The sequence below is a fragment of the Schistosoma haematobium genome, chromosome 2, assembly GCF_000699445.3.
Source record: "Schistosoma haematobium chromosome 2, whole genome shotgun sequence".
Classification (NCBI taxonomy): Eukaryota; Metazoa; Platyhelminthes; class Trematoda; order Strigeidida; family Schistosomatidae; genus Schistosoma; species Schistosoma haematobium.
Genome location: NC_067197.1, coordinates 15,008,756 through 15,080,844, shown reverse-complemented (window position 1 = coordinate 15,080,844; position 72,089 = coordinate 15,008,756). Strand labels below are relative to the sequence as shown.

The window sequence follows — 72,089 nt, the reverse complement described above, 5'->3', positions numbered from 1 at the left end:
TTGAAACAGTTCGTGAAGTACTGAAATGTACCAATCTATTTTACATGCTTAATCAATAGTTGAAGCGAGTTGATGAAATAGGTAAGGGTACTTCCACCGAGATGCAATGTCTGCCTAGACTGCAATGTGTGAATCCTTAAACTGGATAATGTGTGATAATTTCTAATGACAGAAATTAGTGTGACTTTCATTATTTACTTATCTGCAATAAAATGACTTGACAGGACGACCACCATTTGTGTTTATTGTAACCGTACTTGCTTGCACAGAAATCTAATAGTCATCATTCTCAGTATAGTGTTGTCCGAATCATTGAGGTTTAATTGATATTATGAACCGATTAATGTCAGACCACCATTCAAAACCCTATGCCGATAAGTATCATGTGCCCCCTAGTGGTTAGTTTCGAAATTCCGGCTTTCAGGATGGTGATTGCACTCTGCTGAGGAGTCCCATAACAGGACTAAAGCGCCGTCCAGTGCTTCCATGTTTCCAATGGTAGACTAACTTAGATCGCTTCATGACCTCAATTAAAAGTCACCATTCTGATTGGTTTGAACATTGGCAGTGTAAAGACTTTCATAAATGACGTAAATAAAACTCGTAATGTAATAAAGATTGTTCGATACAATAAACTGCGTTTTCCATAAGAAATTCAGTGTCCCCTAACAAGCCGAAAGCTAATGATTAACAAGTTCATTATCAAATGATACGTAAGGCTCTCAGGAAAAACCCAATAAATCAAATTCCTTAGTCCAATTTTTTCATGATAATGATAGTGTAATAAAAGTCGTCGACACTTGCCACAAGTTGACATGAATCACAATTACCCATATGAAAATGTCATTATTTCTAAGACAGATGATATGCAAATCTTCTGAATAAAAATCATGACACCTGGTAGTTCGAAGTAAATAAAAGCTGCTTAAACCATTATCTACACTCTCAGAATAAACTCAAATGTTCAAATTATGCTTGCCTTGCAGTAAATAATAACAAGAATGCAGATGCACCTGAGACTTCTCAGGTCGCCTGTAATTCACCAGACGCAACAGTTTTTGAGGCTCAACTATGCTGCTTGCAGAAACAAGACGAATTCAAAGAAAACAACGAAAAGGTAAGCGGTCCTTTAAAAAGTTGCTTTTGTCAAGGTAAAGTTTCATGTTCAACGGCTATTGAAATATCAACCTTGGAGTTGATTTTCGAGTTGTCTAAACCGTTCTTCTTACAAAACATAGACAACTCTATGCGAATAAGTTTAAAAAACGCATTGTGCTCATCAGCTATACATGGTCTCAAAATAGCATATCACTCATTTGGCCAACATGCCGTTGCTGGATATAAACATCACTTACTATTTCTTATTAACTAACGAGTCTGTAGTTGTTCTTTTTTCCTTTGAAATAAAGATGTAACTAAATAGGATAACATTAGTGTTCAAAGTCGCATAAATTCAAACTGCTCAGCGGCCTATTACACTATATTTGCTGAGCATTCGGCAATACAATACAATTCTTGTCGATGCCAATTTTCTGTAAATTCAACAAAAAGATATTCGGCAACAAAGATCATTTAGATGAAGACCATTTTCCAGTAACCCATTGATATCATACAGATTTAAATGCATAACAAATTATTATTATTCGTTCTCAATAACCATAAGTTACCTGAAGCACGGCAACTTACAAACATTATGAAATAGTTACCATGGCGATATTTAATGCAGTAAGCTCGTCTTCGCACTTTGGCTGACGCGTTATAACGAAAGATTTACTGCAGAAGCAAGATAAATACAGCATAAAGTTTGTTACGATAGACAGTCATTTACGATATGTCATTTGAAATTAATCGATGTTATCTATTAAGGACAGTGGTTTCCACGTCGATCATTTCTCAATTACGTTATGATTATAGTTGAAGAGTTGGAAAACTCAAAATTGAGTGATTGAGCTCTGAGGAGCGAGAAAAAATTCGAAGTAAAAACTAATGGGGAATAAATATCTGTCGTGTTTGTTGTGTGTTGAGAACGTACCTTGTTGAATTTGTACATTTAAAGTAGTCTTGATAAGAGAATGAATGTTATAAGAGTAAGGAAGATTGTTTGACAACAAACGCTAATTACGTGTATAGACTATATTCATTTTAATTTTATATGCACCACGGAAATTTAGTTGTAAAAGTGGTGAGCAAACATTTTAGAGTTCCATTTAACACGTTGTAAAACTATATAATCCAAACACAGATTACCTGATATATTATCACAGTTCTCATAGCCACTATATGTGTTTACTTTGCTCCTCATATATACTAGGATTTGAGATCTTTGTCAGCTGATATTAATGGTCTCATGCTATCCTTTAAAGTAAGTGAATTTAGATAAGTTTGTATCAGTATTACTTGTCACTTAAACATAACATGTATTATCGTAAGTGTTGAATTTCACCGTTAAATTAGTAACATTTTCAATTCTCTGAATGATTTCTATATGAAATATTATAGTTGGTAATGTATGGATTTCATATCAAAGCGATGAATTAGACGGCGTTATTTCAACAGCAGTTTAGGCAGTGATTAGGTACAAGTATTTATAAATAGTTGTCTACGCAAGATACTCAACATACATTGGCCGGATACCATCAACAAAAGCCTTCTCTGGAGGAGAACAAACCAGCTTCCAGATGAAGAAGAAATTAGAGAAAGATGATGGAAATGGATTGGAAATGCATTACGGAGATCACCAAACTGCATCACGAAACAAGCGCTAACTTGACATCCTGAAAGGAAATGGAGAAGAGGAAGGCCGAGGAACACAATACGTCGGTAAATGAAAGCAGATATGAAAATGATGAATAACAGTTGGAAAGAGCTGGAAAAGATTGCCCAGGACAGGGTTCGATAGAGAATGCTGGTGAGCGGCCTATGCTCCACCACGAGGAGTAACAGGCGTAAGTAAGTAAGTATGTAAGTAAGTAAGTAAGTGGGCAGTAATTGGTTAGTGTATCGTTTGTATTCACACGTCAAGCAACAGATATAAATTGTTTTACAATTAAAACTCTATTTTATAGTGAACACCAAAGAACTGTTTTGATTCCAGAAAGAAGAAAAATACAGCGACTGAGTCATGCGCATTCACCCTATTTAGTAGGTTGAATTCACATGACATATCTTGGTTAATCAATAGGAGTCTACTATTTCAGAAATGATGAACTTACAAAGTCTCAATAAATAGACTGTGAATTTCCGGTTTTTCCCATTCTTGTAGAAGTCTGTATATAGAGATCTAGATAAAGGTCTGCTCCTAAGCAATGAGTGCGTGAAAATCCCTATTCATTGAATTGTTCAACCTTGCTAACTGACATACTTTTATTTCAGACATACACGGGTCATGGAGATTTGCAAGGAAAGAACTCGTTTTACACATCGTTTGCAGAGGTATGTTTCTAGATATCATAAATTTAACTTTTACAAAACGGATATATTACAAGCTCATTATTATGATGTAGGAATGTTACTTTCATTGTTCAGCGACTACATAACATCCAATTCAAAATGCATATAGAACAAATGTTTACTATGATAATTACGAGTGATTATAGAATAATTCATGTGTATTCCTCAATCTCTGAGATTAAAAGAAACCAATCATCAGAACCTACTTTTATTTTAATAAGAATGGAAACGTTTTTGTTGAACACTGACAATCTCGTGTTGAGACATTTGCCTCAGAAAAACCATTTCATAATGTCTTACATGTTTAATGATTTGAGAGTAGAGTTTTAACGATGAAATTTCGAAAAGTCAAGGAAAAAAACCCACAAATCAGCTAGTTGAAAATTCTTTGCTTACCACATTAACAGGATTGTATTACTCAAAACCAAGCTTTTTCTTACTCAAATCTATACTATATAATGAATAAATAGTATATGATTAGTGAATAGTACAATCGTATAATGCATTTTTACTTTTAAACTATTAGTTCTGTTATTGGAGTTATTCGTCCGAAACGCTATAGTCTAAGTTTCTTTTTAATATTCAGTGTACATTCTTCTAGTTTAAAGACATATTGCAATAAGTACTTATTATCTTCATTGAGTTCTCTGTTCATCATTTTCTTCTTTTCGTTTTTTCTTAATAAATGAAGATGATGTGTACTAGCTACTTCACAGACCTCATTCATACTAAATTACAGTCTCCCGACTCCGTCCATAAATTCAGGTAATTCATTTAGTCATTAATCTGTTCATCTCAATTAAGGTGTACTTTTCTCATCTCTTCAAAACGAAGTTTTCAATTTTCGAGAAAATTATTCAAAAATTCATATCTCTGAAGCATGATAACGTAAATACGATTAATGAATGACACGTATTTCATAGGATAGGTAAGCAGGACAGTCATCCGTACCATACAAACTCTAGTCCTCAAGCATTGAACAGATAGTAAAGAAGTGTAACTAGCCATTTTCTTGAAGAAAAATACCACACGTTAAACAAAATAATTTCTTGCAGTCATTACATTTCACTGATTGTCGTTTCATATTCAGAATATGGGTACATTTCACTCAATGTGGTTTGCCAACTGCATTATATAGTATTTCACCTTGTGATTCACTTTCCATTTCTTTCAACGTACATCTCAAATATCCACCCACCAAGCCTGTATTCTTTCCTGTGCATTAATGCAGATGTGAATATTCAATATCAAATCATCCATATCATATTTGCTTGAATGAATGAAATCAATAAGTATTCCATACATTTATTCATGAATGATTAGAATAGTCTACTATGATCCTATGACTTACTAAATACCTTTTTTTTCAACATTTCTCATTACCAGTGTGAATGATCTTCTGAAACACAGTCAGGAATTTGCCACTACACACCGATGTGCATCTGGTTCAAAAATGAATCCTGTGAACAAATGTGTTCTTTAGAGCAAAGCATAAATCATGCGTGTGCGTATGTGGAAATATCTGATGGAGTGTGTCCGCGATTTCTTTTTGATATAAACTGTCATAGTGTAGTTTTACATGTTTTCTTTTCACAACAATAAACCTCATTTTGTAACATGAATATGATATTGTTATGTTTTGATGGATTGATCTTGACAATTCAAATAGCTAAAATCAAATCATTTTAATCCAACAGAAGAAATAGTTTGAAATATTTTCTTTCTGAAAATCATTTCCATCACGCTCTAGATTAAATTCATTCTTGTACCGTTTGTATTAGATCTTCATCACTGTTTGGTTTCGACTAGTGGAAGTATTGAAAAAAATTCGCTCAGAATATGCACATTCCAAAAGAAACTGGTTCGTTTCAGTCTTTACCATCATCAACTTTAAGATTTAAAAACGTAGAAAGAAAACACTATAAAGCGTTTAACGAGGAAATAGTTATGAAGATGAGATAATCATATCGTGTAATGTAGTAGGATACTGCACAAAATTTATTGCAAGACTCCTTAAAGGGATCTGATATATTAATTCTGTATATGGAATTTGTGGTTCATGTGATTTGTTTAAGATGACTACAACATTTCAGAAAGTAGAAAATGGAAATTTTCCCCCGCAAAATGAGTGGCTTACTAACATAATAAAGATCAGTATATGGCTTACTAAGTAATAAGTGTTGATTAACTGATCAGACGGTTTTCGACCATATTCTATTTACTAACATATAACTCGGTCAAACGCACCACCCTATGCAAGTTTCGAAAAACTAAATGTCCTCTTCCCTTTGTCATGCTCCTCAGAATTATAAAAAATGTGAATTTAGTTGTGCTTCAAATATACAGAAAATGGTTTAAGTTCTATAGAGTTCCTACGGACGATCTACAGAAACCCTCTTCGAACCCATCCGCTACTTCAACACCTTGTGAATAGGCTTTCTGATATTCAATACAGTTATTTCAAGCGGTCTGTACTAAGTAGTTCTATTTGCAGATTCAATTAATTACTTTTATTGTGATATCTAGTTAATCGAAGCTTTAGTTGGAAGCTTCACACTTTTTCTAAATGTATTTCTTAAAACGTACAAAGCTAACATTTTAAAGAAACAAAAATATCTATATTTCCATAAATTATCAAGCCCGACTATTCTCTGTAGTATCCCGAAAAATCTATCACTCAGTCGATATGCACATACAAATATGCACCTGAACAAGTTGTTGAACTAATTCGGCATATGGAAATGTACTCAACAAGATGCGTAATATGTGAATTTAAACGATAGTAGAATCCATGATAGCATAACACACTGAACAGTGAGAGTATAATTAGAAGAATAATGAATCCATACGATGAAATGTATAGGACAATACTGAAACTCAGGATCCACAGAAAGTCAATTTTAGAAGTCCTACCGATTTTGAGCCAAATCTCACAAGGTGTGTAACCACCAATCAGAATTATCACAATCATGCTAACCTGCTAATCCAGACAGTATCAAATGATACAAGTAGCCTATCAGTCTAAGATACAAAAAGCCAAAATTGAGTTCCCTTCAATATATTAGATTTAAATTAATTCATCAATTGTATCATCAATGCATCGCTTGAAATATACTCGTGGATCTTTCAGTCAGTTTCACAGTAACCTCACCATCCAGTCCGCTTCAGTGCTTTTTATTTATTCCTGTGAGAGTGTCAAGGATACACAGTTTTCGATTATTCAGCTGTACGAAATTGCTTCCTTTATAACGGTTTCAAAGTCAATCAAACCATAGTCAATAATTAGACTAAGTGGTTGTACCATTACGGATCGTTTAATAGACTTAAACACAAGGTTTAGAAATGTAACTGAACAAATCTTTGATAAACTGTTGTATTTCACAGAACCGGTGAAAATAAAACTTCCTCATCTGCAAATAACATACGTAAAAGAGTTTTAGGTATACCTGTTCTGTGTTCCATCGAAATGTAGTTCATATGTGCTATGAAACCTTAAGTATGGGGTTAAATTTACATCACACGTTGGAGTAAATATTTGCATGTATTACAGAAACATCAAGTTAAAGAACTAGGAATTTGTCAGCGGTTATTTACACCTTTAAAATCCTCTGAGTAATGAGTCAACAGTTATCATTCACAATAGATGTTCCGATCATAAATAGTGATTTTGGTGATTATGTTTCAAAACTCATTTGTCTCTAACGTCAATCCCGGTGATCAGGCATTGGTGACACCATGATTTATGGTCACCTACCTACTGGAGTCTGAAGAGTGTCTCAAACTAGTCTGAGATATTAGAATCTACATTTAAAGTAAGAAGTTAAGGTAAGGATTACAGTAACTTCCAACTTTGTTTATTCGTGAACGAAGGACACACACAGAAGGTTAACACCCAAATACACAGTTCTAGCATTCGTATTCTCCACATTAAATTCTTCTGAAGCAGATGCCATAACTAAACTCTATCAATAAAAATACAAGTCGTTAGAAAAAATGAAAAACTTTGTAAGAATAGTAAGACAGCTGATATCCCAAACAAATATTCGAACAAAAAAGATAATTGGAACTTCAAGAAACAAACTTCTGAAATTAATGGTAATAATTAAGAACACCTGATAGGAAATTTATCAATATAGATCTGTTGACTAAAACTATTGGTGCAGCTCATTCTGAGAAACTCACCAGCATAATAACACCAATCTTTTCGAGTTGCTCAACTTCTTATTTAACTGTTGAGAGGACAGTATATGGTACACCTCTTTTTGTTCAAAACACTAAATTTGCTTCAAATGTAAGGATAACCGCAATTTTCAACCTTGTGCATTCTCCAACATCATCGTGAAATACTGTTTTGTGTCGGTTTAGTAATATATTCACCAAGTATTTTGTCGTAATTTCTCTTTGCCGCAATATAGCTAAAGATCAGGTTGATTGGATGATCTTCAAACCTCAGTATTTTTATCCAACCAAGTTTCAATAAGTCCAGTTGTAAGTGCTCTGTGAAATATGATATACTTTTCTCCTTTATTTCCTTTACAGCAACTTCCAAATGTATTTCCCCGATAGTACCTAACTTTCTACTTGAAAAACTGTAAAATGACTACTTTATGGAGTAGATTGGAGACCTCCTCCTGATATGTGCTATATCTGATTCCGTGTCAAGATAAATGAGAGCATGATATCCAGTAATCTAAGGCGAAACAAATGTTCTGAGGCTATATGAACCAGTCCGATCAAGGGCAGTTGTTACTTTGACAGAGGAGGCATTTTCTTATTGAACTGTGACTTTCCTTATTTACGTTCTTGAAACTTATAGCATAATATAGCATAATATCTTTAAGTACCAACCACCACATAATCAATATGAAGATGAGGGCTTACTGCCATCATTGCGAAAATCATACGTACGAGAAACTTGACTATAAAAGCGTGCTAGAATCGCTCGCTGTTTTCAACGATCCAGACAACAGGTTTCAGATTAACCAATCTTTTTTATTCGCTGGTCACTTTTTGTCATTCAATACTGGGGAATGTCCAGGTTCGGTAAAAATTATTTTTTAGATATCAGGGTCTTCCATTGCTTGTAGCCTCTAAATAAATTCAAGTCACTCAAACTAAGCTTCTGTCAAAGATAGTAGGCTGAACCCCTGATATTTTCAGTTCACAATTTCCTTATTTTTTACCCGGTCATCTCTTGGTTCTTTAGTCATCCTCAAACACTAAGAGAGGATTTTAAAAAAGGGGTGCTATCCCACGAACATTTAACACAGTTTGAATGGTCTTGTAGAAACCAAAGTCACGTGAATTCTTTGAAAGAATAAAATAGCCATAGCGTTCACAGTCTGTTGCGCCTAACTTTCGTAATAGTGAGATGGTGGAGATTTGTAATAGTATTCTTAATAATATTCTGACTCTTGTGATCTCATCTAATATGCCGAGGTCATAGTTGGACAGGTCTCCAAACATTTTGAGCCATGAGGCAAAAGTAACACCAGCTAAACTATCAAGGTGTAATTCATGAATGGCATTGATGAGTGAATCAGGTTGATAGTCCTAGCTCACTGAATGTCGGGTCTCGCTGGGTTTAACCCATATTCCAGCCCGCTCAAATCATTTCTCCTGACTCTCCAGGTAGGCTTTTAAATGTTTCAAATACATATTCATCATGGTTTTCCCGTTGCCCATTAATAAGCACTCCAATTACATGTTTATTGCAGACTTTCTAGCTGCTATCTATAAACGGAGACTATTTCTACACTTGAACCAAGCTAATAAGGAAAAAGAGTAATACAAGAGAAAAAGATCTACAAGGTTAATTTACCTAAGGGAAATTGAATGTACTTGTGGGATTCCATATGACCCTGATGTTATGTAAACTTCTGTGAACGTAATCATTATAGTTCAATATGAGAATTACTCAATCAAAATTTTATACATAAGTTTTCAGTTTTTTTCGATTTTTAGACTAGTTATTTTAGATAACTTCAGACAGCCATAATCAGTACTGAGAACTATTGACTTTTGGTAAACACTATTACAACTGTTCTGACTGATTTGTTAAAGAACATCATCTCTGAATATCACTTCCAAGGTTTAGATCGATGCATTTCATGAGTCTTATAAACATCAACTTTTAAAACAGAATATTCTCATGTGGGACACTATACTGTTGAGGTCATTCAATAGTGAAAAATATACATGGTAATATATGGGAAATGTGGTAAACCTGTTCATCAATTCTGCCTGTTGGTGATAATTAAAGAGAAGCTCCAGATCCAACAAATGGGTTCTTTATCAAACTCCAAATCCAAACGAAGGAATTATCTGGATAACGGTACTACCATCATTATCAACGAGACTATAATTTATGGACGAACTGATCAGGTATAAGAAAACAGGTCTTGGATTTTGGGACGAAATCCATTCATTATAATTGATATCAGTACATGGTGAAAACGCTAAATTTCATTCCTAACCATAACCATCAACTATAAATCAAAATTCTAACTCCTCACACCGGTTTATAACCTTCATTTGGTCCTAGTAATTAGTTGAACACTCTCAAGATCACTCTCGCATTGCTCAAGGGTTATCCATAAAGTATAATCTCACAGTACACAATACGTGTAAAATATATACGAACCAGAATTCGTGAATTGTCTGCAGCATCAAAAACGTTGGTATAAATATCTGAAAGAAGAATGATATCTGAAACATTCATGTAAATATTGATTAGAAAAAATAGAATAATTAAAGTAACAGCCCGTACATTTGTCTGACTTCACAATGACTGTCAACAGTCAAAGTAGAGAAGAAAAATGAAAGAAGTTTAAACAAAAATTGGAATTAACTATTTGAAGACACCTAGTTGTCATTAAACTGATGCAACAGATTCACGTAAACAATTAGTAAACACACGACGATTATTGTGTTATCCACATCACATGCTAAATATGATTGAGCTTGAAATTAGTTACTGAAACTTATTAAGTAGTATGATGAGAAAGCTAAATAGTCTGATAGGGATGAAGTAGTATTCGATTACAAATAGATTTAGCAATTGGTAGACATACTACAATGACTACCTTTGATATGGTGGAGAAGATTTGTAGCTCAGGTGGATCATTTTGATGGAGATTTGTTCTCTGAGCTGGATTGTTTGGTTTTGAAACGCATATGGAGAAATTTGAACATTTCACTTCTATCTTAAGTTTGTGCTGATGATGTCGTTCAGAAGAACGATGAAAGCTCCACAACCAAACCATCCGGCTCAGAGAACAAAACTTCATCACAATGACTACCTAGTCTTCCTGATGTTCAGGAAGATAGCCATTTAAAACCGTATGTACATTTGAGTTCATGAAACTGCAACTTGACTAAAAAGACAATTTATAGGTGCCTACCCCCTTCAAGTGCAGCGTATGCGCACAACAAATACAACTAGGAATGTCAAACCGCCAAATGGAACACATTAAACGGATATTCATATGAGATTTTTAATTGACTGAGACGACCAGCAAGATGACTTGCACTTATATGTCGTTTTTTGCAAAATATTATCTTGAAGTCAGCAACGTGTTAATGACAGCTAAATAAAGAATTACATATGTTATTAAGCATATTTCAAACAATCTTCTTCACTGACGTCTCAGTAGTATACATATTCTGATCGCTTATCGCGTACTAAACTCAGTATGCATTGTGAATAAGATTATCGGTATAGGGGTTGTGGAGATTATTAGGTTTTTGATTGAGATCATGAACCGATTGATGTTAAACCACCGTTGGAAACCTGGAAGCACTTGACGGCCATTTCGTCCTATTTTGGGATTCCGCAGCAATGGTTTTAGGAAAACAACCGTCTGAAAATAGCACACATCCTTAACGTAGTTATTTTTAGTTACTACATTGCCGAACAAAAATACGTTTCAAGTTTACCAAATTCAATAAGTCAGAACGTCTGCACTAACACATCTCAGTCCTATCCATTTCTAAAAATATACAAGATTACTATTCACCATAAGTATGTGCATAAATTTGGCAGATAAGATAGTGAGTTTCCGCCTATAACGATCAAAACTTGCTGTTTGGTAATAAAGTCTAATGTTTATGATCATTAATAATAACATTATTGCTACTTTTTATCCTACTTTAAGTGAAAGAAATTCATAGATTGTAACAAATATAACATCAGTCTTCGTAGTACGATAAATTTCATGTAATATTTGTTAACACATACATCGACAACATCTAGAGAATTTTCGTCATATTTCACCAAACATATCTTGAGAATAGGAAGAACGTATAAGTTAAATTTCTAGACCTTACCAAACATTATTTGTGGAAGAATTGAATAGACGACAACTCACATGTAGCTCTTTGTATTATTTGTTTTTATAAAACCCATTATATTGTGTGGTAAAAACATATGAATGAAACCAGCTAGTAAACATGGTTTACATATCTTTTTCTTTGAAATGGATTGTTTTGATTTTTCAAATTATGATCATAATGTCATCAATCATCAACAAAAAATTAAAAATCATAATAATTTGATCAAATGTAGTAAACCTGTTTATTCAGTATAGTTAAGGTTCTAAAAGCAATTGAAAAGTGTACAATCCATCACAAATCATCTGCAGCATAACACGTCCAATGTGAAAGGGATGTTTATATACATTGATCAGATATATATTTTTTTTCACAGATTGAAATCATAAGTCAGTTGAAGCTAGACCACCATGGAAAACCTGGGAGCACTGGACGGCCGTTTCGTCCTAGTATGGGACTCCTCAGCAGTGCGCACCCACGATCCCGCACCACACGGGGTCCGAACCCAGGACCTACTGGCTTCGCGCGCGAGCACTTAACCATTAGACCACTGAGCCGGCATCTAACGGTGTTAATGTCTAACTTCAACCAATATGTCACTAATATATGGATGGATCTACTGCAATCTGTTCTGTAGATTAACATAGTTGTTATAATGATAGATCAGTTAAAATAGATCATTCGTAAACAAGCATTCTGTTCGATTGAAAATCTTTTTTTCAAATAATGAGTGAATAAGACACTGTAATATGTTTCACATTCCTGGGTTACTCAATATGTTTGTACATTACACATTATTCACTGACAGTGAGGATGATTGGAAAAATTGTACAAATATCATGGTCCCCAAAAATGTATTATTACTATTATTTTAGGGAGATTTGATGAATATGCAAAAATGGCCGTGCAGTAAATGTTAACCCAAAAATCCATTTGCCTTATTTAGTTCTGTTATTCACCAACGCGATTTAAGTCGATAATTGTTTACTAGGATAGTCAGGATGTATATTTCGACAGCAATCACTCAATAACCATTATTCTTCCGATCTAACTGGGCCACTAAAAGACTTTTCGCACAAAATAAGTCGATATATCTGGCATTAATTTGAATTCGGAACAAAGTTTTCACTTTTATGTTTCATGAATATAGACAATCTCTAAGATATTTTTCAAAGTAAGATCATTGTAAATGTCACTTTTCATCCAAGTATAAATTAATAGATGCTTCTTTAATAGCATAATCTTGAATCAATTATCCTACTGAACACTAAGTAGGCGATGATAAGATTCGAAATAGCAAATCCGCTTACGATATTTACGTTGTATATCATTTGTTATTGTTTTGGTTCACTAAAGGGAAAGGAGAATGTTTGATTGATGATTCGATTAAGAGATAGAAATGTAAGTCTTAGTTTATGTTTATAGTTTTGGAGTTCTGGCTACAAGCTCAGTAACCTACAGCTAGATTTCTATGAGGTATTACTTAATTTTTCTAATGATACTTTCAAGACTGTTTATTTGAAAACCCATAACAGTGTAAAATAGCTTTTGAACACTTATCTCAATGTTCAGTTTATACCGCTACTAAGTGAATTAAAACTAGTGAGGATTTTGATGTCTATATGTAGAGTTTTAGTGATTAACACTAATTTATTTAAACGTATTTTGATCAAACTTACCTACATTTAAAATATCAATAATGCTCTTCATTGATTAACATAAAGCTGAGACATTACAGGTACATCCAAACGTGACCATTTAATTAGGCTCTGACAAGTATTTGTTTGTCATATATTCACTTATATTAATTAACTAGTCTATTTTTGATGAGTAATCAAGGTGTTTGTTTCAAGTACGAGGTGACTCTATATTGTATATATTACACATTGGCTGCCAATATTTTTAAAATTTCATAATCCATAATGCACCCCTATAACACTACTTTCATACACTTATTAATTCCCAACACACCATTCAATATGCTTGCTAAGAATCATCTCACTTGAAGTGCATGATACAAAGTTACGAATTTGTTTCATAAAATGTGAAAACCATATATTAAATACTTCATTTGCAAATCTTCTATCAAGTGTCTCAAACTTTATCATTCTTTCATCGCTATTAATCTCTGTTTACATTTCCGTCTTCTTCAATTTCATCATCTCAAACTTCTGTTGCCAGTCCTTCCATGTTAGATTGGTGTTACATACTACTTATGTCCGACGACATAAGTAGCATACACCACACGGTAATAAAATATGTGCTTGTTTACAATGAAAAAAAACTAAATAAAGTTGATATGTATTATATCCTAATAAAAAATAGACGAATGGTCGAGGCTAAGAATTATTTATGAATATATTCTTATTCTATAACTATTAAGTGATTAGATTATATCTATTTGTGTTTCTCTTATCGTAAGCTTTCATTTGATCTATTGACTACTATCATACGATTTATCATTCTCAAATTATTTCCAACCTATTAGTTACACTATCTCACAATCACAGGCACTTTCAGTCTGATCTTGTATAATGATTATTTTTTTATTCTATGGTGTGATGAGGTCTGATTTGCATGCACATATACTACGTATGTCTGAAATATATGAAGGCGGCCTGCTTGAATATCTGGGCTACCTGTTCCTCCGATCTAGATATTTCATCAAGTTATCTGTTTTATTGTTTGTTTTAACACATCATTATGTCTATTGTGCACACAATCTATTCAGGCGCTTTTATGAAAAGTTTACAACCTTTCGCTATACGGGATACAAAAAGGTACAATCAGCGACATCATGGTGGCTGGCAATATGCATTGAAACGAATGAACATTAATCAAATGTGGATTACCGAACTCCTAACATCTAACTGGTCATCATTCAAAATTTATCGTCACAATCGATCAAGGTATAAGAAAAGGAAACTTATTGAAGTACTTTACGCTGAGAATTCTATGTTGTACCAAAAATATAATGTTGAATAAAGCTTCTAATAATAAAAAAAATACAATAGAAGTTGAAATTGTGTTCTGCACTCAACAGGCAATGCAAAGTAATAAGGATCAATAAGGACTCAGAATTGACTCTAGGTTGTTCATGCTAGTTAACAAATCACTGATTTGGCATAGGGCCAAAATCGTGTAATTCCGTATTTCAATTGACGATCATATCACATGATAAATAACAAATTATATAAGTCATAATAATATTAATTCAAATATTCGGTCAACAATATATTTACTTACTTTGGTTAATTAGTCTATCATCTGTAATTATATTCTTATTCAATAATTTGTTTTTGAAAAAAATGGTCTACTAAATAATCCAGACACAAGGCTATTAGAAATTCTTTATTGTCAAGATAATGAATTTCTTTTAAAAATTAATTATAATATATAAATTTATTATATTAATTCTATTCTTAATCATATGACATAGAAAGAAAGAAAGAAAAAAGAAGAAAAAGAAGAAGAAGAAAGAAGAAAAGAAAAACAATTATTTGTTTCCAATCAAATGACCTTAATATTAAAGTTGATCTTGTCTGAGATTATTCTTCACAATTAAATTATAACTATTGATCCATTCAATTCATTAATTAATATAAATAAAAAAGGTTTACAACAAATAAATTATTATTATTAAATTGAAAAAATAAAATGTCATTTAAGAAATTAACAAAATTACAAAAATATCTTATATTTCTTTATGTATTCTGTACAGTATGTGGATTGATAGCATCAACAATATTATTATTACATTATATCAGAATCAATTCTAATTGTAAGTTGATTTATAAAATGGAACCATAATAATAATAATAATAAATCAATAAATTATGTCACTATTATTACATTTATACAATGATATTTTACATGATATAACATGTTCTTTGCTTAATTATATACCTAAATTTAAACTATATATAAGAACTTTTGTTTAAATTTGATCGAATAGTTTCACAGTATCTGGGTGCTGAGACATTAAAGAGGAAGAATGAATTTATAAAATCTCAGTGAAAGAATTCAAAGTAGATAGATAGATAGATGTTGATTGATTAATGTGTTTACAAACTCAGTATCGTTCTTTTCAATTCATTTGTAACTAAGACATAAATGAGAAATTTGATCAAAACAACTAATTAGATTAATTCATATCATTTTAAAACTTATTTTTGTTGTAAGGTTTTGTTAGAAATTATTATGAATAACCATATAATTCAATTGTGAGATTATTATACAACATTCTTTGATTTATGAATAAATAGTACATACACAGTGTTCGTGTTTTTGGATGTCAGGTAATGAAATAGTGTCATTATTATTGTACATAAGCTAGCCTAAATAGATTATAGATACAAAATTTGGTTTCCTATTTCAAGACCCTACAATATCTACAAATGGGCGGACGGAAAACTTTAAAGATAACTTTTCCTAATGTAAAACTTAAAATCTATATACAATTAAATTTAAGCAACCATGTAAAAGTGGATAACAAATAAACTTTCTAATGACATAAGTTTAAGTGAACGAAAAGAACGTAAATATAGTCGGTAAAATATGTATGTCGAAATTTCATGAGAGAATCAACAAATGGTGTTGTTAGTGACATACAATGTTATGTATGATGTCGTGAAATCGAGTGAAATATATGCATCACCTCATTGTACACATACTGATTAATAGTTTCTGTTTTGTTGGAATATTTTTACACTGATCTAGCCTCGTCACCACTCACAGACAGTTCTCCTACAGTGGATAAATCAAAGATGGATACAAGTAAGTTTATAAAATGAATTTCTCGGTGCCTTTGAATCATTATGCACATGTTGGTTGGCTGAATTGCATATGCTTTTATGACGGATTTGCGTTAAATTCCACATATACTTCTATAATTTTTTGCTGTGATTTTACTTTTTGTGACCAAAATATCATCATAATTTTGTTACATTTATGCTTTTTTTTCACAAATTTTACACTATTTATTATATTTCACTTGTTGAAATCATGAGTCAATTGAAGCTAGACCACCATGGAAAACCCCCAAGCACTGGACGGCCGTTTCGTCCCAGCATGGGACTCCTCAGCAGTGCGCATCCACGATCCCGCACATCGAGAGATTCGAACCCAGGACCTATCAGTCTCGCTCCAGGCGCTTAACCAACTAGACCACTGGGCCAGCATCCAACGGTGTTAATGTCTAACTTCAATCAATCCATGGTGGTCTAGCTTCAATTGACTTATGATTTCAACAAGTGAAATTTCTAAAAATCTCCACATAACCCATTCGGATAATATTTATTATATGTATTTTATTTATTACGAATGTTTCTCTTTGCATTGGTCAGGTTTCAATAAGTATGGTAATTTATTATCATTCTTAAAAACATGAACGTTTAATTAGCTCACTTTGTGAAAGTTATTTGACTATAACTTAAATATAACTAAGTGTTTACTTTCTTTCTATTTTATTTCATATGAAGACAATATGTTTATCAATAATAATTGCACAGGTATTATCACAGATAATGAAGTTAACACCAACTGTGATAATTTTGAAGAATCTGTTTGCCACAAACAAATATCAAATGACTTCCCTAAAGATCATTTATTACAATCAGATAATTTTATCATAGATATTTGTGAGTTTAATGAATAACTTTTCATTAATTACTTCACATTTAAGCATGATTTTGGTCAAGGTTTTTAATGTCTATAAACTTTTAACTTATTTTGATTGTATACAAAATTATTGACTGAAATCATAAGAAAAATAATCAATTTTTTAACACGTACCTAATTATCAGTTTTACAGCGTAAAATAGTGGTTTATTCAGTGCCGATTACATTCATCCTAATTAAGAAAGGCAACTGCCTCATAACTTCCGAAGAATCTCGTCTTTCGCTAGGATCCTTCATAGTTCTTATGAATGAAGATCCTTCAAATCTTAAGATAGAGTCTCAATGGTCCAAATTATTTTTTCTGACTAGCATTTTTTTAGCAATGTTGTTTACGATGAGCTAGTGTTGCTAACCCTATGACCAACCCTTCTCCTTTTACCCGGTCTTTGGACCAGCAGTAATACTGAAAGAGCTACAAGCGGAGCTTGTTTTCATCTAGTAGATAATATATCTAACATTTTGATTCATTATTCAGTATTAAAACATTGAAAATCAAGTCTGACTAACTTGCTACTGTCTAGTTATTTAGTGAATCGATTGTATACCTAACAGAACTGATCGTATAGAATGTGATTAAGGTGTGTTTAGTATAAATATGAGCTATCCGTAAACATTAGCTGAACTACTCATTTAACCGATTTTTATTTATGTCATGCACATTTTCGAAGTCTTTATTGCTTCCTATGACTGAGCATTAATGTTAAGCAATAATATTCAGAGTAAAGCATTTCCTAAGAGTTATATATTTGTGTTGTATCAAGTCAATCTTTTCAGACTTCCACGGAAAAATTATATCCAAACTTGAATACAGATCATTTCAATAATCTACTATATGTCTTTTAAGACTTGTATTCAATTCAGTAAATAGTCTCAAAACCATCATTATTTTCTTACTAAATGATCTTCATCAAGCACAAACTACTTTACATGGATAATGTGGTGCAAACCTACTCAAGTACATCATAATTTTAATGTAAAAATTCTAACTAACAGTTATTTTACATAGACTTTATCCATGTATGTCGAAGTAGAGCATTATATTTGTATTTTAATATACGAAGTAGGCGAGACTATGATTTATGGACAAACCAAGCACATATATGGTAAAAGGTTTTGGAATTTGACACGAATTTCATTCACTCGTTTTGTTAGATATCATCTTGGCATTATAACTGATGTCATTTTGTGATGGAAACATTAAATCTTATTCTCAACCATAATGTTCAACTGTAAATTCTAATCCTCATTCCTCACACTAATCTATGATCCTCATTTAACCGTAGTAAGTAAGTGGTCATCCCAAGGTCATTTTAGCGTTGCTCAAACGACGTCCATATATTATAGTCTCACCACAAAATAAAATCACACTAGTAGTTAAATCAAAATTTTCTAAGTTTATCAAACAATCTAATTATCGTCAAACGTTTGTGTAATTCTGTCAGGCAACATCACGAATTACTCGAAGTTAGACACTAACACCGATGGATGCCGGCTCAGTGACCAGAAGATCAGGCATTCGTGATTTCAATCAGATTTATTCTATTATAAACGTGTAATAAATAAACAATGATTTTGAAATTTTTCAAAATAGTGCACTAATTTATTAATTTATTTCGTTTTAAGTGAGGAATACAATGAATGTAAATGAATCACATCTTACGGCTGCTATTAATTACTATCGATCTTGTATCACAAACTCTAAGGAGGAAACATCGTCAAGAAAAGAGAAAATTGTTCAATTAATATCATCTCTTTTCAACGGATGGTCATCGCCACTGTATTCTGATAAGATCTCCTTCAATATTAGCAACAATATATCTGATAATAAATTGTTCAATCTTACCAATTTAATTTTACCACTGATATTTCAAAATGGAAAAGCAACTATATTTTCTCTAAATGTAGTTCAAAGTAGAAACAAAAGTATAAATCCATATATTTATGTGAGTTATTGAATAAAACAACTTTTGTTTATTTACACATAATTCTAAATTATAAACGTTTAGTTTTCATCATTTCCATCTAGCTTACAAACCAGTGAATTGTCAGGACTCTAAACCTAGAATCATTTCATAGTACAATAAAGTGATGTTTATAATAATCTTTTTTATCAGACTTAAATCAAGTTCGAAATACCTTCATACAATTAATTTTAAATTAAACACTGTTATTAGTTAGGCACTATATCAGTACGACATTATTCTCTCGTTAACGTATACTCTAACATGTTCACAAAATTCGCATAAATATTAGGGTAATTGAATGTATGTATGATTCTTTGAACGTATTCAGTTCATAGTTACATCAGTAGTAAGTGAAAGCCTCATATTACGTAATACGCCATACATTTTATGTATTGGGGCATTTTTGAGCTTAAATTCATAAATAATTTTGTCAATTATGAATAACAGATTCAGTTATAGTTTATTTACTATCTGTATCACTTCATTCCATTTAGGTCGTCAATCTAAGCTAAAAAAAAGTGTGCACACTCCAAATGTGAAAACGAACTTCACTGTTTCCTGTACCAATAATTTTGTCCTAGAACTATTTATTTTCTATAATCCATTTAACCAAAGCATGAAATCCATGTACTGATAGTCAAAAACTAAGTGTTCCTATCTGGAAAAATAACATTTAGCATCCTACAAATCAACCTTCTTAATTCAACAAAATACTTCGTAAACAATAATCAAAACTCTCAATAGACAGCCAATGTTAACGTAAACGCTTTCCGAAAGAATGAATACCGATTAGTAACTCTAACATACAACTGTACAATATTTCATTTGAATTCTATTAAACAATACAAATAACTTTATCTTCATTTCAGATTTCTTCAGGTCCACTTAATGTATTTATCAGTAGTGTTCCAAACACAGTAAGATAAAGGAATAAGAATCTATTTAATTATATTTTAATTGATAATAGAATTTCATTGACAGTTTATTTCTGATTTATTGTAATCTGTAATACGAAACATCATGTTAAGTTAATTTTATTGATCGAATGTATCAATAAAGTTGTGAATAATGGTGGATACAGAGTTTAAAACAGTTTAGACTTACTTTTTTTATCTCAATCATATCGAACAGTATTCTCGGCGAGATTATAATTTATGGACAACGTTTGAGCAACGCTAAAATGACCTTGGAATGACCACTTACTTACTACGGTTAAATGAGGATCATAGATTAGTGTGAGGAATGAGGATTAGAATTTACAGTTGAACATTATGGTTGAGAATAAGATTTAATGTTTCCATCACAAAATGACATCAGTTATAATGCCAAGATGATATCTAACAAAACGAGTGAATGAAATTCGTGTCAAATTCCAAAACCTTTTACCATATATGTGCTTGGTTTGTCCATAAATCATAGTCTCGCCGTATTCTCAAGCACAATAGAACTAAGAAATACCACGTCAGCTTACAAATATCACTGATTTCCTACTTGTTTTCTTGTATCTTAATCTAAACAATGTGAAATTTTTGACAAAATATAAGTAAACGCAAATGTCATAATAACAAAATGACGAATTCAGAAGAAAATTCGTCTGCGTAGATAATGTGATGATAGATTACTTTTTATTAATTGTTGCAAATTAACCAAAACATTATAAGCAGTTAGTATCATTGTCAATTTGGTAGATCTTTGCCACCATCAACTCGGATACAGTACGTAATCAACCACTCATAGCACACTTCATCTTGTGTGTATTACAAACGACTTAAATGAAAGAACATACACACTTGACTGTCGATTAGAAATTCTTTGGAATTCTCAATCATCACATTAACATTAAAATCTTCTATACAGGAATCCTACAAGGCTCATTAAGTCAGTTAAAATCATTTATTACATTGATTAATCGTGGTTCATTTACTTCCACACTGTTCCAGTGAATAAAGTACATGTTTATTGACTAAAAGAGTCTACACTGACAACGTTAATTAGGGTAAAACTTCTAAAAAAAACTGCATGTAATTGAAAATTCATTTATTTACATCAATAACCTGTAATATATTTCATGTGTAATACCTTAATCACTAATAATAACACATGTTTTGGGACAACAATGTATTTCAGTAACCATCTATATATACACATATATAGATTGTTGAAGATTAGAAAACGTGTCATATTATATTCTATAAAAGTGCATCGTTTAAATACATATTAAAGTAAATAAAAAAGTAGTCTATCTTCCCTCAAGGTTGAAAAATTGCATAAAGGTGTGATCGATATTCTATCCCAAGAATTGCGTAACCATGAGCCCACATGTGAGAATCGAACCCAGGACCTTCGCGAACAGTCATCATGTGCTCCCTAGTGACTAACTTCAAGATGGATTTCCTGAAGTCCCAGTAAGAAGCCGTGACCAATGGAGTCCAATTCATGTAGGGTAGAGACAGACATCCACCTCAGACAATGGATGAAGGGTTAAGCAAGATCATGAATAGATTGAAGTTAGACATTAATACTGTTGGATGCCGGTCGGCTCAGTGGTCTAGAGGTTAAGCGTTCACGTGTGAAACTGAAGGTCTTGAGTCCGGATTCTGTTAGTGCAGGATCGTGGATGCATACTGTTGAGGAGTCCCATATTAAAACGAAATGGCAGTCCAGTACTTTCGGGTTTTCAACGGTGTTCTAGCGCAAATCGACTCATGAATTCGAATTAAAAAATTACTGCAATCTCCACAAACTCCCATTTTGATAACAATTCTATCCCAAGGTTAGAAATGTTAGTTTCAAATAAACTGAGTATCGGATAAGAAGTCAATAATAAAAATTTTTTTCTTATATCCCAATGAATAATATTTTGTTTATCACTATCATACTTATCCTCATTTCTGATTCATATGTACTTATGATATGATAAAATCGGGAACTTGTGTACTTAACCTTTTCCATAACTAATAACTAGTTGGTTAACAATGAAGAAGGAACAGAAGAACAGATTTTCAAGTTACTGGAGAATTTTGAATTGGTGGAAAATAAGGAAGAATTGGCAAAAGGTGTTTTCAATTTGTATTCAGACATTAAAAATGTAAGTAAAATTATCACAACCACTTTGCAATTATTCAAAACTTTATTGTGATACACATTTTAACATATCCCAATACTTTGGTTATTAAGATACTTAAATTCCAGGTATTGAGAAACGCTTATCGAAAACTGTACCATCTAATGAAATTTCAACTGTCGAATAGTTTAAGCAATTGTTACTGAGATGCATTTCTTACTTACCTACTTGTTTACTTACTTACTTACACCTGTTACTCCTCATGAAGGAGAATAGGCCACCAACCAGCATTGTACATCCAACTCTGTCCCGGTTAATCCTCCCCAGTTGCTTCCACTTGCTATTCATTCTCTTGATTTCTGCCTCCAATTCTCGACGCAGTGTGTTCTTTGGTCTTCCTCTTTACTATTTCCCTTCAGGATTCCGAGTGAGCGCTTGCTGCCTAATGTAGTTTGCTGGTTTTCGCAATCCATGCGTTATCCACCTCTAGTGTCTTTTTCCAATCTCCTCTTCAAATGGAAGCTGATTTGTTCTCTCATAGTAGGCTGTTGATGATGATATCCGACTAACAGACATTGAATATCTCGAGTAGGTAATTGTTTATAAATACTTCTACCATTTTGATAATGGTTGTAGTAGTTATTCCAGTTTCAACTGTCTTGACAATCGTACTGAAGATTCTGACTTTGGAGTTGGCTGACAGTTGGTTTGATTTCCATATGTTATTCAGTTGTGAGAATGCCGCCTTTGCTTTGCCGATCCGCACCTTTACATATACATCATCTTCCTCCATGTTTGTCGGTGATCCTGCCCATATAAGTTAATGCCTATTGATCTCGAAATTGGGCCTCTACTGGATCTTCCATCTGGTTCAGCAACACTTTGTTGAAAACTTTTCCTGGCACTGACAGCAGTGTAATGTCTCAGTAGTCCCAACACTTGTTCAGATCTCCTTTTATTCATATCATGCTGTGTCCTTCTCTCCAATCTTCATGAATAGACAATGAAACATCTCTGCAATTACCTCTCTGTCTGACTTCAGTGCTTCAGCTGCTATGCTATCAGATTCCACTGCTTTCCCACTCTTGACTTGGTTTATGACCATTCTGATCTCTTTGGTCGTTAGTGGAGTGAAATCTATAGGAATGCCCGTGAGTATTGCATCGATGTCTTATGGGTTCGATGATGTTTGCCTATTCAACAGTCCTTCTAAGTGCTCAACCTACCTGTTCCTCTGTTTTTGAATCTCAATGACTGGCTTGCCTACTTTGTTCTTGACTGGTCGCTCTGGTTTGCAATATTTCCTTCTCTTGAAACTTCATTCGCTGTTATTTCCAGATCTTTTACATATTGCGGCATGTCCGATCTAATGCTCTTCATCGAACTCCCGTTTGATTCTGTATATTTTGTTTGTGCCTTGACTTACTCTGTTCTTGTTCAGCTATTGACCTTCCTGTCTTGAACCCTGTTCAAAGTTTTGGTAGAGATCCATTCCTTATGACGACGTTTTTTACGGTTATTGACAAGTTGAAGTTAGTGCTCCTTTGATCCCTTTCCAGTTGTTCTCCATAGTAATTTCCTCTTCTTTGAGTAGATCTTGTAGGGCTTGGAACCTGTCACTGAGAGCTATCTTGAATTCATTGAGTTCATCAGGGTCTCGAAGAAAGGCTGTATTGAACCTTTTTAATGCTATTCCCATAGCTGTCCAGTGCTTTTTAGTTCCAATTTCATCTTGGCCACTACCAGGTGGTGATATGAAGCTAAGTTAGCTCCTCTTCTGGTTCTCATGTCTTTTATTGTCCTACTGAGTTTTTCAGTGATTCGAATATGATCAATCTGTTTCTTCGTCAACTGATGCGGCGATACCCATGTAGCTTTGTGTATGTGTCTGTGGGGGAATATAATTCCATCTGTAAGCATCTTGTATTCACATAAATTTGCGAATCTATCACTATTTTCGTTTGTTTCTCCCAGTCTATGTCGTTCCATGATATTTTCATACCCCGTGTTGTTTATTCCGACTTTGGCGTTTGGGTCATTTATCAGAATGGTCAAGTCGTTTCCTAGGCACTTCTCTACGATCAACTTCAGCCTCTCATAGAACTGATCTTTATCGCCGTCGTTGCTATCATTGATGGGTGCATAACATCGGATAACATTCACTGTAATTCCCTCTTTCTTTGTTTCGAAGAATGCTTTGATGATTATAGATCCATGAGATTCTTATCCTATAAGTGCTTTCGTGCCTCTTTGGAAAGAACCAGAGCAACTCTCTCTGTGTGCGGAGCATTTCCTTCTTTGTGACCAGAGTACGGTAGCATCTCTCCTGAATCTATCTGTTTCTGTCCAGCTTGGGTTCAGTAGATTTACTTATTGCAAGTTAAGTTTGAAGCGTATTAGTTAATTTTAAAATATATAAACACTTTCGGAGTAAAAACTTATGTAATTATACTTATTTTTTAACGTATAGATATCGAGTTGACTGATTGAATTATCTTTCAAGATTTTTACTTAAAAACCAAACCTGTTTTCTGAAATTAAGTTGATATTTATAAGCAAACTTGGTCTTTTGAACGTTACAATAGTAGCATTATTTACTTTAAAAGGTAATGTCTGAATGATAACAGTGACAAAATAATAATAATGGAGATGTAACGATTTATCTCCTTTTCCTGACAGACGCTGACCTACTGAATATGATTTCACCAATAAAATTAAACATATTACGCCATATTATTAAAGGTTTCACAATTTCATGATTACTAATGACAATATACCGTAGTTTGGCTACAAAACTTAAAAATCTATCATCAAACTGATGAGTATCACTGAATAATTGAAGTTGAATTAAAATAGCTTAATATAAACGATCATCGAATTAAACTGATTATACATAATTTACATGTTAAACAGAATGCATTAAGCCGTAATACCTGGTTAGTCAAATGTATACACTTTCTTGCTGATGATAGAACATGTTGTTTGTCGTCTGAAAAAATAACTGAAAATAAACTGATATCGTTTTATCCCTAATGATGTCTAAATTTAGATATATCTGTGTAAATAATCAGTAGTTGTAATATGACAAAATATTAGGTTGCTAGCATATTCACTATATGACATGACAGGATGAAAAGGCAAATATATTTTTAACCCACTATGTTTAGTATGATGTGGAGCATGCGATCCTGTTATCTCATAAATGTGACTTCTTTCTAAATAGTAATCAAAATTGCTGTTCAATCATTGTATAAATCAGTTGGCTTTTGACTATGATTGTCATGTTTTTGGGGTGAATAGATCTTCACTCTCACCAGTCTTCCATGTTTTTACTTCGCGTCGTGGGTATTGTAGTGTTTACTCGCTTTTACCTACAAGTAATAGGCAATGCGAATATTAAACTAATTCTCACTAAAATCATAAAAAGCAAATTAATAAATTAGATACAGAAGATTTAATCGACTATAGATTACCGATTGGGGGGACCGGTTTAGACTAAGTACAAATCAATATTTATTCCAATTTAGTTTCAAAATTCTCAGCTATACTCCTTCACTATCGTGAATTTGCCTTTATTATTATACATCAAATAATTTACTGTGGTTATCACGTGATATTGTCTTTGTTGCAGGCGATCCCATTGCAGAATGTCGATAAAGAAGTCCCATTTGAAAATCTGAGCCAAATCTGTTCCGTTGTAGGTTGATAATTAAATCGCTTTTAAAGTAGTATATTCATGCAAAGAACTTTTCTGATGTAAGCCTGGTTATCCAATTATGTGGGCACTTACTGTAGAAATATTACTGATACATTATTCATTAGATAGTTGATCTTCTTATATTCCCTATCTTATATACCTACTACTGTAGTGCGTGCTACTTTTATTGATATAAGTAGTATATGACGCGAGTCAGTAATGTAATATCTGGTAGCAGAAGATGGGGGAAGATTAAGAAAGGAAGAGCGGGAATAGAAAGAAATCAGTATGGAAATGCAAGAACAATGGGGTTTGAGACAATTATTGAACATTTTGTAAATTAAGTATTATAGTATGGATTTTCTATTTTACCAAGTGACTCTGTAATTTTGTGCTTAATACATTCGATCGTCCCCACCCGTGTTCTGTTCAATACACTACTACTCATGTCTGTTATCCTTCGTGGAGGAGTATAGGCCGCCCACTAGCATTCTCCGTTTTATAAAACTAAGGAGGAGATTCATCCGTTCACTAACTTACTGTTAAAGTTAATTCAAATCAGTTTTACTATGACCTTTACTGTTACCGAGCTACAATCATTATTATTACCTTTCATATCTTATCATTATTTCAATTTTTCCTAGTATAACAATTTTACATAATTCTTATCGGTTATCATAACATATGAAATTGTATGTATAGTGTGATGTAATACATTTAGTTATAAGTTATGGAACATGAGATCTCTGTTACAGAAGTTTACACTCGAATAATAAAGAATAATTTCATTATTATTGAATTCTAACTGGATGTTTCCTACCATAACAAGAAAGTTCTGTAAAGCTTTATCCAAATATTCCGTAATCAAATCATGTTTTATTAAGAATAAACTACTTATAACAGTGCCAAATATAGGTGATCGAAATATCTCTACTTTTAAAAGACATAAAACCTTCATCATAGACATTATTCAGATCTGAAACAGTTTGAGAGTTAAGTTGATCCAAAAGAAATATTCAAACCATATACTTCATACTTAAAAAAGGTCAGAATAAATGTATACTCAATATCCACAAAAAATACTTTATGACTAAGAAAGGCAAACGCAATTTATTGTTCTCATCACGTTTTTCTGTTACAGTTAGAAATCATGAAACTAACACTTGAACTTTTTCAGTCATATATTTCTCAATACTACACCATTACAAGTTAAATAAGAAGCACAATAATAATTGTTTATCAATCACAACTATCAAGCTAATGAATGATTAGTTTATTGTAAAAAAAATAACTCGCCAGTTTGACTGAAGTCAACACCTTTCAAAATTACTATGAATAAAAATCATAAGGCTCAAACTCCAAACAGAATGATCTTTTAGTGAAAATGCTGTCAACAAGAATAGTACAGTATTATTTAAGTTTATTATGGATAATTACTGGTCAGAATTAGCTGAGTGACACTGATCATGTGTTGAAAATCCATTTTGTAACATAACCCATTTGTTGTCTTTGTAAATATATTTCAAATTATTATTTATTTTGATCAGATCGATTGGAATTTTTTATTTGAAAGTGTATTCCATGAAATCAAGTATGAATCATACAAGAATATGAAAATTATCGTCTATCATCCAGACTTCTTGAAGAATGTTTGTGATATACACATGTCGGCTATGAATACAACGAGCAGTAAAAGGTATTTTTTTCTCAAAACTGAATGTTATGCTTCCAGTAACGAGTTGCTGCTATAAAAACTTGTCAAATCGCGACTTTATTTTGAGTAATGAACATGATATTCAAAAGCATTTGTCATGAATGTATAACAATTAAGTTCTACACATGTATTTCTATTTGGTCTAACAACGACAGTGTGGTGGTTGTATATACTGAATTGTAGACTGATACTTTCGCAAGTATAAGATCGCGGTGCTGATTTGTCACAGAAGCACAACAAAATAATTGTACAATCCTTATCAATCGCGATCACTTTTTTAAATGGTATTCCTTATTAATGGAAACTATATTCAAGCAACACAGAACTTGACTAGTTAACTTTTTAAATTTAGATAAACTTACGAATCAGTCCATGTTGAAACTAGTGAATTTCTTCATTTTCTTAATCAGCCGGCAGCATATATATATAATGTGTATCTGTTATAGACTTTTGTGTACAAATGAGAAGAATCAAAGTTTATTAGAACGAATGTCATGATTAGCTAGACATGGTTTTCATTCCACTTCAATTATTATAAATTGGAAATATGTTTAACAGTTCACTTCATGAGTCGATTTAAGATAGACCACCATGGGAAACCTGGAAGAACTGGATGGCCGTTTCGTTCTGCATTAAAGGGACTCGAACCCAAGACCACTGGTGTCGCGCGCGAACGCTTAACCCCTAGACTACTGAGCCCGTCGGCATCCAACTGTGTTAATCTCTAACTTCAACCAACAGACGATATAGTACGATCGTTCATAATTTCCTTCAACGAGTAACTGCCTCACAACAGACACGCTGAACTTCACTGGTCACGGCTTCTCACTAAGACTCCAGGAAATATATATTGAAGAAGTCCCGTGCTAGGACAAAACGGCCGTCCAGTGTTCCAAAGTTTTCCATGGTGGTCTAGCTTACATCGACTTATGAATTCAAATATTAAATTAATACAATCTTCACAAACTCCCATCCTGAAAATATATTACTATCTAAATGAAAACTTTGCTCATTATTCAAAACATTCTTTAAACACTTGTCAGAATGAAAAGAATTGTGTCAAGAGAATGAGTAATTAGTAGACGGACTAGTTGAAATTTCCTTGATCAATAGTTGTATACAAATTAACAGAAATGGTAAAAAAAAGTTAAATAACTCATTTCTTAGCAAATCATGTCCCAGATACTCAGCAATGGCAGTGTTTAGTAAACAATTGTAAATAAGTCAAAATTAAACATTAAATTAATAAGAAAATATGCAAGACTAAAAGTTAGATTAATAATAGAATAAACAAATTCAAGTAATTGAATACAATTCATGGAGAACAAAACACATGAATAACAGTTATTCTGTCTATTCTACCCGATCCCCAAGTAATCAATATAAATATATACACTTTTCAATTTATTGTACGTTTACGAACTTGTACTGTAGTGAGTGAGAAAATAGGCAGGACAATCAAATATATTTTAATACGACATTACAGAATATCTTGGTAAAATCTGTAAACCATACAATAAATAATTCATGTGCAAAATGTCAACCAATTGTCTCAGAAATGATTGGTCCTTTTGTAAATGTCAATCAATCGCCTCAGACTTCACTGTTCCTTCATTTCTATATCAATCACTGTTTGTTTTCGTTCTTTTCTCTTCAATCTTCTTAACCTTCCACTTCCAGACATTTCACTTTCAATTGGCGATACATATTACTTATATCTGTCGACATCAGTAGCACATACTACAGTAATATTCTAAATTTAAAATAAAATTCTTTTGAATTATTGTCAGATCATACATAATCATGATTTTATTTAGATTATATAACAATCAAATATCTGTCTATTGTTTGATTATATTTTTTTCTAGAATTCTGCATACTATGATAGTGATAAATTTCTTATACAATATGAGAAGTACCTTAAATCAATATTTCAAAGAGTTTTATTTCTTTGATAACCGTAAGTAACATTGTCACCTACAGCAATATCATTGATTTTTGATTTTGTCCAAGTTGACTGGAATATCTTCAATGCAAGTTTTAAAACAAAAAAAATCCACGGCGAATATGAACATTAAAATATATTTGGTTAAATTGTAGATTTAAAAAAATAATAGAGAGAACTGATCAATAGACAAAACAAATATTACTAATTCATGCTAAAGGCACGGTTAATCAATCCTCACCAGGTTGACTAACGTACATAAATTTAAATAATACTGAGATAAGAATCATTGTGTAGGATTACCGCCAAAAAAGTTCCCTTCGTTTTTTTTTTCTTTTTGATTAAGGGCAGCATAATAATTATGTTACTCTCCAAATTTTTTTTCATTTATTTACATAACAAAATACTGATGGATATCAGTAAAATTATTAGAAAAAATGCCAACAAGTTGTATTGATGAGGTGAAAGAAAATTTCCCATGGACAATAGAACGACATCACGAATATTCTACTATAAGTGAAAGTAAAAAAAACGAGGCAAGTTTAAAACTCAGTAAAATATTATTCAATTTTATGGTCACAATAAAGCATTACGTTAAGTAGTACAATCTTAAAATCTTACATATAATCGAAATCAGCTTCTAACGAAAATTTGATTTGATTGATAAATATTATGAGACTAAGTTACTTTTGTTTCTACTACTGATTGCAAATTCAACTAACTCATTGATTCATACCACTATATAATGCTATGTTTGAAGAGATAATGAGATCACCTAAAACCGACGAAAGGAACGAAGGACCAACGACACAATGACAAGACAAGCTAAACCATTCAGATATATCCAAGCCCTGCTAACTAGAGCTAGAAGACCCGGTTCAGATGAAGGGAAGGTATATTCCACAGGTACCCAGAAGCACGAACAACAATAAGCACTCAACTCACGCGTATGTATATAGCATAAAAATGTCCTTGGGAAACGTCACAAAAAAGCATATTAAAAGAGGGAACGGACCAATGACATTTAGGGTCCCCTTAAGTGGGAAATACAATCTGAAGGTGGAAATAGGCACTTTTGACGCGAAAACGAGAAATTCAGATTTCCAAAATAAAATCACAAAAATATGACGTTTATCAAGTGATTGCTGGGGATATATATACATAAAATCTGAACAATTATCCATAATTTCCATCGTTGATGTAGTTATTTGTTTACAATGTATAGGTACTTGAAATATTTGATGAATTAAAGATCACTTTGATTCAATTATTATCATCGAGTTCATGGTTCAATGAAAACAAAAAAGGCACTATTGATCAGGTTTGTTCAATTACAATCGATTGCATAATTAATAATCTATTATATTGTTCAGGTTAAAAATATTAGTTTATCGATAATTTCATCGGAATCATTGAATGTGAAAGAGAGAGAGAGCGAAGATTTTATATTCAATGTAAGTTTTAAAACCAATGTATTCCCATTAATTATTATTATTATTCTCTAATTAAAGGTGAACAAGATTTGGTGTCTAAATGATTTACTGAAATTGTTTAAAGAGACTTTCTGTGTACATCCAATTATCTCATGATTTTATTTATGTTACTGAGATGCTAAGGAAGATTTGTAGCTCAGAGGGATATTTTTTGTGGAGTTTTGTTTTCTGAGCTGGATAGTTTAGTCGTGGAGCTTTCATTGTTCCTCTGAACAACCTCATCAGCACGAACTTCAGGTAGAAGTGAAGTGTTTGAATTTCTCCATATATGACCCATAGCTTGTCCTGTCAACCTCGATTTTGATTGCTTATTGTTGACTTTTAACCTGTCATTGTCTGCTTCTTTATTTTGATTTTATCTCCCATTGAGTTGATTCTCAGTCCTATATTTGTCTATGATCCTTCTGAATGAATGATAGACGGGATCGATTTCAATGTATTTGTTGATTGCTGATTGACCAGAGTCCCAATCTTCTAAAAATTCTCTGGTGCTTTTGGTATTCCCTCAATCCAAGATCTCAATATTTTTCCAGTCTGATGTGTGTCTACAGTTTTCTACATACATTGATATAAGCGAAAATATATCGTGGTGTTTCGCCGCTGATCGGTGTTCGTGCAGGCGAAGATGAAGAGAGCATCCACTTTTCTTGATATAGTGTTTCCTCAGTTGGAACAATTTATTTTGTAGATGACTTTCGTCTCTTCTTCTTCTGTTGTTTTGTCCTTTGGTTTGCATAGGATTGATTGAAGTGACTTCACTGGTTTGCGTGCTACAACTGTTCCAAACGGCTATAATAATGTCTTCGTAATTTTTTTATGTATGGTAGAAGGATTCGTTTGTTGGTTTCTGTACTTGATTTCGTTTCTGCTGATGCGTTCAGTTAATATTCTTTGATGCGATTGGTTCGGTAGTTGTTCATTTGAAAGATGGTCTTTAGATATTTTTCTTCATTTTTCCACTCTGCAAGTGTGTTGCAGTGTGTTCTCTCCCTCTTAAATAAAGTTTGTACGCAGTTTATTTGTGAGTTCTTGGAATGTTGCTGCTCTGATTAAGGATTCGATCTGTGTAGATCAGCTTCCGATATACTTGAGTCTCCAGTTTTACTGCGTTGGTCCTAGTGATCAGTACACCCAAGAATGGAAGTTTGTTTTTTGACTTCTGTTTCATAGTGAACTTTATGTAATCGAAGACGTTGTTGGTAAGATTGTTGGTGTTTTCCAGCTCGTCCTTTTTGACGATAACGAATGTGTCGTCCATATAACAAATCCCCATTTTCGGCTTGACCACTGGTAAGATCGAGGCTTCCAGTCTCTGCATCACAGCTTCTACAATAAGTCCTGACATGGGTGATCCCATTGATGTTCCTTTTATTTGTCATCAGGTTTTATTGTTAAGTTGAAAGTATGTTATTGAACATAAATCGATGAGTCCTAGCAAACCTTGATTGAAGATCCGTGTACTTTTTGAGGTTTGTTTAATCGCCGAGGAGTGAGGATAGAATTTTTTTCCTAAGCTTTATTCGATTGAGGTGGTTAATTCTGTTACGTTGAAGGATATCATCAATTCGTTGCAACTGATTTGAATCTCTTCAACCTCATTCAAGAATTGCATGGAAGATTAAATGGTAGATTAAATGAATCTACTAAATATTCTTGAAATTTCTCCTGAAAAATTAGATGTTATGGTTCCGCGGATTATTACAATCGGGCGTAGCGATATATTTGTTTTGTGTATCACTGACCCATTTCAGACTCCTTCGATCTCATCAACCCAATAGCAAACGTCAGTGCATCAAGGAAGAAAATGATATCGTCAGATGTCACTTCTCTATTCACAAATGTTCAGCTCACAGAAACGATTTTCTTCTTATACGATAATATTTTTCATTTTTAATTAAGCTGGTTTGTTTGCAGTAACTCAACTAACAGTAAATCTTAATGGTTGAATTTATGAGTCTATCCAATCTAGACCACCATTGGAAACCTGAAAGCATTAAACGGTCGTTTCGTTCTAGTATTGGACTCCTCAACAGAGCGCATCCATGATCACGTATGCGGTAATCGAACCCAAGACAATTGGTCTGGCGCGCGCGAACGCTTAAACTCTAGTAAATTATTATTAATTTAGTGAAATTCAGCATATAGTTCAGTGACGTTTCCAATCCCATATGAAAACGACAACTTAACTAGTGGATAGCGATTCAGTAGTTAGCTTTAACGACGTTTGATTTAATGAAATAAACCGATCAAACTAGATGCTTGAAAAATATTATTCTTTGTTGTCTATACAAAATTAATGTACTTCAAATACTAATAAGAGTTATCGGTAAATAAATGAAATTAGAGTTTGAAGAAAAAAATAGTAAAGAGAAGAATATCATATTCTTTGCAAATCGATTGACAGACGATTTATGGTGAAAACGTTAAAGGATATGTTCTAAACAATTATCAAAACCTTAACTTGTATAAATCCCTTAATGAAAAATATTGTCCTAAATTTAAGGTAGATCCTTGAAATGAAAATTGTTTCACAAGTGAAACTTTTAGCCTTCTTATAGATCAATCACTAGAGATTTAATGTTTTATATGGTTTACGTTACTCCATTTGTGTCGCTTTCATACTACTTTATTAGTCAATTTCGTGAATTGCATTTGGATTTTAAGCATTTAATGGAAAATAAATGAAGGGTTTAGGAGAAATTTCATTTGATTTTACCACTGTTTAAGAGTGGAAACCTATTTCTCTGCGTAAGTAATAATTCAATCGAATTATTTCAATGTATCCTACCTGTTCTGAACAGTTGTCAGAACCTTAGGCAGATCAAGTTATACAGTAATAAAACAAACTAACTTAAATTCAACTACTCTATGTAGTACACTTACGATCACTAATCTTTACGCAGAACGATCTCTAAATGACTGACAAGATCATGATTTGCACCATTTTGTGTCATTCCTCCACACTATCTCGTTAGTTGATCCTGACAATATAACGTCAGCTTGAATTTTTACTGCATAAAATTTCGGAAATCTACCCTTATCATTGCTACTGGCATAAACTAGTCGAATAGATTTCATGTCTACTTCTAACTCCTAAAAATTATTGCCAAGCGCTTGACATACTTCGTTCATTAATCATCTCAGACATAATTTTAAGGTGATTGTTTATCCAGTGCAGGGCCACAGCGTGTTATAATAAACAAAACCCGTTTACACTTTAAGCAAGAATATCTTCTTGATATGCATTGTTTGTTATGAACTGTAGTTCAGATATCAGTACTTCGTAATTACGACTACTAAAAAGGCATTTCAGTAGTTGTCATCTGTCTGTTAATTGACTTCGGCATCTGTAGGAATGGAGTTCGTAGTTTCAAACAATTCGACGGAAAATTTTTTTATGTTTCCATTTGATTATTCAACTTGCAAACATATAAATGTTTTTAAAAATCCCTGTTTCTGTTCTAGAATAAAATTCTAGAAAATAATTACTTTATGAATGAATATTATTCTCGGAAGACTAAACTCCTCAAATCATTTGGCGCAACTTTGGGTAAATACGATAAGTACGTTGTACTTTTTAAATATTCATCTCTTATATTTCTGAGTACATAAATATAATCAAATATATCTTTATAGAACTAATTTTATTTAATATGTCGCGATTTGAAACCAATTGTATTCTAAGCAAAAATTAAATAGTTGAATTCGTGAGCCAATTAAATATAGACCACCATGGAAAACGTGGAAGTACTAGACGGCCGTTTTATCCTAGTATGAGGCTCCACAATCCCGTACCAAAGGGACTCGAACCCAAGACCCTCCGTATCGCGCGTGAACGCTTTACCTCTAGACCACTGAACCAGCCGGCATTCAACAGTGTTAATGTTTAACTTCAACCAACCCACGAAACTGCGCCACCGTCCACCATTGTCTTCAGTGAGTTACTATCTCACAACAGACCGATAGGTCCTCATTGTATGTAAACTGTAATTAGATTTATTGATGTAAGCTTAAAAGGTTAAAAAGACACATAAGCAAAGCAGAAACACTTGTCTATATTTGTTGAACTTAACTTATTGCTGGAAATCTACACGAAGTTGACTCTACCCACCGTTCCCTGTAATAAAATTGTATTCATAAAACAGTGTAGTTTAAAAACGTGAATTTTGGCCTAGATTGTTAGAAATAGAAAAAGATAATCTGACATCAGTGTTTACTGATGACAGTGATTAAACTCTCCATAGTTTGGATACCCTATTTTAATTGCATTTATTTTTGTTTTGTTAAGACTGATTACAATTTTAATGAATTCATATTCACTACAAATCGTAGTGTTCATTGTTCGAATCGTTATTCTGTCTTATATTTGTAAATGATCATTGGATTATAATTGGTAATGTAACCTTATTTGCTTTTATAATGGATTGAAATAAAAGTGTAGGAAGTATTTCGAATAAATTTCAGTAGTATAGTTTTCTTCACAGAATTTGATAAATCAATAACGTTTATAGAATATAATGATTTTATCACGTCTTTTTTTAGTTTTACCCCAAATACAAAAATGCTAAATGTTTATTGACTTTAAATTTTCACTAAACAAATTTATATATCAGTATAGGGTTGTGTAGATTATTAATTTGTTGATTGAGATCTTGAACAGGATGATGTTAGACTGGACGGCCGTTTCGCCCTAGCACGGGACTCCTTAGTAGTGCGTATCCACGATCCCGCTTGCGGGATTCGAACCCGGGGCCTTCAGTCTCGTAGCTCATTGGTCTAGTAGGTTAAGCGTTCGCGCGCACTCAGTGAAATGACTTCTAAGTATCACAGTAGGTCAGTATTGTAGTGTTTATCAACTGATTTGAACTACTTCATTCTATACATCTGATATTTTTGTTCAGAATATGATACACATTTAGATTATGTATACTATTTTTAAATCTGAGATCTAAATCAATTGAAATATGTTCAACAGTGTATGTTTGATGTCTTTCCAAAGTATAGTTTTTCAAGAATGCAACCGACCTCGAATATTTGTATAGAAAGTAGAAGACTCACAGAGCTTTTCGTTTAATTCTTCAAAAATTACTTAACATCAAACCAAAATATATCGCAATATTAACAACTTTTAATTAATGGGTTAATCAATTGATCAATTAAATTTGATCAGCAATAGGGTTGAATACCAATAATACTGATTATTATCCGGAGATCAGTTAGTGGTGATCATGTGCTCTTATTTTGTCGCTTTCAGTCAATCTTGAACCATCATGTCATTTTGAAAACTGTCTTCTAGCTTCATTTCTGGCTTATGCAGTTCAAATCTCAACTATATAGGGCTCTTAAGTAAACCTCTCCAACGGAATAAAATATAAGACAAATATAAGATTATCAATGAATAGTAAACCAAATTAATTTAGCGGTATACTTTTCTTTTATTCATTACCTAAGATTTAACCAATTATACGTCTTACGGAATAGATTAGTGGTATATTTTATATTTACAAATATATAGACCAGAAGTCTCCAGTTTCACGCCATACATATCTGGATTGAACAAAGATCATAACATTCATATATCTACTGGGTTTCTACATCCACCGTATTTCAATGGATCATATTCTATGTCTGAAAAATATGGGATTATCGGTTGGATTATGGGACGTGAGATTATATCTGCAGGTGACTTTGACATCATATTCCTTTTATCTAAATTATAATAATGTTGAAATTCAATGTTCATAATTAATCTTATCAGCTATGTTTTCTATACTAAATGAATAAATGAAACAGATAGGTTATTTGCATATCACCGGTTTTCGCTTATTTATGAGTAAGCAATCTGAGTGAAAATAATATGACAACATATCTACCGTTAACGTGCTGATCGATTGGATTTAAGTACTACGAAGAATACACATTATCTATCTTAACTCATACAGTTAAACTACCATCACAGTTGATTAGAAAGAGAATATAAATATATCCACTCCGTTTAATTTATACACTGATATTAAAAACAATCTTGAATAAATGTGGCAAATGGAGTATGAGTACAATGCATTTGGTTTGATATAATATTATACTTACATTTATACAAATCTACAGAATATTTACTGATTATTTGTGCTCTCCGATAAACCGTAAGACAGTAAAAAGCTTATTAGCAGTAAGTATGTATATACATACAAGTATATATATATATATATCCATGTTTTTGAAATTGTAATCTATACACTTAGTCACAATTCTAATGTTCAAAACAAAACATTTGTTTTATAGTTTCTAGTGACCATCAGATAGATAAACCAGAATCATTTAAATCACAACTATGTTGTCTACAAAAACAAAACAATTCCCGAGTACTTGGAAAAAAAGTAAGTTGTCCTTTAAAATGTTCATTATATCGGAGAATAACTACTTCCTTGCATAGCTTTCAGTATTCAAAATGAAAAGTTAATTGTCGAAGTATGAATTCCGATAATTGATGTGTTCACAAAAGATATCTGTGTAGTTAATGTGTCTTGTGTAAATAAGATTCAAAGGTATATTACGTTTGTGATCTGTACATCATTTCTGGATGATTTGTTAACCAATGGCTTATTCAGAAAGATTATAAACAACAGATTTGAAAATTTGTATCAATAGCATACCTAACCAACCAAAGTGTGAGATATCATTCAAGAAATAGGTGGATTTAGTTGAAATTTGTAGCGAGGTAAAACACTTATAGGTTTACCTCACCTAATTTATCAACTGCTGTTCTTACGAATTCTGAAATATTGCTGTCAGCAGCCTCAGAAATTCCAATAATGAGGCGAATTGTAAAGTGACGTGTACATCAAGCTCCAATTTCCAAGGTCCTTTCCAAGCATGACCTAGTCATTTGAAGAAAATAAATGGTATTAGTTAGAACTAGATAAATTGTTATGCGCTCAAATCCTTTTACAAATATTCTTAACAACCTTCACTCCCGATTTTAAAAAAGCCACTTCTGTCAGCTGGTGGTGACGATAAGACTCAACTAAGAGTGAGTAACCACAAATAACAACAGTTTCAGATGAAGTCATTACACGAAAGCCGGTTCTCATATAATATATATTACCAGCCAATATATTTCAGATAATAAAACTTGAATCATAAAAGGTAGTAACTCAAACATAGTGATATCACAAGAAATATCTGCTACTGGTCACCTTCATCAGTAACATTGTGGAATTTCAATTTAGAGACCAAGTTCCGATGGATTCAATATCCATGTTTAATGTTTATTCAGCTACATTGTGATTTGGCTGATCAACTATACTTAAGATTTTAATGATGTTATGTTAACTGTACAAACCTTGAAACTGATAAGTTTTGTTAATTTGAACGCCTTATTCGGTTCCTAAGCTGTTCTGGTAACCCGCAAGCTAGAACTACACAGCGACTTGAACTCGAGAGAAAAGGCGCAAAATAAGCGAAAAGCACTTTACTCCTAAGGTTCATTTTTGTACAGAAAAACACGGGTATTTATAGATGTTAACATTTACTAAATCAACATCAGATTTTGGCCAATCTGCTAAAAGACATATTATGCTACTGACCAGTAGTAGCACGTCACGTTGATATTCTAGAAAGCTCCATCATGCTCTGATTGGCTAGGACTCTCCGGCTCCTTTAGGGCCTCTGGAGGCTCCGTTGCAGTTCTCGGAAAGCCGACTCAACCGAAACTTAATCAGACCTTTTTCCACAAAGCGACATTTGTGATGTCATTATAATTCTGTATATCATAAAAATGTGCGTTTCCAGATGAACCATTCTAGGCCATCCACATCGTGACTGAGGTCTACTAAACGTGAAAATTCTAAGTTTGTTGTTTTCACTTCAGATCGAATCCCTGATGAAGTGAAGGTTCTCATCATAAGAATAAATCGTCGTTCTGTTATCATAAGGCTGATATCCGCAACGGATATGAACATACTGCTAAGAACACTTAAATACTTGGTAAACCACTTAGTCATAGTGTGGATCCAACCATCCATATTCTTTCCATTAACTTCAGTGCTTCAAACTCTTGTAGAAGTCAACGTTCATACATTATACAGTGGACATCCATGAAATCAAGATATTCCATCCACTTTCGTTAAAGAGCATGAATCGGAGAGTTATGAAAGCCTGCTTTTTTATCATATATTGTAGATCAGTGCTTAAGTGAAATAGCATTTTTCTTCGTACTGATAAACTATTAACCGGTTCTTTCGCGGTTGAATACCACAATAGATATTACTATTGTTTAAAAAAACATAAGGACAGTCCTTCGTAAACTGCGTACTAATATGATTATCCGACATGTCGTTGCTGTATGTGAAGCTCATCTACTGTCTTCCATCAAACCAATAAGTTAACAGTTCTTTATTCTTTTCTTTTCTTATAGATGTTACTATATAAGAGTATTATGATGTCTACAGTTATTAACTTTGAACCAGCTTCTTAGTTCATTCGACTACTTTTGCTTAACATTCAGTATTCAAACTGTTTCACATGCAGTATTTAGTTAACGAAATGTCCTCGAAAAGAATATTTAAAAACAAGGATTACTTGAGTAAACAATCGTTTTCGATAACCCATTTGGACTTAACAGTTACGAACATTATCTACTGTGTTACACTAGACAGTATAATAGTGTATACGTCTAATATCCATGACTGAATACGTCGTTTCTCAAAACTGATAATAACTATCTTCATGTGAATTAGAATGGATTAAAAAATTACACATTAAGGTTAGGAGTTTTAATGAATAGATCAAAATCATAGTTGAAAAGTAATTTAAAATAAAATAAGCCATAGTTATTGTGACACTAATTAATACTAGTAATACCTAAGTATGGTGATAACAGCGGTTAGTGTTATTTCTGGTTGTCGCTAATTATTATATCAGAATCGTTTATTACTTACAGTTGTAAAATGAGGAACCATTGGAATTCCCACAACTCAAAGAACATCAAGACTGGTGCTGACTTACAATCTACCTTAATTATTTTAATACTTTCCGTAAATATATACGCAATATTACTGCATATTAGAAAAAGCCCTGATGAAGATCCCTTTGAAAATATAATTATCTACTGATATTTCCTGTCCTATTTACACAATGTAATATTTAATATTTTGACATGATATACATCCTCATTATATTGTTCAGATAACTGAATTATTTCAAGGCGGACTATTCAACGCATTGTTCACTAGGAAAAATTTTGGTTACCCCAATATATTTACATGTCGTTATTTTAACTTAGATTTGATTGAAACAATAATTGGTGTAAAAATAAGAAGGATTATAATGAGAAAGGTGTTTTGTGGATATCATAATAATTTAGTAGTTAAATTCATGAGTCAATTGAAGCTAGACCAACATGGAAAACCTGTAAGCACTGGACAGCCCTTTCGTCCTGGTATGGGACTCCTCAGTAGTGCGCAATTGAACGTGATACGACATAGGATTGAAAATTAAATAATTAAACTATTTTATACACATTCACCATTATTATACTAAATTTATATTCTAGAATTTGAGATCATTGTCAAACGATATTAATGGGCTTATGTTATCCTTTACAGTAAGTAAAAGCAGATAAGTTCATATTTATTAAATCCTGTAATTGTTAAAATTCATACTTTGCAAACGTCATCAGTGTTCACAGGCAATAAATACATTTTAAATACACTGAACTCAGTAGTGGATAACGCGATGGCGTTTGAAACGAACGGTATTTGGTTCGAGTACCGGAGTGAACATCAACTCTGGGATGCAGGTACATCCAGTTGACGAGTCTTAAATGGGACGGGACGGGCGTCCTGGATTCTACTGCTAGCCACTATCCATCTTTGCTTAAAAGCTTGTAACTTAAGGCCATATCGAGGTAATCCGCACAGGATGAACGTATGCCAACAAGAGACTGATCAATTGCAGTCCTAAATAACAATGGGAAGATACAAGTAAAACAACACCAAGTGAATTTACGCTGGACTCAGTTGAAAAATTATGGATCACATTTTAAATTAATCAATAAGGTAGCTCATTTAGTAACTGATTAATTTAATATTTTCTCGACTTCGCTTCGATCCAATTCCTTTGACCGTGTAGATTACTTTTAAAAAAACTCCTTTAGAACGATGTGTCTACAGTTGATTAAATGCTCTTGTATAGAACTAGTAATTGTTTTTCATTCTCTATCTTATTTTAATAGAATAAATTCACAAGACAAGTAAATATGATACATTAATATGACTACACTTGGTATTGTTTGGCTTGTATCTTCCCATTGAGGTTTAAGACTGTAATTGATCAGTCTGTTATTGGCATATGTGCATACTGTGCGTATGCTTCGATATTACCTTAATTAATATGACTAACTGTAAAAAACAAAACTCAAAGAAAATACCCATTATTTTAAAAGAAATGGCATATTGTTTTTTATGAATGAATGAATGTATTTTCAACTGATAGTATGAAATTATTTAAGCCTAATAATATTAAGTTTAATTGTTGTGAGGATCACTTTTTTTTTAAATATCTACCTCATTTGTTTAACTGTTGTTCTTTTTATAATGGATTAGGAAAAAGATAGTGTCGATAAAAGTTTATTTACAAGTGGATGCGCACTGCTGAGGAGTCCCATACTAGGACGAAACGGCCGTCCAGTGCTTCCAGGTTTTCAATGGTGGTCTAGCTTCAACTGACTCATGATTTCAATCTGTGAAAATTAATATTTGTAGTGGTTTTGCTTCGTTAATCAATCAACTCAATAACCATTATCAGAAGGCAATGAGAACCGGCAACTACAGTTTATTATTAGCGTATAGCGCAAATCACAAAGCTATAAGCACACCAAACGAATTTGAAGCGGAGAGATGAACAAGTATATGCTAGCAATTACATAGACATATTTATAGTCGAATTGTATAAGATCGCAGCAAGGTAAAGCAAAAGCTAATAATATGACTTGAGTACAATACATACATGGGGAAGAGGATGGATCATCGAGTGATAATTAAGCAGTCAACATTTTGGTTAGAGTCTATCATGTGCTCTAGTGATCATAACAGTACAAAGAAATACGCGAATTGTTACTGTTCAAATAACACTGTCTGTTAAGTAAGTTAATGAAATGGTTTAACCAAAATTAACTATAATCGAAATTGGTTATAGGATAGTTGTTAGATATTTACACAGAATGTACTTTCGTATATATATATATTTCAGACATATGGAAGGATTTGTATGCAAAATCGTAAAAATCTAGATGGAGAATTGTTTTTCTCAACATTTGCAAAGGTTAGTTTACTTAACGTTTAATAATTTCCATTTTGAAAAAAATACACTTCATTAAGACTAATTTATACTATTATAGTATGTTGATATCGTGATATTGTGATGGGGACACTTCAATTATCAATATTTATATCGTAGTGAACGAGAAAACAGGTGAGGACAGTAGAATGTAATTGAACAAAAAATTACAGAATATCTTAGTAAAATCTGAGAACCATACAGTAAGTACTTAATTTGCAAAATGTCAATCAGTTGTCTCAAACTTTGATTGTTCTTTTTGCAAATGTCAATCAATCGTCCCACACTTCACTGTTCCTTCATTTCCACAACGATCATTCTCTATCCTGGTCCTCTTTTTTTCAATCTTCTTAACCTTCTATTGCCAGACATTTCACTTTTGATTAATGATTCATATTACTTATATCTATCAACATCAGTAGCACACACCACAATATAAGTTGTAAGTTATGATGAAGGTTAATGTTTTATTGTAGAATGAAAAAAGGGATCTTCATTTAAATATTAGTATCCAATCTCTGAGATTAAAATCATTAAATCATAATGAAAGGTCAACTTTCTTTCATCAAAATAGAAAAATATATTAGTTGAATACTGGTAGTCAAGTATCGTTAAATCCTACTCCACCTCAAACATTTTCGACTGGCCAACAACAGTTAATGTTTTAAGAATAAAGTTCTGATGTTGAGGTTTATTAGTAAACTATACTAAGTTAACAAAATAGGAATGAATAAAGTTGGAATAGAAAAGAGTCATATGAACAAGATTTGACTAAGTCTAAAATCGATTGAAACTCTTACAATTAACAATACACTACTTTAACTAGAATTTTACTGCTCATTTCATTGTCTCTTACGGCTGTCTACTTGAATATCTGGGCCACCTGTTCCTCCTATCATTTATATATATTAACAAGTTATCTTTTTTTGTTTTGACACACCAATTATGTCCATTAATCGTACAACCTACTCAGGCTCATATATAAACTTTTACGACCTACTCCTTTACAAGGTACAAAAATCTATGATCATAGACAGAGATAGCTGGCAATCTATATTGAAAAGAATGAGTGCTGATCGCATGTTGATTACTGAACTGCTAACTTCCAACCGCCGATTATTCATTAACAAGGTGGACTATCTTTAGTTCCTACTAAGTCTAAACATATATCGTAATAGTGGTATAATCACAATTTAAGAATCCTGGTTGAATCATTTACACAACGATTGTTTAGTATAACTACATGGTTTCAATATTTATCACTAGAATAAATCAATAAATAAATAAAAATTGTGGCGGCCATGTATCTACATCTGTATGAACTGATGTTCATCTAGTTTTGCATAACTGCATCAGTTGTTAAACCTTAAAAGATGCCATCCAAAACATATGAACAAGTACAGCTTTGCTTATGTTACCAAAATATACGTGATTCCTCACTGTACTTCATCTGCACTATCTGTTTTCATTGACGAATTCACCAAAATGACTGTTGCTACCTTCAATCCTTCGCTTTAAACTATACGTGGTGATTTTAATACATGTGATTGTAGCTTTCTTTCATCATTAGGTCACCAAAATGTAGTCGATATCCTTGCACGTTTAGATGTGTATTTAGACTGTTCACATTAATGATTTGGGAATATATGTGACTCGTGAACCCACTCCATCACTTAATTCTGATTATTGCATTACTCGTGCTCTAGCTAAAGTATATGGCAAACTCGAGAAGAGTACGCTCTTAGATCAGACAAAGAAAGTTAAATGCAAGAATTATTCAAAAGAAAATATTTAAGATCCGAGAAAAACATTTTTGTACGACAAAATAGGTTGAGAGAAAGAATGTACGAGGAGAAAACCTTCATTGAAGTTCGAAAACTAAACGATCTAATAAATCTAGAGACCAGACCCCTGAAACTAATGTTTACTCAGAAACTCCTATCTTATAAAACTCTTCAATTATGTGGGAACCATTTAAAGAAATCACAAGTGACAGGTACATTAAAAGTGATAACTGGCTCAATGTTTGTGACTTAAATATTTCTTTTGTAAGTCAGACATCTGATGTTATGCTTCCTATATCCCCAGGTTTGAAGAATAGTTGTACTTCAATTCCCACAGAAACTGATGTCCAAAAACATCTGTCACTTAACTCGTCCAAATGTGCAAGACCTGATTAAATCCCGAACCTCATTTTTAAGAAGTATGCTGACGTTCTGTTTTATTCATTCGCGAGCATCTTTAACAGATCCTTCTCAACTAAGCTCATACCAAAAATGTGGAGAAAGATAATCCCACTACCTAAGAAATTATCTGGCGATAAGAATGTGAATTTTAGACACATAGCAATAAATTCACCTTTTCTCAGAAAAATGGAAAAACTATTGCTACTCCCAATTAAACCTGCAATAAAAGAGTAAATTAATCAGTATCGGTTTGCTTACAAATGCAAAAGTAGCACCTTAAATGCTGTGCTCTACATCATAATACAGTGTTCAGCTCTGAAAAGGGCAAAAGGTATGTTAGATGAGCATTTCTAGAGTACTATTCTATGTTTGATTCTATTCTGAAACCACTAATACTAGACGAGTCTGCAGACGTCAACGCCAACAGCTGGATAACCAATTGACTGCGTTCTTACCCACTGGAATAGAAAGGTATACTGTTCTTGAAGGACACTGTTCGATTTCTCTACTGTCTTATAGTGCGTCACAAGGGACTGTTGTGTCTTCTCTTCTTTTCATATTTTTTTCTGCATGATCTACTATCTTCTACAAAAAACCCTTTCATTGAGTATGCGGATGATCTCACTATATGCACATTGATTTCTGCCTCTTCACATCCCCTTGAATTGAATGAGTTCTTGTTGCCCACTGAACGATGGTCTATTGGTAATGGTCCCTCACTTCACTCTTCTAAATGTCAAATTGTTAATTCTAGCCTAAGACATAAACAGCACTTAAACTTTCTGTTGGAATCTCATAAAGTTTGTACTGTTAGAGATTCTGTACTACAAATAGCGTCAAAGGCCACTTGTCTTGGCATAACTCTCTCCTCTGCTCTCTCTTGGTCTTCTTATGTTTTATTGGTATCGAAGAAAGTTTTCTCTTTGATTTACTGTATAAATAGGTTATATGCTTTTGGCATTGCTCAAGGCTTACTTTTACGACTCGTAAATTCATACATAGAATCTATTATTTTTTACTGTTCCTTATTAATCCTTCTCGAGTTTTAAAACAAAACATTTCTCTGTGTTTCGGAGTGTCAAAGGAAATTATTAGGATATGTAGTGAGTCTTTTAAAGTCATTATGAATATGGTTATGGACAAACATTTAAAATCATGCAAACTCCTGGCAGGTATTATCTTATCAGATATAAACCATTCACTTCAATCACATCTTTCCCCTTGTATATCCATACACCAAAGTAAATGTAATAAAGATCTACAATACCGCATCTGGTATTTATACTATGCGACGAACAAGTTGTAATAGCTGACCTAACCAAAAACTTGTATCCTTAAAAATGTTGCTAATTAAGTTATTTTATTATTATTATTATTTTTTAAAACATTACATTTAATTCCAGATGGTTTATTCACTGATCTTATGTATATATGTATGCAGTGGTCGGTTTGTTCTCCATTGTAAAAGAAACGTGTTGAAATACTTTTTCCTAAGAATTTTATATGGTGCCAAACATATAATATTGAATAATGACATTAATTACATAACATTTCAGTATCTTTTCTTTTCCTATTTTGTTCAGTAAAACAACACAGTTTAGAGCTTCTTCCTTATATTCCTGTTAATTTCTTCTAATCTAAGAATATAATAAAACGATCATGTATTACATTTATTCAGTTAACATTTTGATACACTAATTATTCACTTTATTATCACTTTTTTTCAAATAACTGAAGATGATGTGTGGTGGCTACTTTAATGATACGATTAATAACAAGTTCAAATCGTCCAAGCTCAAATATACATTCAGGTAACACATTTGTAATTTTAATCAGTTTATTAAAAACTAAATTATACTTTCTATATGTTTTCAGAATAGTGGTTACAAATTAGTTTGACAAGAGTATTACTCACTACTCAACATCACCTCAGTAGTTATGATGTAAGCAAAAAAACTAACATGAGCAGAAAAATATGATATATTCTTCTGACAATAATTAATCATTATTACCATCCCCTCACATAGGGATTTTCAGTAACAAGTTTTTGCGTGTGCGATAGAAGAGCCAGATCATCTGCGAAGTCTAGATCGTCCAGCTGCATCCTAGCTGTCCACTGTATCCCATGTTTCCCTCTCCACAGATGTTGACGTCCTCATGATCCAGTCGATCATCAGGAGTAAGAGAAAGAGAGCAAGCAACCTTGCCTGACACTGGTCTTTATTTCGAACGGGTCTGTCAGATGTCCTCCGACTGGAATATATATATAACTGTCCTCCGGATATTTAAGCCAGAACCTTCCAAATCTCAGCAAACTTTGTCAGCGAACAGTGCACCTGGCTCAACACCTATCACTTGCCGTTTGCTTCTGGACCAACAAGTGTGTACAGGCACGTGATATGTTTGTATTCGCTGAAAATATCATTTATCCCTCTAATAATGGATCGTAATTTTTGAATTTACATGACAAGTTTATAGTACACAACCACGTCTCTTTCGGGAGATATACTGTTTTCAAGGGATGTTTTGATTCAGATGGGCGACTCCTTTTATAACGCTCCCAAAAGTTTAATTTTCCCAGCTGCCCTTAAAATTGGTTAACATGAAAGGAGTGCATGTTGTGATTATTCTTATGATGCTGAAGACTTTTAGCGATATTTATGTCTTTTGTCTTGTATAAATCTTCTCCTTTCATCAATGGATGTTTGAGATACAAGTTAATCGCTTGTAAATAGTTGGTTGAAATCCCTTGTGAATGAAAACGACACTTGATTACCAATATGATTTAGTGAATTACTATGGAACGTAGCATTTAAAGTCAATAATCACATTAGTGAATTGAAAAACTCTTATGATTAAACTACAAGGGGTGTCTATAATATAATCATTGACAGAGTGAATACTTGACTGAACAAATTTGTACCAAGGTTGACGAGAAATTAGTGAAACATTTGACGAAGTTTAAAACTGCTGTTACATAATCTAATCACTAGCATTAGTAAACGTTAACTTACGACCGAAAGTGAAATAAGTATGAGATATAATATTAATTGGATAACAATGAGTCTAATCGCTCGATTATAGGTAGCATGATTTAGAGACTTTAACAAGCGTCTGAAAGCCTGAAAAATTTTTATGCATGACCACTGGAATCACAAATTCTTCAATCACTCTTATTAGAAAATGAATTTGGAAACTGTTAAATTCCATAGTTTTAACAAATCATGTCTGGCAGATAATTAGAACCAGATTTGTTACCAGACATACTAGATATAACCCATGGGACGAATGAAAAATGAGTTTGAACGCCGTAGATACTGGAATTGAGGATTGGTGAATTTTTTCAAATGATTGACACTACACATTAAAAAAAAATAATTTCGTCTAGTTATCGTCGTTTTATATTCGAACATATGGGTACACATCACTAAATGTGGTTTATTTAATGTACTGCTTAATATTTCAGCTTGTAACATATTTCTCATTTGTTTTAGCAGATATCTCAAATCTCCACTCACCATAACCTCATTTTTACTAATGTAGTTATGTTCTTTTCAGTGTCAGTTGAGACGAATAGAAATATTAAGTTTACAATATTTGCATTTAATCTGTTTCAATAAATAAAATGAACATCTTATTACTTTTATGCATGAAAGATTATGACAGTCTATCACTTGACCTACTAATGACAATATATTTCACTCCAATATATCTCTTTACCAGTGTTAATGACGTTCTGAAACACAGTCAAGAATTCTCCGACGTATACCAATGTCCAGTTGATTCCAAAATGAATCATGAAGAAAAATGTATTCTTTAAATGAATGTAGAAATTATGTGTATTAAAATATTGGTTTAAATGTGTCTTCAATTTTGTAACCATATTGGTGGTAATGTATTTGTTTATCTTTTTAAATATAAATATAATCTAACAAGGAAATTAAAATTTAATACAGTTTTTTTCTCCATTTCAATTAATTGATTTTGAAGATAGCATGAATGGACTGACATTTTGATTCAGTTGAAGTAATAGTTCGTTTTTTTTAATGCTGTTCCCACAATGCTCAAATATTTTATAAATGAAATAAATCATTTTGAAGTTGAATCTCTAGGTCATTATTTTTGTGATGTGTTCTGAAGAAACAATATGCAAGAAATAGATGTATCTACGGACCTTCTACTTTGAAGAATTGATATTTACCAGAAATACATCTTGAATACTCTTATAACCAACTTAGAATTAAAATTTTAAAAATTGTTGACTAAATATTAGTAATTTATAAAATACCAGTTTAGATATGTTATAACTTGTAGCCTGTGCGCTCTGTTAATGTATAACGTGATGATACCACTAATTAGAGAACAGTGAATTATCGATTGAACCAATGACTCATAAAACCTGTACGAGCAGTCTGGAGTACTTATCGGTCCTGCTTCCTGTCTAGCCCAACCAGTTAAGTTCAGAACATCAATCTGAGCCTCTGTGATATGAATCATTTATTTCAAACATACTGAGTTTATATACCAATCAAACAGACAACATCACACCATAGAATATGAAACAACATTTGTACAAGATTTAACCCAAAGTGGCTGTGAATGTCGGAGGTAGTGAATAATAAATAGGGCATAATTCAAGAATGATAAAACGTATATTAATAGTTCATAGGTCAAAATAAAGGTTATGATAAGAGGAACACGAACATGAATAGTCTAGTTAGTTAACAATCATAAGATAAAAAATATACGTATATTATTAGTCCATAAATGGATCCGATAAGTTATCATTCACTATTCTTATCGGGACATAACAATATCCCAGTTTAGAGTATTTAAACTGAAAATTGATTTGGGAGTTGATTAAGTTCGACAAATTATTAGTTTTTGATATATACAAATAGCTCTGAGTGAAAACCTCAGTTAGCGAAGTCATTCCTTGTAAATAAATAATTATTGACTTAATGTACAGTCCAAACTGTTTATAATTTACTAGTGATGTATCATAGCATCTCCTTATTTGTATTCAACTGAAATTTTTGCAAATTACAAACATCCTATATGACATCATTTCACGTTCTAACTGTTCATTTTAATTGACTTAATAAAATGGTTATGAAAAGTTACATTTAAAGCATCTGGAAAAACCATGTAGAGGATCATAATAAACCACAGATTATTGACAAAAATACCTTAATTATTTGCAATACTAACGCTTGGTTCTCCTCTTTACATCAACGAAATACTAATTTGCCTTAAAAGAATATCTACACTAGATACCCTGCTAGTGTCTATTCTATAGGACTTCAACACAACTCGGGTCAAGAACACGTGATTGGCCCGAACAGAACGGGAGCATTTTTCTACACCAACCACCGACAACAATGACAATAATGATGAGGATAGGAAAATATACAACACATCTAATACCTGTCAGACTATCTACTAGGCTGACTAGGTTAATGACCAGTCATTATTTTTTCCGGTCAGATATATATATATATATAAAACAAATAGAAATCGCAATTTACTCAAGATAAACTAAGTTGATATATCAAAATAATAATGACAACAAAGTCTTGTAAATATAATATATGACAATAGAAGGTTTGTAAAGCAGTTACTCGCCATTGGTATTAGAGAATTATTGCAAATTATCACTAATCGGTTGAAGCATTTCATGTAATCCCTGACAACTCAATAGTCTGACAACAGGCATTCATCAAGAGGCTTGATGATCTTAGGTACAATTAAAGGTGAGGTCGTGAATATTCACTGTCGAGTATTCATATACCAGGACGAAATAGTTATCCAGTGCTACTTGATTTTTATGATATAAACCATGTAATTCAAAAGTTTCCGAAAACCCTGGCGATAATAATATTTATAGTCATATATCCATCTACAGTGCGATACGAATTCAGTTTAAGACGTAATTCTCCTAGAAGTTAAATCCTTCTTAAGCTAAATCTAGTATATTAGACAGACGCCTCTCGACTGTTTGTTTAGCCACATTACTTTATCCAAAGCAGAAATTCCCTCATCTTTACAGATCATAAGCTCCTGACACACGTTTTAACGTCAATTTCAATCTCTGTTCTTCTACAGAAACTCGACAATTGGATCGAATATCAAAATTTTTCCACGAATATTCAGTTCTGTAAAGAAAAATCTTACATGAATGCTGACTAACTTTTTTGAACTAAACTTAAGTGCCTTGCATTCATTTAAAAGAATTGATTTACAAGAAATCATACATATATAAGCTAATAATTTGAGAGTAAAAGGATATCGAGAGATTTCCATAGTAGGTTGGCAAGCATTTATGCTTTTTCTAAGTTTGAATCATTGATGAAAATGAGCTTCACGCCGAAACAAAAAACATTTGTACCATCGTGTGATAAGAAGACGAAGATTATCAGAACTATAGTTCTGAACGAATGCTGGAAATAAAATGGAAAGTTCGAACAGACGGATTATGTTTCGAAGTTCATGAGTTTTATGGAAACCTAACTAGAATTTTAAGAGTGCTTTTATTTCAGAATGTGCTGACCGACGAAACTTTGAAAACGTTCATGACCGAGGCCAAAAGGATAATAAATAACAGACCATTAGTTAAAATAGCGGATGATCCTGGTACCCTAGAGGCTCTTACTCCGAATAAATTGTTATTGATTTATAAAGGATCATCCCTCGACGATGTTTCTGCGGATAGGACTTTATTATACAATAAAAGATGGGAAGCTCAGCGGTTAGGTACCGCATTTTGGAATAAATGGACAAGAGAATATTTGCCTACCCTCCAAACAAAAGGTAAATGGTTGAACGTACGCAAAAATTTACAACCAGGCGACCTAGTTCTCGTTAGTAACATTGAAGCAAGTAGAAGTCTATTGCCTAAAGCCATTGTCGAACAGGTAAGCTATGGTCCTGACAGACAAGTTCGTACAGCGAAGTTGAGAACGGCAAACAAAGAAAACGTTCGGTATGTACGAAGTCTATGCCTACTGGGAGAAGCCAGTTATCTGACGACCCAGGACGACGGACGTAGTGTGCGTCTCGAGAGGAGTGTAAAGTGGGGTCGATAAACGAACCCATCAACGATAACATGAAACACCCACCACCACACTAACTTTCTTTAACCTTGTATGACTGACTTGCTTATTCATCAATCACAATTTCATGTTCATCATAAAACAATATTCGCTTTGTTGACTCATTTTTCTTATCCTCTAGTTACTGTTCGGTATGTTATTTATGTTTCTCCTTTTTCCTGTTTAATAGACTGTATTGCTTGTTTTGTATATTAACAGCGGTAATTTACGCTTTAGAAACAGAAAAAGTTTATCAAGCCAAATAGCTTACTTGTTCTGACTTTGTCTAAGCTAAGACTATGTGCTCGACAGTCTAGAAAGTAGTTTAGAATTTCACCTGTAGGAAACTACTTTCTACGTATGGAACTCAGAACGACTATCAGCCAATATTAAAGATTCTTCAATTTGTACGTCAAGACAGTCCTACTGTACGGAGCTGAGGCTTGATGAACTACTACAGCCATCATCAGAAAAGTACAAGTATTTATAAACAATTGTTTACATAAAATACTGAATGTCCGTTGACCGGATACCATCAGCAACAGCGTACTGTGGGAAAGAACAAGCCAGCTTCCATCTGAAGACGAAATTAGAAAAATATGTTGGAGTTGGATAGGACACACATTGAGGAAATCATCAAACTGCACCAGGTGGAAGGCGCTAACTTAAAATCCCGGGGGTAGTGTTGTATCTAGATCTTAATTTTTTGCTATAACGCGAATAACTTGAACACTAGAACACTTGAACCCTCCAAGTCGCAAGGAGTCTTATTCTAACCAGAGTCAAATATCCCAGTTTTTAGTATGAACTAAATTTTCATTACAATCACCCAATCTACATGCAGTGGTTCTTGGCATTTGCTCAGTGGGGAAGCTACACGTCGAGATTCTGGAATGTTGCCTTAGAAGTAATCAAAGGAGCTACGGAAGATGACGAGATATTAAGAGAAATTAGGGGTTATTTTCTAACCAAATGGCTAAACCGTCGTTTTCAGGAAGAAATATTTTCACCGGCGTGACTCACTTATGATCGTTGATTCATGTATTATGTTTGATGACAGAACCAGTGTCACAAAAACATTACGCTAAGGGTTTTTAAAATAATCCCACAGCGGCCATCCCAGCATCAACGAGATGAAATCGTTGGCTCGAAGCCATACACTTTGGCCTACAATGGATCATGATATAGAAATTAGATGCTACAATTTTTCACCGTGCCTCTAAAAAGCCAAAAATGCAAAGAAATATGAACTAAAACAATTAAAAAGGCCTTAAAGTCCCTAGAAGGGGCTCCATGAAGATTTTTCTAACTCAGCACTAGGGGAAACGTTTTGGTCATTTTGGATGCATTCACGAAATGTCCAGAAATATATGCTATATTAAATTACACAGCAGATGAAACAATCGGCAAGTTATCTGATTTTTTCGGCTGTTTCGGACTTGCAGAGACTTTAATGGCCGATGACAGCTCAAATTTCATTTAGGAGTCACTCAAGCCCTTGTATAATATGAGTGGAATAACATGTCTTTGCTCACCACCCTATCACCCTAAATCCAATGGACAGGCAGAACGCTTTGTCGACACCTTCAGAAGAGCATTACTGGAAACGGGAGATGAGGAGACAACAAGTCAGGTAACCACAAAATTCTGAATAGCATAATAAACTACTCCAAGCCCAAGGATGAAAGTTGGGAAGACATCATGAAAAACGAAACGCCACCGGGAGTCAGTTATCAAGCTGGAAGTAGACCCAAAGAAGTCTTATGTTTTGAGAGAAGAAACGTCTTGAGGAGATCCAGAGTATTCCTCAAAAAAATGTCGAGAAGGATCCTAAAGACGCTGAGAAACGTTTGATCCAATCAGCGCTGAACAGAAGTTTCTCGGAAACATCTAAAGAGTGAAGATTCACATGTCAAAATTCTAACAGGATGATTACCTATCCTTTTGCTATGTTTGGTGTGGTTCCAGAAACTTCCAGAAGCTCAAGGCCATCTGAAATACTATAAATATCCTCGATTTTTAATACATAAACTAACCTTGGAGTGAAGCGTTCGTACCACATTTCTCTTTTTTTCTCGCGTTCAAGTTGCCTATGAAACTCCATCGTTTCTGTGTTCTGAACGACATTTAACATGTCACGAATCTCCCATGCCATTCGCAATAAAATGCAGAATTTGAAAAGTTTTTAGACACTCATAAGAGGATTGAAAAAAGCCAAGCGGAAGGGAAGTTTGAGGAAATATTATAGTTCTTGCCAGCACATCGTGAGACACCGAATATCATAACGACTGATGAGTTTACACCGGTAGGAGCAATGTTTGGAAGAAAAAATAAAACACTACTGGACAGTTTGAGGCCACATATTATGACGACTACTGAGCGGAACACAAATGGAAAAATGGTATTTGATTCCCATCGTCCGTAAACGGAGTGAGTACATGGAATTATCCTACGCAGTAGAGAGAAAGTTATCTATCAATTCAGAGTTGGTAATATGAAATAAATAAGGTGCAGCAACCACATACGACCATCCAGATGTGAAGAAAGAGACGAAATCAATACGAAAATCCATATGCCTCTGAATATGTTGGTTGTTCGATAAACAAGAACAGAACCATCCTTAAAATTACAACAGATTTGAATGAACTCTAATGACAGCTTTTATCAATGATGTTTTAAAAAAAAAAGGAGGTATGGTATGGAATGATTTATCTATGAGGTAAAAAATTTCGAAGCTATTTTCCTGCGATTTTGCTTACACTTATTGATTGGATGTTTATTCAGTATTTCGGTTTTATTATTTTCTTATTACCTGTTATGTCCGAGTGGAGATTAAATTACAGGTAACTCCCGAGGACTATTAATGGACTAATATTCTATAAATATTCTTATTGTATAATTATTCAACAATTACATTACATATATTTATATTCCTCTTATTATAAGCTTTATTTTGACCTATAACTTATTATTGTACGATTTACGGTTCTTAAGTTATGTTCAGCTTATTAACTACTGCCTCCCACATCCACAGCCACTTTTTGGGCTTATTTGTGTACAAATATTATTTCCTATTTTATGGTACGTTGAGGTCTGTGTGATGGATATATAAACGAAGTATACCTGAAATAAACGATCTGCTCTGATTCGGAAGCTGGTATCTTGTTCTGGACTCAAGTGGAAGGGCTCGTAGGACATAGGACCAATAAGGACACTAAACTGCCCACACCGGTTAAACGTCATTGGTTGGCCTAGTGTGAAGATTCGTATAAGTCGTATTCGGATTGGTAGATAAGTCGTGTGACAGAAAAACCAGACACCCAAGGTCATAACAATTGGCGACGGGGATTTTGGCAAAAACAAAATAATTGGGAGACGCAAGGTCATAACAACTGGCGACGGGGATTTTGGCAACAAAGAAATAATAATAATACAAGTGGTGACTCAGATTTTGGAAATAAATTAGCTGTATAATTGCCGGTGATTTTTGGAGCTAATATTATTGGCAACAAAAAAAATGTCGATTTCTTTCGAACAGTTGCGGTTAATATTACAGCACCAGCAGAAGATGTTTGCCTTGCAACAAGAGCTATTTATAACAGTTTTGGGCAGACTTTGCATTCAAGCAGAAAATAAGAAATCTATATATCATGCAGATAATGGTGCAGTAATGGACATTTCAGAAGCATATCCTGTGCAGGATTCAAATCCCTCTATACCAGAAGGAAAACGTAATATTGGTAACGTGTCCAGCTCAGAGCAGGAAAATATTGTGCTAAATGCACATGAAGTTGTGACAATACCAGATGATCAGGAGCCAGATCCTGTAGATGATGCCCAGAGTCCAGAATCAAATGAAACACTACTGGTACTGTCTAGCTGCGAAAATAAACGTCAGCTCGAACAAAATTGTGGTCCACGTGCTATTAGTCGAGAAAGCTATGGTGACTCGTATTCAGAAAATAACTGGAGCAACACGATGAACCAAATTGTACCAGATGTTACTCAAAATCACCGGAAGACAGAATTTTATATTGAGTCAACCTATCCCATTTCTAATGACAGTGTGTCAGATATTGATTCTCAGAATAATGCATATGATTTTGATGAAACTTCTTATAACAATGAGGGAAATATGTCAGCTGAGTCGAATGATGGCCAAAAATCTAATTTAATTCTGTTAGACGTTGACTTTCTTAATGACTCGTTATCTGCTAACGAGATTCATAATGAATTTGAAAATAATGAACTCAGATCAAAGGCCGTTCATCATCATCTAGTCATTTTTAGTGGCTTTTCCAGTCAATACGAGAAACATGGTTTAAATAAAGTCCTACTAGTTGTATTTTGGAGCCATAAGGACCCAACATTATTTCGAGGAGGAGGAGAATGTTGAGGAATTTAAAGTCACATATGATTCTTTTTTAAATCAGAATCTAAAGTTGGGTTTTTCAAAAAAAAAAAGGGGGAGGTGTTATGTCCGAGTGGAGATTAAATTACAGGTAACTCCCGAGGACTATTAATGGACTAATATTCTATAAATATTCTTATTGTATAATTATTCAACAATTACATTACATATATTTATATTCCTCTTATTATAAGCTTTATTTTGACCTATAACTTATTATTGTACGATTTACGGTTCTTAAGTTATGTTCAGCTTATTAACTACTGCCTCCCACATCCACAGCCACTTTTTGGGCTTATTTGTGTACAAATATTATTTCCTATTTTATGGTACGTTGAGGTCTGTGTGATGGATATATAAACGAAGTATGCCTGAAATAAACGATCTGCTCTGATTCGGAAGCTGGTATCTTGTTCTGGACTCAAGTGGAAGGGCTCGTAGGACATAGGACCAATAAGGACACTAAACTGCCCACACCGGTTAAACGTCATTGGTTGGCCTAGTGTGAAGATTCGTATAAGTCGTATTCGGATTGGTAGATAAGTCGTGTGACAGAAAAAACCAGACACCCAAGGTCATAACAATTGGCGACGGGGATTTTGGCAAAAACAAAATAATTGGGAGACGCAAGGTCATAACAACTGGCGACGGGGATTTTGGCAACAAAGAAATAATAATAATACAAGTGGTGACTCAGATTTTGGAAATAAATTAGCTGTATAATTGCCGGTGATTTTTGGAGCTAATATTATTGGCAACAAAAAAAATGTCGATTTCTTTCGAACAGTTGCGGTTAATATTACAGCACCAGCAGAAGATGTTTGCCTTGCAACAAGAGCTATTTATAACAGTTTTGGGCAGACTTTGCATTCAAGCAGAAAATAAGAAATCTATATATCATGCAGATAATGGTGCAGTAATGGACATTTCAGAAGCATATCCTGTGCAGGATTCAAATCCCTCTATACCAGAAGGAAAACGTAATATTGGTAACGTGTCCAGCTCAGAGCAGGAAAATATTGTGCTAAATGCACATGAAGTTGTGACAATACCAGATGATCAGGAGCCAGATCCTGTAGATGATGCCCAGAGTCCAGAATCAAATGAAACACTACTGGTACTGTCTAGCTGCGAAAATAAACGTCAGCTCGAACAAAATTGTGGTCCACGTGCTAGTAGTCGAGAAAGCTATGGTGACTCGTATTCAGAAAATAACTGGAGCAACACGATGAACCAAATTGTACCAGATGTTACTCAAAATCACCGGAAGACAGAATTTTATATTGAGTCAACCTATCCCATTTCTAATGACAGTGTGTCAGATATTGATTCTCAGAATAATGCATATGATTTTGATGAAACTTCTTATAACAATGAGGGAAATATGTCAGCTGAGTCGAATGATGGCCAAAAATCTAATTTAATTCTGTTAGACGTTGACTTTCTTAATGACTCGTTATCTGCTAACGAGATTCATAATGAATTTGAAAATAATGAACTCAGATCAAAGGCCGTTCATCATCATCTAGTCATTTTTAGTGGCTTCTCCAGTCAATACGAGAAACATGGTTTAAATAAAGTCCTACTAGTTGTATTTTGGAGCCATAAGGACCCAACATTATTTCGAGGAGGAGGAGAATGTTGAGGAATTTAAAGTCACATATGATTCTTTTTTTAAATCAGAATCTAAAGTTGGGTTTTTCAAAAAAAAAAAAGGGGAGGTGTTATGTCCGAGTGGAGATTAAATTACAGGTAACTCCCGAGGACTATTAATGGACTAATATTCTATAAATATTCTTATTGTATAATTATTCAACAATTACATTACATATATTTATATTCCTCTTATTATAAGCTTTATTTTGACCTATAACTTATTATTGTACGATTTACGGTTCTTAAGTTATGTTCAGCTTATTAACTACTGCCTCCCACATCCACAGCCACTTTTTGGGCTTATTTGTGTACAAATATTATTTCCTATTTTATGGTACGTTGAGGTCTGTGTGATGGATATATAAACGAAGTATGCCTGAAATAAACGATCTGCTCTGATTCGGAAGCTGGTATCTTGTTCTGGACTCAAGTGGAAGGGCTCGTAGGACATAGGACCAATAAGGACACTAAACTGCCCACACCGGTTAAACGTCATTGGTTGGCCTAGTGTGAAGATTCGTATAAGTCGTATTCGGATTGGTAGATAAGTCGTGTGACAGAAAAACCAGACACCCAAGGTCATAACAATTGGCGACGGGGATTTTGGCAAAAACAAAATAATTGGGAGACGCAAGGTCATAACAACTGGCGACGGGGATTTTGGCAACAAAGAAATAATAATAATACAAGTGGTGACTCAGATTTTGGAAATAAATTAGCTGTATAATTGCCGGTGATTTTTGGAGCTAATATTATTGGCAACAAAAAAAATGTCGATTTCTTTCGAACAGTTGCGGTTAATATTACAGCACCAGCAGAAGATGTTTGCCTTGCAACAAGAGCTATTTATAACAGTTTTGGGCAGACTTTGCATTCAAGCAGAAAATAAGAAATCTATATATCATGCAGATAATGGTGCAGTAATGGACATTTCAGAAGCATATCCTGTGCAGGATTCAAATCCCTCTATACCAGAAGGAAAACGTAATATTGGTAACGTGTCCAGCTCAGAGCAGGAAAATATTGTGCTAAATGCACATGAAGTTGTGACAATACCAGATGATCAGGAGCCAGATCCTGTAGATGATGCCCAGAGTCCAGAATCAAATGAAACACTACTGGTACTGTCTAGCTGCGAAAATAAACGTCAGCTCGAACAAAATTGTGGTCCACGTGCTAGTAGTCGAGAAAGCTATGGTGACTCGTATTCAGAAAATAACTGGAGCAACACGATGAACCAAATTGTACCAGATGTTACTCAAAATCACCGGAAGACAGAATTTTATATTGAGTCAACCTATCCCATTTCTAATGACAGTGTGTCAGATATTGATTCTCAGAATAATGCATATGATTTTGATGAAACTTCTTATAACAATGAGGGAAATATGTCAGCTGAGTCGAATGATGGCCAAAAATCTAATTTAATTCTGTTAGACGTTGACTTTCTTAATGACTCGTTATCTGCTAACGAGATTCATAATGAATTTGAAAATAATGAACTCAGATCAAAGGCCGTTCATCATCATCTAGTCATTTTTAGTGGCTTCTCCAGTCAATACGAGAAACATGGTTTAAATAAAGTCCTACTAGTTGTATTTTGGAGCCATAAGGACCCAACATTATTTCGAGGAGGAGGAGAATGTTGAGGAATTTAAAGTCACATATGATTCTTTTTTTAAATCAGAATCTAAAGTTGGGTTTTTCAAAAAAAAAAAGGGGGAGGTGTTATGTCCGAGTGGAGATTAAATTACAGGTAACTCCCGAGGACTATTAATGGACTAATATTCTATAAATATTCTTATTGTATAATTATTCAACAATTACATTACATATATTTATATTCCTCTTATTATAAGCTTTATTTTGACCTATAACTTATTATTGTACGATTTACGGTTCTTAAGTTATGTTCAGCTTATTAACTACTGCCTCCCACATCCACAGCCACTTTTTGGGCTTATTTGTGTACAAATATTATTTCCTATTTTATGGTACGTTGAGGTCTGTGTGATGGATATATAAACGAAGTATGCCTGAAATAAACGATCTGCTCTGATTCGGAAGCTGGTATCTTGTTCTGGACTCAAGTGGAAGGGCTCGTAGGACATAGGACCAATAAGGACACTAAACTGCCCACACCGGTTAAACGTCATTGGTTGGCCTAGTGTGAAGATTCGTATAAGTCGTATTCGGATTGGTAGATAAGTCGTGTGACAGAAAAACCAGACACCCAAGGTCATAACAATTGGCGACGGGGATTTTGGCAAAAACAAAATAATTGGGAGACGCAAGGTCATAACAACTGGCGACGGGGATTTTGGCAACAAAGAAATAATAATAATACAAGTGGTGACTCAGATTTTGGAAATAAATTAGCTGTATAATTGCCGGTGATTTTTGGAGCTAATATTATTGGCAACAAAAAAAATGTCGATTTCTTTCGAACAGTTGCGGTTAATATTACAGCACCAGCAGAAGATGTTTGCCTTGCAACAAGAGCTATTTATAACAGTTTTGGGCAGACTTTGCATTCAAGCAGAAAATAAGAAATCTATATATCATGCAGATAATGGTGCAGTAATGGACATTTCAGAAGCATATCCTGTGCAGGATTCAAATCCCTCTATACCAGAAGGAAAACGTAATATTGGTAACGTGTCCAGCTCAGAGCAGGAAAATATTGTGCTAAATGCACATGAAGTTGTGACAATACCAGATGATCAGGAGCCAGATCCTGTAGATGATGCCCAGAGTCCAGAATCAAATGAAACACTACTGGTACTGTCTAGCTGCGAAAATAAACGTCAGCTCGAACAAAATTGTGGTCCACGTGCTAGTAGTCGAGAAAGCTATGGTGACTCGTATTCAGAAAATAACTGGAGCAACACGATGAACCAAATTGTACCAGATGTTACTCAAAATCACCGGAAGACAGAATTTTATATTGAGTCAACCTATCCCATTTCTAATGACAGTGTGTCAGATATTGATTCTCAGAATAATGCATATGATTTTGATGAAACTTCTTATAACAATGAGGGAAATATGTCAGCTGAGTCGAATGATGGCCAAAAATCTAATTTAATTCTGTTAGACGTTGACTTTCTTAATGACTCGTTATCTGCTAACGAGATTCATAATGAATTTGAAAATAATGAACTCAGATCAAAGGCCGTTCATCATCATCTAGTCATTTTTAGTGGCTTCTCCAGTCAATACGAGAAACATGGTTTAAATAAAGTCCTACTAGTTGTATTTTGGAGCCATAAGGACCCAACATTATTTCGAGGAGGAGGAGAATGTTGAGGAATTTAAAGTCACATATGATTCTTTTTTTAAATCAGAATCTAAAGTTGGGTTTTTCAAAAAAAAAAAAGGGGAGGTGTTATGTCCGAGTGGAGATTAAATTACAGGTAACTCCCGAGGACTATTAATGGACTAATATTCTATAAATATTCTTATTGTATAATTATTCAACAATTACATTACATATATTTATATTCCTCTTATTATAAGCTTTATTTTGACCTATAACTTATTATTGTACGATTTACGGTTCTTAAGTTATGTTCAGCTTATTAACTACTGCCTCCCACATCCACAGCCACTTTTTGGGCTTATTTGTGTACAAATATTATTTCCTATTTTATGGTACGTTGAGGTCTGTGTGATGGATATATAAACGAAGTATGCCTGAAATAAACGATCTGCTCTGATTCGGAAGCTGGTATCTTGTTCTGGACTCAAGTGGAAGGGCTCGTAGGACATAGGACCAATAAGGACACTAAACTGCCCACACCGGTTAAACGTCATTGGTTGGCCTAGTGTGAAGATTCGTATAAGTCGTATTCGGATTGGTAGATAAGTCGTGTGACAGAAAAACCAGACACCCAAGGTCATAACAATTGGCGACGGGGATTTTGGCAAAAACAAAATAATTGGGAGACGCAAGGTCATAACAACTGGCGACGGGGATTTTGGCAACAAAGAAATAATAATAATACAAGTGGTGACTCAGATTTTGGAAATAAATTAGCTGTATAATTGCCGGTGATTTTTGAGCTAATATTATTGGCAACAAAAAAAAATGTCGATTTCTTTCGAACAGTTGCGGTTAATATTACAGCACCAGCAGAAGATGTTTGCCTTGCAACAAGAGCTATTTATAACAGTTTTGGGCAGACTTTGCATTCAAGCAGAAAATAAGAAATCTATATATCATGCAGATAATGGTGCAGTAATGGACATTTCAGAAGCATATCCTGTGCAGGATTCAAATCCCTCTATACCAGAAGGAAAACGTAATATTGGTAACGTGTCCAGCTCAGAGCAGGAAAATATTGTGCTAAATGCACATGAAGTTGTGACAATACCAGATGATCAGGAGCCAGATCCTGTAGATGATGCCCAGAGTCCAGAATCAAATGAAACACTACTGGTACTGTCTAGCTGCGAAAATAAACGTCAGCTCGAACAAAATTGTGGTCCACGTGCTAGTAGTCGAGAAAGCTATGGTGACTCGTATTCAGAAAATAACTGGAGCAACACGATGAACCAAATTGTACCAGATGTTACTCAAAATCACCGGAAGACAGAATTTTATATTGAGTCAACCTATCCCATTTCTAATGACAGTGTGTCAGATATTGATTCTCAGAATAATGCATATGATTTTGATGAAACTTCTTATAACAATGAGGGAAATATGTCAGCTGAGTCGAATGATGGCCAAAAATCTAATTTAATTCTGTTAGACGTTGACTTTCTTAATGACTCGTTATCTGCTAACGAGATTCATAATGAATTTGAAAATAATGAACTCAGATCAAAGGCCGTTCATCATCATCTAGTCATTTTTAGTGGCTTCTCCAGTCAATACGAGAAACATGGTTTAAATAAAGTCCTACTAGTTGTATTTTGGAGCCATAAGGACCCAACATTATTTCGAGGAGGAGGAGAATGTTGAGGAATTTAAAGTCACATATGATTCTTTTTTTAAATCAGAATCTAAAGTTGGGTTTTTCAAAAAAAAAAAGGGGGAGGTGTTATGTCCGAGTGGAGATTAAATTACAGGTAACTCCCGAGGACTATTAATGGACTAATATTCTATAAATATTCTTATTGTATAATTATTCAACAATTACATTACATATATTTATATTCCTCTTATTATAAGCTTTATTTTGACCTATAACTTATTATTGTACGATTTACGGTTCTTAAGTTATGTTCAGCTTATTAACTACTGCCTCCCACATCCACAGCCACTTTTTGGGCTTATTTGTGTACAAATATTATTTCCTATTTTATGGTACGTTGAGGTCTGTGTGATGGATATATAAACGAAGTATGCCTGAAATAAACGATCTGCTCTGATTCGGAAGCTGGTATCTTGTTCTGGACTCAAGTGGAAGGGCTCGTAGGACATAGGACCAATAAGGACACTAAACTGCCCACACCGGTTAAACGTCATTGGTTGGCCTAGTGTGAAGATTCGTATAAGTCGTATTCGGATTGGTAGATAAGTCGTGTGACAGAAAAACCAGACACCCAAGGTCATAACAATTGGCGACGGGGATTTTGGCAAAAACAAAATAATTGGGAGACGCAAGGTCATAACAACTGGCGACGGGGATTTTGGCAACAAAGAAATAATAATAATACAAGTGGTGACTCAGATTTTGGAAATAAATTAGCTGTATAATTGCCGGTGATTTTTGGAGCTAATATTATTGGCAACAAAAAAAATGTCGATTTCTTTCGAACAGTTGCGGTTAATATTACAGCACCAGCAGAAGATGTTTGCCTTGCAACAAGAGCTATTTATAACAGTTTTGGGCAGACTTTGCATTCAAGCAGAAAATAAGAAATCTATATATCATGCAGATAATGGTGCAGTAATGGACATTTCAGAAGCATATCCTGTGCAGGATTCAAATCCCTCTATACCAGAAGGAAAACGTAATATTGGTAACGTGTCCAGCTCAGAGCAGGAAAATATTGTGCTAAATGCACATGAAGTTGTGACAATACCAGATGATCAGGAGCCAGATCCTGTAGATGATGCCCAGAGTCCAGAATCAAATGAAACACTACTGGTACTGTCTAGCTGCGAAAATAAACGTCAGCTCGAACAAAATTGTGGTCCACGTGCTAGTAGTCGAGAAAGCTATGGTGACTCGTATTCAGAAAATAACTGGAGCAACACGATGAACCAAATTGTACCAGATGTTACTCAAAATCACCGGAAGACAGAATTTTATATTGAGTCAACCTATCCCATTTCTAATGACAGTGTGTCAGATATTGATTCTCAGAATAATGCATATGATTTTGATGAAACTTCTTATAACAATGAGGGAAATATGTCAGCTGAGTCGAATGATGGCCAAAAATCTAATTTAATTCTGTTAGACGTTGACTTTCTTAATGACTCGTTATCTGCTAACGAGATTCATAATGAATTTGAAAATAATGAACTCAGATCAAAGGCCGTTCATCATCATCTAGTCATTTTTAGTGGCTTCTCCAGTCAATACGAGAAACATGGTTTAAATAAAGTCCTACTAGTTGTATTTTGGAGCCATAAGGACCCAACATTATTTCGAGGAGGAGGAGAATGTTGAGGAATTTAAAGTCACATATGATTCTTTTTTTAAATCAGAATCTAAAGTTGGGTTTTTCAAAAAAAAAAAAGGGGGAGGTGTTATGTCCGAGTGGAGATTAAATTACAGGTAACTCCCGAGGACTATTAATGGACTAATATTCTATAAATATTCTTATTGTATAATTATTCAACAATTACATTACATATATTTATATTCCTCTTATTATAAGCTTTATTTTGACCTATAACTTATTATTGTACGATTTACGGTTCTTAAGTTATGTTCAGCTTATTAACTACTGCCTCCCACATCCACAGCCACTTTTTGGGCTTATTTGTGTACAAATATTATTTCCTATTTTATGGTACGTTGAGGTCTGTGTGATGGATATATAAACGAAGTATGCCTGAAATAAACGATCTGCTCTGATTCGGAAGCTGGTATCTTGTTCTGGACTCAAGTGGAAGGGCTCGTAGGACATAGGACCAATAAGGACACTAAACTGCCCACACCGGTTAAACGTCATTGGTTGGCCTAGTGTGAAGATTCGTATAAGTCGTATTCGGATTGGTAGATAAGTCGTGTGACAGAAAAACCAGACACCCAAGGTCATAACAATTGGCGACGGGGATTTTGGCAAAAACAAAATAATTGGGAGACGCAAGGTCATAACAACTGGCGACGGGGATTTTGGCAACAAAGAAATAATAATAATACAAGTGGTGACTCAGATTTTGGAAATAAATTAGCTGTATAATTGCCGGTGATTTTTGGAGCTAATATTATTGGCAACAAAAAAAATGTCGATTTCTTTCGAACAGTTGCGGTTAATATTACAGCACCAGCAGAAGATGTTTGCCTTGCAACAAGAGCTATTTATAACAGTTTTGGGCAGACTTTGCATTCAAGCAGAAAATAAGAAATCTATATATCATGCAGATAATGGTGCAGTAATGGACATTTCAGAAGCATATCCTGTGCAGGATTCAAATCCCTCTATACCAGAAGGAAAACGTAATATTGGTAACGTGTCCAGCTCAGAGCAGGAAAATATTGTGCTAAATGCACATGAAGTTGTGACAATACCAGATGATCAGGAGCCAGATCCTGTAGATGATGCCCAGAGTCCAGAATCAAATGAAACACTACTGGTACTGTCTAGCTGCGAAAATAAACGTCAGCTCGAACAAAATTGTGGTCCACGTGCTAGTAGTCGAGAAAGCTATGGTGACTCGTATTCAGAAAATAACTGGAGCAACACGATGAACCAAATTGTACCAGATGTTACTCAAAATCACCGGAAGACAGAATTTTATATTGAGTCAACCTATCCCATTTCTAATGACAGTGTGTCAGATATTGATTCTCAGAATAATGCATATGATTTTGATGAAACTTCTTATAACAATGAGGGAAATATGTCAGCTGAGTCGAATGATGGCCAAAAATCTAATTTAATTCTGTTAGACGTTGACTTTCTTAATGACTCGTTATCTGCTAACGAGATTCATAATGAATTTGAAAATAATGAACTCAGATCAAAGGCCGTTCATCATCATCTAGTCATTTTTAGTGGCTTCTCCAGTCAATACGAGAAACATGGTTTAAATAAAGTCCTACTAGTTGTATTTTGGAGCCATAAGGACCCAACATTATTTCGAGGAGGAGGAGAATGTTGAGGAATTTAAAGTCACATATGATTCTTTTTTTAAATCAGAATCTAAAGTTGGGTTTTTCAAAAAAAAAAAAGGGGAGGTGTTATGTCCGAGTGGAGATTAAATTACAGGTAACTCCCGAGGACTATTAATGGACTAATATTCTATAAATATTCTTATTGTATAATTATTCAACAATTACATTACATATATTTATATTCCTCTTATTATAAGCTTTATTTTGACCTATAACTTATTATTGTACGATTTACGGTTCTTAAGTTATGTTCAGCTTATTAACTACTGCCTCCCACATCCACAGCCACTTTTTGGGCTTATTTGTGTACAAATATTATTTCCTATTTTATGGTACGTTGAGGTCTGTGTGATGGATATATAAACGAAGTATGCCTGAAATAAACGATCTGCTCTGATTCGGAAGCTGGTATCTTGTTCTGGACTCAAGTGGAAGGGCTCGTAGGACATAGGACCAATAAGGACACTAAACTGCCCACACCGGTTAAACGTCATTGGTTGGCCTAGTGTGAAGATTCGTATAAGTCGTATTCGGATTGGTAGATAAGTCGTGTGACAGAAAAACCAGACACCCAAGGTCATAACAATTGGCGACGGGGATTTTGGCAAAAACAAAATAATTGGGAGACGCAAGGTCATAACAACTGGCGACGGGGATTTTGGCAACAAAGAAATAATAATAATACAAGTGGTGACTCAGATTTTGGAAATAAATTAGCTGTATAATTGCCGGTGATTTTTGGAGCTAATATTATTGGCAACAAAAAAAATGTCGATTTCTTTCGAACAGTTGCGGTTAATATTACAGCACCAGCAGAAGATGTTTGCCTTGCAACAAGAGCTATTTATAACAGTTTTGGGCAGACTTTGCATTCAAGCAGAAAATAAGAAATCTATATATCATGCAGATAATGGTGCAGTAATGGACATTTCAGAAGCATATCCTGTGCAGGATTCAAATCCCTCTATACCAGAAGGAAAACGTAATATTGGTAACGTGTCCAGCTCAGAGCAGGAAAATATTGTGCTAAATGCACATGAAGTTGTGACAATACCAGATGATCAGGAGCCAGATCCTGTAGATGATGCCCAGAGTCCAGAATCAAATGAAACACTACTGGTACTGTCTAGCTGCGAAAATAAACGTCAGCTCGAACAAAATTGTGGTCCACGTGCTAGTAGTCGAGAAAGCTATGGTGACTCGTATTCAGAAAATAACTGGAGCAACACGATGAACCAAATTGTACCAGATGTTACTCAAAATCACCGGAAGACAGAATTTTATATTGAGTCAACCTATCCCATTTCTAATGACAGTGTGTCAGATATTGATTCTCAGAATAATGCATATGATTTTGATGAAACTTCTTATAACAATGAGGGAAATATGTCAGCTGAGTCGAATGATGGCCAAAAATCTAATTTAATTCTGTTAGACGTTGACTTTCTTAATGACTCGTTATCTGCTAACGAGATTCATAATGAATTTGAAAATAATGAACTCAGATCAAAGGCCGTTCATCATCATCTAGTCATTTTTAGTGGCTTCTCCAGTCAATACGAGAAACATGGTTTAAATAAAGTCCTACTAGTTGTATTTTGGAGCCATAAGGACCCAACATTATTTCGAGGAGGAGGAGAATGTTGAGGAATTTAAAGTCACATATGATTCTTTTTTAAATCAGAATCTAAAGTTGGGTTTTTCAAAAAAAAAAGGGGGAGGTGTTATGTCCGAGTGGAGATTAAATTACAGGTAACTCCCGAGGACTATTAATGGACTAATATTCTATAAATATTCTTATTGTATAATTATTCAACAATTACATTACATATATTTATATTCCTCTTATTATAAGCTTTATTTTGACCTATAACTTATTATTGTACGATTTACGGTTCTTAAGTTATGTTCAGCTTATTAACTACTGCCTCCCATCCACAGCCACTTTTTGGGCTTATTTGTGTACAAATATTATTTCCTATTTTATGGTACGTTGAGGTCTGTGTGATGGATATATAAACGAAGTATGCCTGAAATAAACGATCTGCTCTGATTCGGAAGCTGGTATCTTGTTCTGGACTCAAGTGGAAGGGCTCGTAGGACATAGGACCAATAAGGACACTAAACTGCCCACACCGGTTAAACGTCATTGGTTGGCCTAGTGTGAAGATTCGTATAAGTCGTATTCGGATTGGTAGATAAGTCGTGTGACAGAAAAACCAGACACCCAAGGTCATAACAATTGGCGACGGGGATTTTGGCAAAAACAAAATAATTGGGAGACGCAAGGTCATAACAACTGGCGACGGGGATTTTGGCAACAAAGAAATAATAATAATACAAGTGGTGACTCAGATTTTGGAAATAAATTAGCTGTATAATTGCCGGTGATTTTTGGAGCTAATATTATTGGCAACAAAAAAAATGTCGATTTCTTTCGAACAGTTGCGGTTAATATTACAGCACCAGCAGAAGATGTTTGCCTTGCAACAAGAGCTATTTATAACAGTTTTGGGCAGACTTTGCATTCAAGCAGAAAATAAGAAATCTATATATCATGCAGATAATGGTGCAGTAATGGACATTTCAGAAGCATATCCTGTGCAGGATTCAAATCCCTCTATACCAGAAGGAAAACGTAATATTGGTAACGTGTCCAGCTCAGAGCAGGAAAATATTGTGCTAAATGCACATGAAGTTGTGACAATACCAGATGGTCAGGAGCCAGATCCTGTAGATGATGCCCAGAGTCCAGAATCAAATGAAACACTACTGGTACTGTCTAGCTGCGAAAATAAACGTCAGCTCGAACAAAATTGTGGTCCACGTGCTAGTAGTCGAGAAAGCTATGGTGACTCGTATTCAGAAAATAACTGGAGCAACACGATGAACCAAATTGTACCAGATGTTACTCAAAATCACCGGAAGACAGAATTTTATATTGAGTCAACCTATCCCATTTCTAATGACAGTGTGTCAGATATTGATTCTCAGAATAATGCATATGATTTTGATGAAACTTCTTATAACAATGAGGGAAATATGTCAGCTGAGTCGAATGATGGCCAAAAATCTAATTTAATTCTGTTAGACGTTGACTTTCTTAATGACTCGTTATCTGCTAACGAGATTCATAATGAATTTGAAAATAATGAACTCAGATCAAAGGCCGTTCATCATCATCTAGTCATTTTTAGTGGCTTCTCCAGTCAATACGAGAAACATGGTTTAAATAAAGTCCTACTAGTTGTATTTTGGAGCCATAAGGACCCAACATTATTTCGAGGAGGAGGAGAATGTTGAGGAATTTAAAGTCACATATGATTCTTTTTTTAAATCAGAATCTAAAGTTGGGTTTTTCAAAAAAAAAAAAGGGGAGGTGTTATGTCCGAGTGGAGATTAAATTACAGGTAACTCCCGAGGACTATTAATGGACTAATATTCTATAAATATTCTTATTGTATAATTATTCAACAATTACATTACATATATTTATATTCCTCTTATTATAAGCTTTATTTTGACCTATAACTTATTATTGTACGATTTACGGTTCTTAAGTTATGTTCAGCTTATTAACTACTGCCTCCCACATCCACAGCCACTTTTTGGGCTTATTTGTGTACAAATATTATTTCCTATTTTATGGTACGTTGAGGTCTGTGTGATGGATATATAAACGAAGTATGCCTGAAATAAACGATCTGCTCTGATTCGGAAGCTGGTATCTTGTTCTGGACTCAAGTGGAAGGGCTCGTAGGACATAGGACCAATAAGGACACTAAACTGCCCACACCGGTTAAGCGTCATTGGTTGGCCTAGTGTGAAGATTCGTATAAGTCGTATTCGGATTGGTAGATAAGTCGTGTGACAGAAAAACCAGACACCCAAGGTCATAACAATTGGCGACGGGGATTTTGGCAAAAACAAAATAATTGGGAGACGCAAGGTCATAACAACTGGCGACGGGGATTTTGGCAACAAAGAAATAATAATAATACAAGTGGTGACTCAGATTTTGGAAATAAATTAGCTGTATAATTGCCGGTGATTTTTGGAGCTAATATTATTGGCAACAAAAAAAATGTCGATTTCTTTCGAACAGTTGCGGTTAATATTACAGCACCAGCAGAAGATGTTTGCCTTGCAACAAGAGCTATTTATAACAGTTTTGGGCAGACTTTGCATTCAAGCAGAAAATAAGAAATCTATATATCATGCAGATAATGGTGCAGTAATGGACATTTCAGAAGCATATCCTGTGCAGGATTCAAATCCCTCTATACCAGAAGGAAAACGTAATATTGGTAACGTGTCCAGCTCAGAGCAGGAAAATATTGTGCTAAATGCACATGAAGTTGTGACAATACCAGATGATCAGGAGCCAGATCCTGTAGATGATGCCCAGAGTCCAGAATCAAATGAAACACTACTGGTACTGTCTAGCTGCGAAAATAAACGTCAGCTCGAACAAAATTGTGGTCCACGTGCTAGTAGTCGAGAAAGCTATGGTGACTCGTATTCAGAAAATAACTGGAGCAACACGATGAACCAAATTGTACCAGATGTTACTCAAAATCACCGGAAGACAGAATTTTATATTGAGTCAACCTATCCCATTTCTAATGACAGTGTGTCAGATATTGATTCTCAGAATAATGCATATGATTTTGATGAAACTTCTTATAACAATGAGGGAAATATGTCAGCTGAGTCGAATGATGGCCAAAAATCTAATTTAATTCTGTTAGACGTTGACTTTCTTAATGACTCGTTATCTGCTAACGAGATTCATAATGAATTTGAAAATAATGAACTCAGATCAAAGGCCGTTCATCATCATCTAGTCATTTTTAGTGGCTTCTCCAGTCAATACGAGAAACATGGTTTAAATAAAGTCCTACTAGTTGTATTTTGGAGCCATAAGGACCCAACATTATTTCGAGGAGGAGGAGAATGTTGAGGAATTTAAAGTCACATATGATTCTTTTTTTAAATCAGAATCTAAAGTTGGGTTTTTCAAAAAAAAAAAAGGGGAGGTGTTATGTCCGAGTGGAGATTAAATTACAGGTAACTCCCGAGGACTATTAATGGACTAATATTCTATAAATATTCTTATTGTATAATTATTCAACAATTACATTACATATATTTATATTCCTCTTATTATAAGCTTTATTTTGACCTATAACTTATTATTGTACGATTTACGGTTCTTAAGTTATGTTCAGCTTATTAACTACTGCCTCCCACATCCACAGCCACTTTTTGGGCTTATTTGTGTACAAATATTATTTCCTATTTTATGGTACGTTGAGGTCTGTGTGATGGATATATAAACGAAGTATGCCTGAAATAAACGATCTGCTCTGATTCGGAAGCTGGTATCTTGTTCTGGACTCAAGTGGAAGGGCTCGTAGGACATAGGACCAATAAGGACACTAAACTGCCCACACCGGTTAAGCGTCATTGGTTGGCCTAGTGTGAAGATTCGTATAAGTCGTATTCGGATTGGTAGATAAGTCGTGTGACAGAAAAACCAGACACCCAAGGTCATAACAATTGGCGACGGGGATTTTGGCAAAAACAAAATAATTGGGAGACGCAAGGTCATAACAACTGGCGACGGGGATTTTGGCAACAAAGAAATAATAATAATACAAGTGGTGACTCAGATTTTGGAAATAAATTAGCTGTATAATTGCCGGTGATTTTTGGAGCTAATATTATTGGCAACAAAAAAAATGTCGATTTCTTTCGAACAGTTG

At 33.9% G+C, this 72,089-nt stretch overlaps 2 protein-coding genes across 2 annotated transcripts in view; both read left to right on the top strand.

Moving 5' to 3' along the window:
* Positions 1-12,701, top strand: part of MS3_00010765 (uncharacterized protein) — a gene marked incomplete at both ends in the record, with an annotated part of 17,129 nt that extends 4,428 nt beyond the window's left edge. Inside the window, 6 exons of the mRNA XM_012944359.3 lie at positions 987-1,117; positions 2,312-2,362; positions 3,373-3,432; positions 4,142-4,215; positions 4,837-4,912; positions 12,657-12,701. Of these exons, the coding sequence (XP_012799813.3) occupies positions 987-1,117; positions 2,312-2,362; positions 3,373-3,432; positions 4,142-4,215; positions 4,837-4,912; positions 12,657-12,701 (437 nt within the window). The remainder of the gene's footprint in view (positions 1-986; positions 1,118-2,311; positions 2,363-3,372; positions 3,433-4,141; positions 4,216-4,836; positions 4,913-12,656) is intronic.
* A 4,565-nt stretch (positions 12,702-17,266) lies between these two features.
* Positions 17,267-48,680, top strand: MS3_00010764 (uncharacterized protein; the record flags this gene model as incomplete). The annotated part of the gene is made up of 14 exons (XM_051219161.1): positions 17,267-17,420; positions 19,084-19,403; positions 27,733-27,881; positions 29,768-29,859; positions 30,265-30,380; positions 31,070-31,165; positions 31,218-31,298; positions 34,803-34,900; positions 36,853-37,019; positions 37,620-37,714; positions 40,891-40,941; positions 42,588-42,659; positions 46,598-46,671; positions 48,584-48,680. The coding sequence occupies 14 exons, from the start codon at positions 17,267-17,269 to the stop codon at positions 48,678-48,680; spliced, it is 1,662 nt and encodes a 553-aa protein (XP_051067596.1).
* Between the last annotated feature and the right edge of the window lie 23,409 nt (positions 48,681-72,089).